At 35.7% G+C, this 72,089-nt stretch overlaps 2 protein-coding genes across 2 annotated transcripts; one reads left to right on the top strand and one right to left on the bottom strand.

The window, feature by feature from the left end:
- Nucleotides 1–47,878: 47,878 nt before the first annotated feature.
- Nucleotides 47,879–52,757, bottom strand: LOC137397965 (uncharacterized). The gene is made up of 3 exons (XM_068084062.1): nt 52,460–52,757; nt 48,135–49,321; nt 47,879–47,938 (listed from the first exon to the last, which is right to left on the bottom strand). The coding sequence occupies exons 1-3, from the start codon at nt 52,755–52,757 to the stop codon at nt 47,879–47,881; spliced, it is 1,545 nt and encodes a 514-aa protein (XP_067940163.1).
- Nucleotides 52,758–58,527: 5,770 nt separating this feature from the next.
- LOC137397964 (uncharacterized) lies at nt 58,528–68,874 on the top strand. The gene is made up of 8 exons (XM_068084060.1): nt 58,528–59,778; nt 60,970–61,474; nt 61,550–61,722; nt 62,158–62,567; nt 62,869–62,975; nt 63,814–63,959; nt 67,359–67,490; nt 68,695–68,874. Exons 1-8 carry the CDS (start codon nt 58,528–58,530, stop codon nt 68,872–68,874), a joined length of 2,904 nt encoding a protein of 967 aa, XP_067940161.1.
- The last annotated feature ends 3,215 nt before the right edge of the window (nt 68,875–72,089 follow it).

The raw sequence follows: 72,089 nt of genomic DNA, 5'->3' as shown, positions 1-72,089 counted from the left end.
CGAATGACTTTCCACCGAGAACGAGTGGAACCTCCAAGTTTTTTATTCTTGTCGGGGTGATGGTATCGTGTCTTAACTCTGTTAGATTTATTTTAAAGTTTTTAGGTCCAACCTGAAATACAATAACCCTTTTCCCATCTCCGTTACAGACATCTCGTCTTCGCTGTGTTTCAGGTTTTAACTTGCTTTCATTTAAATACGTATAACAATACACTGTCAGTCTCGTCGTTAAAGCAAAAGAGTGCACAGTCTACTAATATTAAAGTCTCTAGCAATGAGCTGGTTTATAAAATAATAAAAATATTAAATAGAATAATAGCTAGTAATAGAAATATAATTTTGTAGAAGAATAGCTCGATACCGCTTTTTAACTATTCAATGAAATTTAATCATCTCTCTTCCTTGATCTAATGATTAAAGACTAACACTTTTCATCATTTTGCTGTTCTGACACTGATTCTCTCAAGAATATTAAGGATTATTGTCTACTTTAGTCATGATTTGCAAAATAATATAGTATAACATGGCATTGTATGATATAGTATAATTTAATCTATTTACTAAATATACATCAAATAGCAGCAAGCCTGTGTGTGTTTCCATAAAGTCTCAATGTCATATAAGCTACTGACCCATGAAGGTTTTACCAATAAACTTTAGCAGCTGTTTGATAACCCGAAAAACGAACAATTGTATTTCACCACATTTTGCGTGTCACTCGCAATTGACATCAGTCATTTGGTCAATTTATTGAATATGTGACATTTTATAACTGTCCTCGTTTAATTTTGTGTTTCAGTTGTTATCACTTTAAAATTAACTTCCTTTTAAGCAGAATAATTGAAATTTGTGTTAATCTAAGATTTTGAAAAAAATTCTGTAAAATCAGTCACCTAAGTTATATTTCATTTGTTTATTTATGTGTCGTTACATGTATGCCTCACTACTCAGAAGGCAAAGACAATCACAATCTTTACTATAATGAAACCTGTGTCTGTCTGTATGTCTGTCTATCTGTCTATCTGTCTGTATGTCTGCCTGTCTGCATGTCTGTCTATCTGTTTGTCCACCGGTCTGTCTGTCTGTCTATATGTCTGTCTATCTGTCTGTCTATCTGTCTGTCTATCTGTCTGTCTATCTGTCTGTCTGTCTGTCTATTTGTCTGTCTATCTATCTATCTGTCTGTCTGTCTATCTGTCTGTTTGTCTGTATGTCTGTCTGTCTATCTGTCTGTCTATCTATCTGTCTGTCTGTCTATCTGTCTGTCTATCTGTCTGTCTATCTGTCGGTCTATCTGTTTATCTGTCTGTCTATCTGTCTGTCTATCTGTTGGTCTGTCTGTCTGTCTGAAACTAGAGTTAGAGTTTGGGATAAAAGATTGCTTTTAACGGTACTCGAACTTTCAGCATTCAGTCGGTAGACCAACACTAACAGCTGTAACAATCTATTACCATGTATGTTTTAAAAATAATTGTGCAGCTACTTATTCTCTGTGCTTTATTTGCATACCTGATAACCTCTCTCGACAGACTAGACTACCACAATAGGCCTACTAGCATTGTATAAAGTTTTATTCGCTAGTTTTTTTAAAGAAACTTTTTTAGGTTAACGGAGCTGTGTCTTCATCCAATTGAAATCCCAGAATTGCGTGACTTGTACTATAGCTCGCAGTTGACCAATAGAATGACATTCACTAAAATAAATATAATGAATTTCCGTAAGTATCAAAGACTATATTCATCACTCTTTTATTTTTTCCGTTGTTCTTCAAAGCTTATTTTCTATGCGCCCAAAGAGGCATGACCAAAAAGTATCTCTCATGAGACAAGATAAACAATCCTTTAGTCCTATGTCTATCCAAAGACTTGGAGATACTTTCTACCTACAGCTTTTAGCAATACAGTCATCCCACGACCAAATGAGCGGAGCGAAGTTTGAGAGTTTTTATGATAAATGCATGTGCACACAACTTACAAAAAATTATTCATTAACAACGTCGCAAACCCTTGGATCAAAATATCATCAACAAATTTAATCATCGCTCTGTAGAGTCGTTAAAATATAATAACGATACAAAACACATATAAGCCTATTTAAATATGTTACCAAGTCTTTGTAAATTGTCGACAGTCTCTTAAAACTTACCCATCTGACCGGATTATACACAAATAGACAGATTAATTTGGCTGAAAATCGTCACAAAACGCTTGAAAACCTTGGTTTAATAAAAGTTAAGACCGGCAAACGAAACGCCGAGCGACAGAGAATAGAACCATTAAGGCATGCGCATTTCACGAAAAAATAACATGCACATTTCACCAGTCTATAGCATTGTCGAATTGCCGAAAGTTTCTGTAATTAACGTAGAAGTACAGAAATCATTTCTTTTTGCCGATTTCAAAGTAACTGACATTTTGGAGACTTTTAAATACTTTGGTATTCTAACTGATGTCCAAAGCAGTGAAAGTAAAGAAAATGACGATGATATTTTTTCTAACGATTCTTATGAGATTATTACAATATTTAATTAAAAGTTTGGATGACTATTGAAGTGTAATAGTCACACTAACAACATCGATGATGGGTAATATGTTACTGTTATTATTTTTTCTAAATAGTTTTGGTAAATAGATTTTCTAAAAATCTATATAAATATCACAACTTCTTGATATTGTTAGCTATGACGTTTTGAAATGTAAACAAAATTGTGCGATGGTTTTCTATTATTACTATATTAATAATATTGGTTATTCTACTAATATCAGTGCATTTTACTTCTAATATTGGCTAATATTGCATTTCTCCTATTGCATGGGTAAAAATATAAACATATAATCTTTTCCTTTCATTATTGTTGTTTGTTGTGCACATAACACCCACACCCAGTACATTACAGCTACCATTGCAGTTATCCTATTTGACTGCTAATATTGCATTTCTCAACTATCAGTACCCTTTCTTTTTTCCAGTATCACCTTGGTCGTGGGCTGTATGACAGGGGAATTTCTAGTATATATAGCTTATATATAGCCTATATAGCCTAGTATAGCCTAGTATAGCCTATTTATCTATATAGCTATACAGCTATATAGCCTCGGCATACGAGCTTAATGCATGCTAGGACTCAAATTATATGTCAATTTCTTGTACCTCAAGGCACTATTTCTTATATAGAATATCTAAATACATAATAATCTATTACTATACTATGAAAAAAACTACATAAAATAGGATATTATGGTAGAAAAACTTGTTTTAGCTGTTGTAATTCAGCTCTTACTCTAACAACTTAACAATTATCTATTTAGTTGTTTAAATCCGCAATGAAAAATATTATTATGTGTACTACTGAAAGTTTTTACGCTTGAGACGCACATAATGACTAACGACGTCTGAGAGAGACTTGAGAGCAAAGCATGAGGTACACTCAAATTTTGTGACTTACATACTAAAAAGTTTGAATCTAGTTCAAATAAATTTAGCTTATTAAACCCAGACTTAAAGCTAAGTTTAAATCTTTTGCTAAATTTACTTTCATTTTTTTGTTTTAACTTTTTATTATTTGTTTCTGGTTTAGCGCTTTTTGCCTCGCTTTCACTATACCTCTTAGCCGGTGTTTCAAAGTTTTAATATCAATAGAAAATAACAATAGATAATAATAGAGTGATGCTGTTCTCGAAAGCAGCTTCTCCCATACTTGGCCATATAGTGGCCATCAAAAACTGGCTCATATTTCAAAGATTACTCGCACCTCAAGGAAAAGACTTGCTCGAAATTCTGCTCGTATCTCAATGTTCTCGTATGTTAGTCACTCATATATCGAGTCATGAGTGCATTTTTGACATGGTAATTACTCTGACAAAGGTCCATGAGCAAATCAATTATTTTTACGTTTGAATGCATTTGTCATAAATTTCCACAGTTTAATAAAATACTACATAATATAAAAATATGTAATTCCAAACTATTCGTTACAACACAATATTTCATGAATTTTTACAACAGATTATTTACTATAATTAGAGCTATGTATGCCTTCTCACAGCCATCCAAGCGATGCTAGGAGGGTTAAAAAAAATATTAACCCAACAAAGAATTGTACCAGGATATTCAGATTCAAAACCAAGCATGCTAACACTGTACTACTTAATCACCTTTTTTTAGGAATACTTGTGCACCAACTTATTACACATGAATACCGTTGTTTTGATAGGATTTAAAAGCATCCTGTAATACATTTAATATGATATTAGATAGTGCAATATAGTACATTACACTGTAATGTATGACAATATATAAAACATATAAAACATATACCCTAGGACATTTATATTTCGCTAGCATTTAGTTTCGTGAGTAGCATACAGAGTAAAATTTCGATGCTACTTAATTTCGCATCTCTGATGAGTGCGAAAATATAGTGATGTAAAAATAAATGCATTGGAACAAACATAATTAGATTCCTCAGGTCCAGTTCACTGGTAAGAAAAAAATTTTCAATTTGAAACTAGTTTGTAATTGTAAACCGCAGGTAGAATTGTGTGGCCGAGATCGATAACGCAATTTGATCGCTTGCTGCCATTTGTTTCTTGAACTATCAATGAACAAAGTTATTTAATTCCGCATTTTTGCTCGCTCGTTCTGATAGTTTAGTTTCGCTCATGAAATTTTCGCGAGAGGATGACTCCGCGAAAACGCGAAAGTTAGATGAGGCGAATACATAAGTGTCTAACATAAACTTTGCGCTTGATTGATAATAATTATTATAAACATATTGCTTTGTACATGTATATTTTTTACCATCTATTGAATAGTTCTTACTTTTTAATGTAATAAAATTTGTAATGAAACCGATAGCCGTTGATCTACAAAGAAGTACTACAACTACACCTATACTCCATATATAAGAACAAAAGTATTCTATCAGTCCTTTTGGCCCCGTACACTAAGAGTTAAGATCCTGATAAGATGAATCCTTAGGACAGAATAAAATAAATGTATGTAAAAAAATATATATATGTATATATAAATAAATAAATAGAAATACACAATATAATTTTAAAAAATCTTATTGTGAAACCATTTATTAGTGTAAACACACCATGTTCCCACGCTCATTACGCACCTGCGGTGTGGTCTAAGTGGGAAAATATAATAATAATAATAATAATAATAATAATAATAAACTAAAAGAACACACGATAACACTTTCATTCTTATTGTTTCATTTATGTTAAGTTTTGTTTGTGTATTAACTGTAGTATGTGAATTATATTTAAATTGTACTCATTAAATTATATGAATTACTGTACCGTATATACATGTAGTTTTATATTGAACTAACGAAAATGTCATTGCTACCCGAGCACGGACTATGGTCGACACGGCCTTTAGTTCGCTTCTCCGTGACCAGGCAAGTATTACCTGCAATTGGTAGTTTATGAAAAAGGCCCGAATGTTATAAAGGACAGTGGTGTTTGGAGACGATACGATAAATATAGACATTTCTACACCTTTATGTTATACATAAGGGTAGATATAGAAGATATAGAACATAATTATAGCAAGATATAAAGCAATTTACTTGGTATAATTTTATACAAAGTAAAATGTAATAATATACTATAGTAGCATATATATTAACATAAACTAGTATAATACATCCCGATATATTTGACTTAATCATGAAGATCTTTAGCCATGGTCTTTGCTAGGGAATAATCATGAAGTATCTGTTTTCAATGAGTCCTACCCTGCGCTATTATCTTTGATGTTCAATTGTACGCTTGAATTAAAGAAAAATCCACCATAGTGTTTCTAAAACTGTGAGAACTAAGCCAATAGAATTGAAGCGCTTCGCAAGTGCCCAATCGAGTATATGCAAAATTGATTTTAGTTTGCAATAGATTTTAATTTGATAGTAAAAATATTATCCAGTAGTTTGGCTGCCTGTTGACTAGTATAAAGGTACGGCCACACGTAATGATTTTTTCCTTGATTCTGGCTGAAATTACAAAATGAGCGACAAACACCAAATTAATTGGCCAAAATTCACAAAAATGTCAGAGCTGTGCATGCACACCCAAAACCGTCGACAAAACGCTTTTACATGTAATTGGCTAAACAAATTATTAGCGAGCATGATTCTAGCAGCTTTGGCAATTTATATAGTCCGAAGCACATAACGTGACATGCAAAAAAATACAACTCGATTTGCCATAGTAAATACGATGCAACTGACTTTATTGCGCTAAAGATGGTAACTCTTTCTACAACAGAACTTTTGCAGCTACAAAGAAATTGTTATTAAAAAAGAAACAATCTGTAACCATTGTGCCCAAACGATAAAGAGTCAACAATAGCGCACTGTAGGCAGTTGCATCGTATGTACTAAGTCGAATTGCTCTGGTACTTTCATTGTGTGTCATAATACGTGTCTTGGACTATATAAATTGTAAAAGCTGCTAAAATCGGGATCACTAATAATTTGTTTAGCCAATTAAAAGCATTTTGTCCACTACTTTGGTACGCATGCACAGCTTTGACAATTCTGTGAATTTCAGCCGAATAGTTCTGTGTTTTCTGTTCATTTTGTGATTTCGGTCAAAATCAACAAAAAATCGTTATGTGGGGTCATACCCTTAGCCTTGTTAACACTATATTGCAGTAAGTATAGGCGTTAATTCAACAGTAGATCTATGATCACCTGTAATAATGATGTTTACGCTAGCACAAACCCATTTTCGTTCAACCTTTTGTACCCTGGCCGTGCATGTCAATGTGTGTCAGTAACCCTGGGCAATTTGTCCAACAATCCAAAATGCTTAAAGGTTGACTTGCAACAAAATTCACATTACAGTTATTTGATATCAAAAGATTCACCATGTCTTACTCTGTTGTGTTGTTGGTGCCAAATATGTGGGAATGTGATTACAAGCTCTTAAAAGCTAAAAAACGAACAGTTAATCGCAGCCACACGAGACCATCGTAGTTTGGATTCTCTTTCCAAAACGGCTCAAATGCGACGTAGCTGTGTTAGATGGTTTCTGTTTACACTTTCATGCAGCCTTATTCGTCAAAATATTTTCACAAATATACTTCACGCATTCAATAAAACAATGTCTATTGTTCTTACGCGTCTGTTTCATCGTCATTGTAAATGCTGTCACTTTTAGCAGTGCCATAAAAATTCATTTAATTTTTTAGCCTTACCTCGAAGGAGTACATATCATTGGCTGACAATCATGACGAGCCTGTTGGTCACCTGTGATAATCGAAAAGTGCTGCAAAAATTATTTGCGATGTATTGGGTCACATGATCAGATTACGACTTGCCGATTAGACCAGGCCGAAACAAAACTGTAATGTAGCGAGCATCTATAATTATTTGATACGGGGTCTTCGGTAAAACCCGAAGTGTTTCTCATAAACTAGTGCTACGATAAGTTTTAGATCGAGCTTTTTATTGGCCCTTCAATTCACGTAAGAACATCCGCGACAAAACAATAAATAAATTTCATGACTAGGTCAGAGAAATAAAGAGATTCCAATCTACGGCGACTTTTCGTTTATTAGCTTTTAAGAGCTTTTAATCATATTTCCACATATTTTGCACCTACAACACAACAGAGTAAGACATGGTGAATCTTTTGATACCAAATAACTGTAATGTGAATTTTGTTGCAAGTCAACCTTTAACTTTTTATTAATTATATCGAAATGTGCTCATAATACAATGATAATTGGTGAAACACTAGTAAAAATGTTGGACAACCCACAGCAAATGTCATCAAACAGAAAAAAACAGTACTTCACCATTATTCGGGCTAAAACTATTTATCGAGCAGACATTCATCATCATTTCATGACTAAAAAAAAACTGGAAAATTATAGTTAGTATTATAAAAACCTTCATTTGCATCACAATTATCCATGACCTACCAACGAACGAGTCGTATCGATTTTTTCGCAATATCATTCTAATAAAATTGTTATTATAGCGGAGAAACTAGATAAAGATATTTAAAGACTGTTACGAATAGAAATGAAATTTCTTGTCTAACATCTTGTACAAGAATTAATTTGATTGGTTTAAGCTGTTTTTAGAAACAGCTTTTGTAAACAGAGCCAAGTGAATGCCGGTATTTCGGCCGTTAGGGTTTCAGACACACCTTATGCAATGCTGTTAGGGTTCAAAGGATTAAATCGGTGAATAGTTGATGACATTATGTGCTTATTATGCAATGATATCGCTAAAACAAAGAAACGCCAATCCAGCAGCAAATGGCATAAAGAAAAATACATATCAAGAATTATTCGAGCGCCAATAACTATTATAGTCGAATTGATGCATATTGCATAGAATCTCATGTATGCATGGCAAAATATTGGAAAAGTCTGATATCTGTAATGTTTTCTGACATATTCGCATTGCCTCTTTAATACCATCAATTTAGTAGTCGAGGGATAATCACCGAGAGGGCAAGCCTGACACATAGGGATACCGTATGAGCCGGCTTTCAGGCTTACCTTCATACAAGTGCACACATAGTGCACTTGTATGAAGGTAATATTTTAACAATATTGTAATCACAATTATATACAAGTAAAATTATGGTATTTTTACGATTGTATGTGGTAGCCAAGTTGCTGAGCTTTTCTTAAAATTTTGTAAGGCTGACTCTTTAGATCTGTCATAAAAATCATGGCTGAATATTTTGAACATAGCTAGTGTTTGTAGGCTGGAATAATCTCACAGTCGCAAAAGTTAAAGCGGTTTAAATTAATTTTTCTGCTGGTCATTCTTCATTTGATAATTGAATTATCTTGCCAATTGTGCACGATTGAAAAAAGAGAGATAACTTTGTTGAAGAATATGTTCAATCGGTTTTCTATTACAAACTCGATTTAATAGTAAAAACTTTTTTATGTCATCCTAAAAAATATAAGTAGAGAATCACAAAGCAACTTCTGGAATTGCTACAAATTTTTAAGCATCTCATCACTTATTTATTTCATTTTTGTTTGATTAACTTTATCAGCTTTTCACGGGCTTCAGTAGCCTCTGAGCATGCTAGATTACTGGTAGAAATATAAATTGACAAAAATGAACAAATCACTTGATTTAAAAATCAGCAATTTCTGCAACCAAACATTAGTCTAGAATGGAAGTAACTAGCAATAACGCAAACTTCCTGCTGGAAATTTAGGCGTTACGACTTTTGATCATCGATGAGATGCTCAAAAACCTACTAATCAAGGTACTGACATACGTGTATGTACTATTATAAGCCTGTACAGGTATTTATACAACCCCTTACATGTATATCAGTCTTATCGTATTGATGATGCATATTGGAGTATTGAAACAACAACCGATATGACTACTGATACGACTACCAATACGACTATCATGACAGGTACTCATTTGATCGCCTAAAGCTGATATGATAAATGATTACCGAATGATAGCAGACATGCATAATCACAGTTAGAAAGGACCTACGGGTTATACAAGTAACCATTCAGATAACTCAGTGACTTGCATGTAACTAAAAAAAACTATTTTTACTTACGCTGTCATAACTAAGCTAGTCTTCCAGCTTGCTAGAAGCAAAATAACATAACAAAGTCAACAATTATGAGTTGCTTCCCCTCTTAATAAGAGTTGATAACTATTATTATAGAGACCCACAGAAACTGTAAAATATATTTTCATTGGTAAATCAGTCTACAAAGCATGCATTGTTCATTTTTCAACATTAATTTATTATGTCGTAAAAATATTTCTACAACGCCAATTTTTTTTATTTAAACTGCACTACTGGAACAGCACAATTTTTTCGAAATAAACTGGATTTGAAACAAATCTGTCAGAATATGTAACATCAGATGCGTTGAAAGTTTAAAAGTTAAAGGTATTTTATTAGAAACCAAAAAAATTGAGAAAATATAAATCTTATAACAAAAATTGAATAATAAAATAATATTGATTTGCATGAAATTAATAGCAGTTGTTACAGTATAGATCATATTAACATTAGGGCTAATAATACGTAATAAAACATGCAATAGTGTGTAACAGTGTCATACAAAATATGTTATATATATATAATATATATTTCACTATATAAATTATTAAAACTATATATTACTATATATATATGTATATATATGTATATATATAGTAACTAAAAGCAGGTGCAAAAGCATATAACAAAAAACTCTACACTAAAAACCTAAAAAATAATTAGCGGAGTATAAAATATTTGAAAAAATATTAAGAAGAAAGTAAACTTTTAGTAATTGCGCGTAAAATTAATAATTTATATATATATATTATAAATAATATTACTGTTGAGTTTTTCAATTATCAAGTGGAAATTATTAGCAGCATTATATAACGAATCAATTTGTTGTTTTAGGGCAGGCGATATTTGGTGCAAACGCTATAAACGTAGTTGGTTATAACAACGATGTCGTTACTGATGTTCTACATCAATATGATGAGCTGACTGATCTTAATCAAAGGTGGAGTTATATCAATGGACTGATGGGGGACATACTAAAATTATTTTCGCTTAGCTGGACCCATATTATCTACGTATGTACATAACATTCAGGGTTATAGCATCTGCATACTCAATGGCAATATCAGTGTATACCAGTATGTTTACCAGTATGTATACCAGTGTATACCAGCTATGTGGTGAACTGCCGGTGATTTGGGCATTTGCCGGTTATTTGGTTATTTGCCAGCTATGTGGTCATCCGCCAGCTAGGTGGTCATCTCCCGATTATATGGTCATTTGCCGGTTATGTGGCCATCAACTGGTGATTTAGTTATCTGTCAACTGTGTGGGTATTTACTGGTTATGTGTTCCTGAACCTGCAATGTAGGTTTTCAATGGTGATGTGCTCATCCACGGGTGATGTGTTCATCTGCTGGTGATTTGGCCGTTCTCTGTTATGTGGTAAACAAGGTTGCAGGGCATTCATGGAGGAGGTGGGCAACCTCTGGTGATGTTGGTAGCTACCGTTATGAAGAAATCTACTAGTGACGCAAGTATCCACTGGTGTATACACTGATGATGCAATACCCTCTCAGATGTGAGGTGCAACTATTGGTTCTGAACTCTTGTTTAAAAATTAATTTCAATAAATGGGTACTGGGTTTTTGTTTGTCTTAATTGGTCAATTATATTAATGATACACCTAATTTTTGATTTTTAAAAGCACAGGATCAAACAAAAATGACATTATGATGGTTATTTTTGTCCTCAATAAAATATAAAATGATTGTTGATAATTATTTTGGGCACGTAGCTACATCAGTCATTATTTCGCTGGCACAAAAATTACTAAAAAAATATGGTACAGGTAATCTGGCACACAAAATTAATCCAATGCCACATTTTGTATTATTGTTTTAAATTCAAATCTCAGGTGGCCAGTTTGTAGTCGTATAAAATTTAAATAGATTTTATCAAAAGGTATCAGCATGTTTCTATCATTTACCTTTTGATATTTGAGGCATTCCGATTGCCAGGCTGCTTCAAGTTTAAAATCAACAAAAGTTTATTGCGATTAAAATTCTTAGAAGACAAATGCGTGTGCAAAATGACATCGCTAATTATTGTTGCTATAGTTGATATCAGTTATTGCTCTCAATTTGAAGTGAAACATAACATAACTCTATTCTGTCGGTCTTTGCAACTACAGAAATCATAATTGAATTTTAACTTGATCTGAGCCTTATAATCAATATCAAATTTTAGCAGTTTTATTTTAAAACATTCTGGCTGTCAGATCAACTTAAGCGCCAAAAAAAATTGCAAACGATAAAATAATACCTTTTACTACTGATATTTTTTGGAAAAATCTACAAAAAATTAATTCGCAAGTTCATCTTTGACCCACTCTGTAAAAAAATTGTAAATGTTATTTTGTAAGAATTAACAATTGCAGTAGCAGGTACGTGATGTGTGGTATGGCTTCTCTATACTATAAACTATACTAAATGTAGCTGCTGAGATGTACAAGTTTTAGCAGAAAAATTGGCCTAAGGTCTTTATTACTTGGTCTCAAGGAAAGTCAAAAAAGGATCAAGAAGAAAGATTCAAAGCTACAGAACTGTATTTCTATTTTATCAGTAAAACAAGGATGAAGTAGTCTGTACTAAAAATTGTTCCAGATTGGTCATGAAAAAAAGGAAGTAGATTGAACATTAGGGAATTGGCATGCTGAATTATCAGTAGATACAAGCTTTTAGAGATGGAGTTTATATGTACATTACTAGTTGAATGCCCTGCACTGCACAGGTAATAAGAAACAGCTTATAAACATTACATTCTTAACCTGCTCTTTGTCTTCGCGCAACCTGAAACTGTTTCTAAGCTGTTTTTATTATTAGTGCAATGCTGGACATTTGCCTGGTAAGGCTGTGAACCATGACGCCGGCTGGTTACCAGCTGGCCAGTTCATTAAGTTTGCCGAAACGTCATTATGCATATTTTAACGCGTATAATGAATATTTTATTATTATTGATCTTCACATTGAGTTGAACTGATAGTCTAATGGATAACCTCCACGCCTCCAGAACTGATGGTTCTGAGATCAAATCTTATGGAAAGAGAGTTTTTTCATGACTAAGACCATGTCGCTATACTGAACACATGGACAGACCAACAAACATGGACATTTATAAATGTGCTTGCGTGTGGTATTTCTGGCAGCTGATAAGAAGAAAATGATCAAATTAAATAGAGAGTTTAAAAAGAGTTTATTGGATGGTCAAAAATGTGTCGGAGTCACAACGGAATAGCAGCAAGGCAATAGACATATGAATCGATGCAGCGGTGTGTTGCACTGTTGGAATACTTGACTAAACAGTTAACGTGTAGAAAGACAAGACAATTGATGATGCTAAATTGCATGCATTACAAAAGGGCAAGTTTAGATGGACTCAGTAATGGTTTACTCCCACTTATAATTTAATCCAGTACAAATTCAGTGTAATTTGCATGTTTAACTAATCCTTTATTTTTATACACCGCTAACAATCACATTTTTTTGCTCTTTTCTGTTCTCTTTTTGTGTTAGACAATATCTATTATATTGAACTATTGCGTGTTATACTTCAGGCAATTAGCCATTATATTATTTGTTGTAAACTCATTTAAAAGGGCCAAGTTGGCTGTAATAAAGTAGACAATCACTGGTATCTCAACTAGTAACATCTCACTTTACATACATGTACGAGTGCTCGGTATTGGAAAAGATACCAGCCAGTATATATAACCAATGTTGGAAGACAGATTCAGGGCATCATCATGCAATCAGGCTATTGAAGGACTAGACTTTGGCATTGGAACCTCAGAAATAATCAAGCATAATAAAGTACGCTAAACAGGATCTCTGTTGGCTTTCTTACTTGTATCTATTGATTACTACTAGCCGTAGCAGGTTTACATCACTGTGAGCTAAATCCTTCCTGAAAAACTGTATATTACTAAAATGATAATGATTTTTATTGCGGATTTTTATCAACAATTTATCATACCAATTGTTACATGGGTTTCGATATTTTTTATGGATGTGCTGCGGTTTAAAATGCAAAAGGTGACAAAAACACCATGCGATGGAGGGAGAAGTCCGTGCATAATCAACGCTCAAAAAGTGTCTAGGGGGCATACCAAATGTCCTAAATTTGGCTTAATGTAGCCAGGATTAATTTTGGCTGTCAAAGACCAAGAATTTTCAATCAGGAACTAAAGAATATCTATAATGAAAAAACGAAGCAGTAAAAAATTTTAAAATTGTAGCGTAAAAACTGAAACAGCATTTCACGTAATAAGCGATTTGGAGAAATTAGCATAAGGAGAATATCAGAAGAGAAACACCAAATGTCTTTAATCATACATTTAAAATTAAGAAGCCATTAAATTCCAATAGAATAGAATCGATTATTAATAATATTACTTGTACAATAGACTCATGCCCTTCTTTAGTAACCTTATGTTTGACCTGAGAGCTGAAGCTTATATGCAAGATTTCAGAATTGTTTCACACAGCATATGCCAATCGTCCTCAATAGACAGTTGGTCGTTGTACACTCAGTCTAGATAGAATAATGGTTCATCTATGAGAATCAAACAAATGCGCTCATTATAGAGTTATAGAATTGTTGGAGTTATGCTCTCATTGTGGACTCCAGAGGCACACAAACTGATTTGAAAGGGAAGCTGAATTAGTGATAAAGAATAATGAAGTGAAGATTGTAGAGGACCTAAATTTTATGCAGATTTGAGACTTTCAGATGCAGACTTGAGATTTTTGCAGAATACTTGATAATGAAATTGTCAATAAATTGAAATTAAACGCAACAAGAAGACAAACTAATGTCAAATCACAGACACAACAATATGAGATGAGACAAAGATAGTAAAGGAAGAAATCAACAAGACAGAGGAGCACATTACATGTAGCTAAGATTTTGGAAGAATTATGAAATGTGAGAGGAAGAATTATAGCCATAACTGTAGAAGCAATTAGAACCATATCTAACAGGTAATGGCAGATCGCCGAGATCAGGGTTGCCCAGTTGACCTTATGACCAACGCCACGATCATACCTAGTCTCATCATTACAGCAGGATGCTCGGTAGTAGATGAGCCAGATTGGTACACTGAGCTGGCTAATAAAGAACTGGTCAGCTGAGACAACGGAAGAAGGCAGAGCTTACCACGCCAGCTGGCTTTATAAGGAGCCTGACAGGAGAGTAAGGCAGAAATAGCGACAGTCTCTGCATGTTGCTATTTGTATGCGCACGAATTAACTCCGTATATAGCGCAAATATATATTCTCATTGTTGATACACTCGGTGTATGTATTTTTGTGGAGAGTGAATAGAACCAGCAGTCATGTTTATAAGCAGGCAATTATCTTACCTGGTGGAAGCTAGCACTAGCATGTCTTTGGAGACAGTGCAAAAATCAAATTTCTCAGGAACAAAAAAGATACTCAGAAAGGCTCTTTAGTAACAATAAACAATGGAATGGTAGCCTTCTGCTTTTAGCTGAAACCCGAGAGCACTAATTTTTCTAGAGATAACACTGAGAGGCTATATTACACAAGGTTTTCTATAATAAGAGTTGTGTCTATTGTCATGCTAAGAACATTTTAAAAAATAGATGACATGACAAAGAAACCATACCAGGTTTAACCAGAAATACAAACAAGCCTGCTGCCGCTACACCTCTTAAACACTTTACCACTTCAAGGGATTGCCATGAGTAATATACTGATTACTCATGATGATCTCTCCCATTGCACTGAACTGCAAGGCGTACTAGTAATAATACTAATAATAATAATAACAATAATCAACATCATGGATGTTGATTATCTGATTATCATGATGTCGGAGTACTTGATCATGGATCAAGTACTCCGACATCATGGATGACAACAGTAAGAATGGTGCTAATACCTAAGGATGCAAGCAAAGGCAACATACCATCAAACTATAGACTGATTACCTGCCTGCTAATAATGTACAAAGTACTGACTGCAATGATCTCGGACAGCATTTATGAACACCTGGAGAGAAATGAACTACTACCATGGGAACAGAAGGGCTGTGGTAGAAAAAGTCGAGGAACTAAAGATCAATAGATAATAGACAAGTGTGTTATGAAAGACAGTAAGGCAAGAAAAACCAACTTGGTGATGGGATGGATTGACTACAGAAAAGCGTATGATATGGTTCCCCACTCATGGATAATCAAAGTAATGGATATGTTAGGGATCTCTGAAAACATCAAGAGGTTCATGACAGCAGGTATGAAACAATGAAAAACAGAGCTGGAAAGTGGAGAGAAAGAACTAGGAAAAGTATTGATCAGCCGAGGTATCTTTCAGGGGTACAGTCTTTCTCCTTTGATGTTTGTGATGTCAATGATACCCCTGACAACTGTACTGCGCAAAGTTAAACCAGCGTACCATCTCAAAAACAAATGTGCAGTTAATCATCTACTGTATATGGACGACCTGAAACTGTATGGGAAGAACAAGAATGAGATTGAGACACTGATACACACAGTGAGAATCTTCAGTGATGACATCGGTATGAAGCTTGGATTAGATAAGTGCGCCACCATCACCATGATAAGAGGGAAATTAACTGGCAGAGGAAATATCATGCTACCAAATGAAACAGAAATCCATGAACTAGAAGATAATGAAAGCTACAAATATTTAGGAGTTATGGAGGCAGATGATAAAAAACAATCTGAAATGAAAGCTAAGATCAAGAAGGAATACATTCACAGGCTTATGAAAGTGCTGAAATCAAAGCTGACTGCTGGAAATCTCATTACCGCTATCAATACATGGGCTGTGTCCTTGTACAGATACGGAGCAGGGATTATTCAGTGGACGAAGGCTGAGTTACAGCAACTGGACAGAAGGACGCAGAAACTGATAACAATGCATAAAGGTCTTTATCCTAGATCTGATGTAGATAGAGTATATGTTGAAAGAGACCAAGGAGGAAGAGGATTAATGAGTGTTGAGGAAACTGTGAATTACGAATGTCACAGTCTGAAAAAGTACACAGAAGGCAGCCCAATCGAATTTATAAGAACAGCCGGTAAGATCATAAATACCAACAGTGAAGATGGACGACAAGAGTATAGAAACCATCAGAAAACTGAACGAAAGCAAAACTGGCATGATAAGCCAATGAGCGGACAACATCTAAGACAGACAGAGGATCAAACAGCAAGGAAGACATGGCAATGGATGAAGAGGGGATGTCTCAAACGAGAGACTGAAAGCCTGATCATTGCTGCCCAGGATCAAGCATTAAGAACCAACTATAGGAAGGCCAAGATAGAAAAGTCAACAAACGATCCGAAATGCAGATTGTGCAAACAGAAAGATGAAACAGTGTCCCACATAGTCAGCGAATGCAGTAAGATTGCACAGACAGAATATAAAAGGCGGCATGACAAAGTGGCAAGTGCAGCGCACTGGAGCATATGCAAGAAACATGAGTTGCCCCACACAGAAAAATGGTACGACCACCGTGCAGAAGCTGCATTGGAGAACGAGAAAGTCAAGCTGCTATGGGACTTCAATGTGCAGACAGACAAGATTATTGAAGCTAGAAGACCAGACCTGATACTAATAAATAAAGAAACCAAACAGTGTCAGGTCATAGACATAGCAATACCTAAAGACACAAGGGTAGTACAGAAGGAAGATGAGAAGATTGGTAAATACAAAGAGCTTGGGTTCGAGATAAACAGACTGTGGAAGGTGAAGACCGGCGTGATACCAATAGTAATTGGTGCACTCGGAACAATATCAATGAGGCATATAGCATACTTGGCGGAGGTGGGAGTGAATATGTCGTTTGAGGCTATACAGAAGACGGCCATTTTAGGAACAGCTCACATTTTGAGGAAGGTCCTCTCTTAGTGGAGTTGAGGAAGATGTTGGATCCTTTGGCCTTTTGTTAAGACCCGGACTCAACATGGACAACAACCAGTCACCTACCACCACACGACTGTGAAGAAAAACTTTTACAACAATAACAATAATAATGTTGAAAGGGACCAAGGAGGAAGAGGATTAATGAGTGTTGAGGAAACTGTGAATTACGAAGGTCACAGTCTGAAAAAGTACACAGAAGGCAGCCCAGTCAAATTTATAAGAACAGCGGGTAAGATCATAAATACCAACCGTGAAGATGGACGACAAGAGTATAGAAACCATCAGAAAACTGAACGAAAGCAAAACTGGCATGATAAGCCAATAAACAGACAACATATAAGACAGTCAGAGGATCAAGCAGCAAAGGAGACATGGCAATGGATGAAGAGAAGATGTCTCAAACGAGAGACTGAAAACCTGATCATTGCTGCCCAGGATCAAGCATTAAAAACCAACTATAGGAAGGCCAAGATAGAAAAGTCAACAAGCGATCCAAAATGCAGATTGTGCAATCAAAAAGATGAAACAGTGTCCCACATAGTCAGCGAAGGCAGTAAGATCGCACAGACAGAATATGAAGAGCGGCATGACAAAGTGGCAGGTGCAGTGCATTGGAGCATATGCAAGAAACATGAGTTGCCCCACACAAAAAATGATACGACCAGTAGTCGTACCATGCAGTACCAGTCGCACCACGGTGGTCGTCGACCACTGTGCAGAAGCTGTATTGGAGAATGAGAAAGTGAAGCTGCTATGGGACTTCAATGTGCAGACAGACAAGGTTATTGGAGCTAGAAGATCAGACCTGATACTAATAAACAAAGAAACCAAACAATGTCAGGTAATAGACATAGCAATACCTGGAGACACAAGGGTAGTGCAGAAGAAAGATGAGAAGATTGGTAAATACCAAGAGCTTGGGTTCGAGATAAACAGACTGTGGAAGGTGAAGACCAATGTGATACCAATAATAATTGGTACACTCGAAACAATATCAATGAGGCATATAGCATACCTGGCCGAGGTAGGAGTAAACATGCCTTTTGAGACTATACAGAGGACAGCCATCTTAGGAACAGCTCACATTTTGAGGAAGGTTCTCTCTTAGTGGAATTGAGGAAGATGTTGGATCCTTTGGCCTTTTGTTAAGGACTCAACACGGACTAAAACCAGTCGCCTACCACCACACGACTGTGAAGATAAACTCTTACAATAATAATAATAATCACAACAATATTGACAGCTATATGAGTAATTATTATTAGCTCGGTAATCAACACCTGTCACACCATGTCACATTCTTACATCTTATCTGGGTGTGTGGCATTTGCGACAGAATAGCAATATCTCTAGCCGAAAGATATTTTGAATGCATCTATTGCTTAGAATTAAAAGTTGCATCTTATATAATTGACCTTTAGAAGTCAACTGTTGAAATGTTGTGTCTATGGATAGCTAAATAATGTCTGTGATAAACTCTAGCTATAGTTATCATAAAGTTAATTTTATTTCAGGCCATTCTCTTGGCCGCAGAATTGATGGTGGAGCCTTTTGCAAGAAACGATCTTGCGGTGGCAAAAGATCTGTTTGATCAAATGGAGTACTTTCTAAACCAGTACTACATTAGGGGTTTCCTAGTCTCTTGGGTATGTAAGAAGACATTTAAATTTTTTACAACACGAATGTATGTTTCAGCATTGAAAATAAAATAATTACCAGCATTGCCTGTTTGAGATTTTTCAAAGCTTGTACATGTAATTTAATTTTTAAAAGCAGAACAGTATATTTGATTTAAAAAAATTATGATATGCAACAGTAATATAAATTAAACAATATATAAAAAGTTAATGAAGTGCATCATCTGTTCAAATTTGGAAAAAAAAAGCTAGGTTATGTTTACATATTAATGTTTATGGAATCAAGCACACATGTTGAATGACTAAACTTTGGTACAGAGTTATGTGAGGCAAAGTCTTGAAAAATCTATGTTGGTATTGATTTCTGATTTTCCATATTCTTATCTAACTGAAACTTTTTCATAGGAACATTTTTTGTTTTTTAATTTTATGTAGTCAATTGAAGTATTATTTGACAATTATTAAAATCTGAAACAAATTAATCAAAATACCATGTATTCATATAAAAAGAGTCGCTTAAACATATATTTAATTTCAATATATGAAGACCGAGGTAAAGCAGATCAAATACATGCATCAAGGTTAGAGTGGGTTAAGTTAGAGTGCACACTTAATCAATTTCCTTAATTAGTCAGAAGGCAGACTAAAAGTTCTGGCTAGTGTACTTGAGTTGAATTCCGAGTTACTATGAAGCGTTATACTTTAAATAAAGAGTTTCTGGTACACCCATGAAAGATTTTAGTACACTAAGGTGTTAGTACTGGAGTCAGAATTATTTTAAAGCAGTGAGAAAAATACCGTGATTAAGTAAAGACAATATAAAACGAGTAAACTATTTTTTGCAATCAATTGCTATAGGTTCAATTTTAGATATCAAAAAAGATAGTACAAATGGATAGTCAATACTATGAAATGTCATGTTGTTTGTTTAAAAAATTGTACAAATTAATCAGGAGCGCGTTTAATTACCTTCAACTCACAAATTTATACTGTCACTTATCAGGACAATATGCCATCAGCGCAACAAGGAACACCAGGAATCAGTGTAACCAAAGACCTCATTGAATCGGATATAAGAAGGTTTATTAGAGATCATTGAAAATGGTACAAAAGGTAATCAAAGCTTACATCATATTAAAGCTTTTATCGGGCTATTTACTCTTCTGGTAAGTATTGCAACTAGCAAACAGTATTATGTTTGCTAGTTCGTTGGTTTGTCATGCATCCTGGCTGTTGTATTTCTTTGCTAATCACAGAAAAGCCTACTTTACCAAATCTGTCACAATGCAAGAGACGCTCTTGTTACATAAATAATGCTGACTTTATATGGATTACTGGAATATATTAAAGATTATTGGGATATACGACTACATCGTCTAAACTGTACCAAGATCTTTACCGTCACAACCTTTCGCCCTAAAAAGTCAAAAATTTAAACCTAACTTATTAATTTCAAGGACGTGCAGTAACTGTTATATATATATATATATATGTTATATTATTTCAATATCAATAATTCTTTCTTTTTGTCTTATCGTTTAAACTTATTCACGGGTCCATAATTCAGATAAGTCGATGTTAAATTAAGTGCAAATTTCCAAGGACAATTTACATGAATCTTTTTGTCACAGGTTTATCCTATAAAATAACAAGACAAAAATACCGTATACATCTAAAATAGAGGGGAAAAAATATATATTTACTATAATAACAGGGATGGCCGTCTCTCTGCCCATCAGCTGCAAAGAATAAAGCTTAGAATAAAACGTTGCTTTCAGAGGGAGCCGTGACCTTCAGCTCTGTAGACCGACCTCTAATACCTGCACCAATCATCCACAGCACTGCATTATGAATATCTGTGCAGCAATTTTTTGTATTTCAGTGGTATATATGGCAGTTTGCCACGGCTCGCTGGCTACCGGGTCACTATTATTTATACTGTAGCTAGTGGTGCTACCCGGCATTGCCAGAGTAATACAAAAGCCTTTTTGACAGAAAATTGATTTGTATTTAACATATAACAACATTTGCCATTCTAACTTTCAAACTGCAGATCATCAGAAAATTGTTTTGTCTTATAAACAATGAGAAGTAGTGAGATTTGATTGCTATTAGCGTGGCACATTGCCAATGGAAAAATCTGAGTACGCTTAATAATGAGAGCCAACAGCTTCTCGTGACGTTACGCTATGACCCACGTCGTAAGCAAAGCCGGTGGATATTTGCACTCATATAATGACTTCTACCAGCATGCTAGCAACTCAATCTTGCTGGCCTAATGGGTATGGTGTCGGATTGGTGCATGGTACATCTGAGATCAAATATTCTTCGGTGCGATTCTATGTTCCAAAATGTTAAGATCTATAGCCGGATTGCATACAGACATATCCACAGATGGACATACTTTGAAAAATATATACAGTCAAATGTGGATAACTCGCCCACGGATAGCTCGAACACATGGTTAATTCGAACGGTTTCTTTGGTCCATTCCCACGTAATGATAAATTGCTATAGATAACTCGAACTCAACACTGTTAACTCGAACTGTTTTTTGCCCAACGGCTACCGAAACGGTTGTTGTCGCTTTAGAAAATCACTTTATTCCAAGCCATTGAGGTAAACCTCAACTTTTCGTAATTCATAAGCGTCGTTATTACCACCATCAGCAAAATATTTTTGTCAACGACTTTTCTAAAGGTTTGGTGAAATTTGATTTAAACCAAACATCCGCTTAGCGATCGCCCTTCGGAAGCAAGGTAAAGTGAGGTAATCTTTGCATAAACTTCAAGAAAAATCGGCAAAATTGATCGTGGGTAAAACGCTCAAAAGAAAAAGATGTCTATTCTTTTGAGCATTTCAACAACGATCAAGTTTTGCCAATGTCAATCTAAAAAACGTCCTGGCGATAGCATCACCTCAAACAACAAACCAATCTCAAGTGAGAGAAAAATCTCTATACTTTTTGATAAAAACGTTTTAAACTTTACATTAGAAGCATTTAATTTGAAACAAGCCATTTGTGCTTTTGATTTATATTATAGTTTGTATATGTACATGTATCTACTAATAAATAAGTAAATACATGGACTTGTGACAATGCTCTGATAACTTGAACGCTCTGATAATTCGAACACTTTCGCTCGGCCCGTGAAGTTCGAGTTATCCATGTTTGACTGTATATAGATTGCGATATTCTTATACGTTGTTTCCTTCTGTAACAAAAAAAAAACGATATTTTTAAGGCTAGCAGTTGGATGCTCGATATTCAAATCAAATTTGAACTCTTTTTCCTACTTGACGCTTTACCTTGCATAGAACTTTCTATACAATACAATGCTAAAACAACCCGTACATTCTTTGCTTTTGATGAAATTCTCGTAATTCTTGGTTTACCTTATTGGGGTGTCTCTGGTACCTTACAATTTATTGCATTTTTTGACTTACATATGCTCTATGTTTACTGAAATATAGAAAGAGAAAGCTCACTTTTCAAGGCAGTGCACTGAAAATGTTTTGAGGCTTATCTTGCTCCCATTACTAAAGCTGTGATAAAACACTATTTCATGTGGTCAGTTAAAGTTGTTCACACTAGTATGTTATCGAGGAGATAATTCTCATTGGGTTTACTTTACATCCCAAATGGGCTCCTTCCATTTGATGTAGGCTGCTATTTTATTACTGCTCAAAATTATCATTATTCGCTTAAAACTGTTATTATCTTTTTTTAACACAGAGTACATGCATATGTCGATAACGCAAAATTAATTCATTTTGACATTTCCTTTGTTTTAGCATTATTGCTTGTTAAATAGTGATTCTAAACCATCTTCATCACATTTTGTTCAATTCATAATAAACAGCATCAAAGTAGTTCTGTTATATAAAACTCCAATAAAAACAAAATTCAGAAGATTAAATTTTATATAGAAATCAAATTCAAAAATAATAAAAACAGTAAACTGTCTAAACAATAAAATGGTTCTATTTGTTCATTCACCATAGATGAATGTAATTTGTAATATTGTCTCGACTTGTTTGTGCAAAAGTAGAAATATAGGAATATGTAACTTAATGTGTTATGTAATATTAAATTATAATGTCATATATTGGATTATATTATGTTATATCATATGTGTTATATTATATTTTCATTATGAGTTTTAGATTGTTAGTATTTATTATACTATCACATATTGTAATATAATAAACAGATTATGATATAGTATATTATAATATATATTGTAATATGTTATAATATTATTATACTATAACATATTATATTATAATTAACATAACAAATATGCTATAATATAATACCGGCCTATTGTAATATATTATAATATTGATTATTTCTATTTATTTAACTTTAATATATTATATTATAATACATTTTAATATACTATAATATAAATGTATTATATTGTATTTTTATAACATGCTTTAGTATATAATTTCATGTTTAAATACTCTATATTGTGTTAATTTATCATTATGTCACATCTCTGTTATATCGAGTAGTTTTATTGCTTTGACAATTGACCTCTTTGATGTGTAGCTATAGGCCAGAAGCATATCTGTCACTTTGACAATAGACCTCTTTGTTGTGTAGCTATAGGCCAGAAGCATATCTGTCACTTTGACAATAGACCTCTTTGTTCTGTAGCTATAGGTCAGAAGCATATCTGTTACTTTGACAATAGACCTCTTTGTTGTGTAGCTATAGGCCAGAAGCATATCTGTCACTTTGACAATAGACCTCTTTGTTGTGTAGCTATAGGTCAGAAGCATATCTGTCACTTTGACAATAGACCTCTTTGTTGTGTAGCTATAGGCCAGAAGCATATCTGTCACTTTGACATTAGACCACTTTGTTGTGTAGCTATAGGCCAGAAGCATATCTGTCACTTTGACAATAGACCTCTTTGTTGTGTAGCTATAGGCCAGAAGCATATCTGTCACTTTGACAATAGACCTCTTTGTTGTGTAGCTATAGGCCAGAAGCATATCTGTCACTTTGACAATAGACCTCTTTGTTGTGTAGCTATAGGCCAGAAGCATATCTGTCACTTTGACAATAGACCTCTTTGTTGTGTAGCTATAGGCCAGAAGCATATCTGTCACTTTGACAATAGACCTCTTTGTTGTGTAGCTATAGGCCAGAAGCATATCTGTCACTTTGACAATAGACCTCTTTGTTGTGTAGCTATAGGCCAGAAGCATATCTGTCACTTTGCCAATAGACCTCTTTGTTGTGTAGCTATAGGTCAGAAGCATATCTGTCACTTTGACAATAGACCTCTTTGTTGTGTAGCTATAGGCCAGAAGCATATCTGTCACTTTGACAATAGACCTCTTTGTTGTGTAGCTATAGGCCAGAAGCATATCTGTCACTTTGACAATAGACCTCTTTGTTGTGTAGCTATAGGCCAGAAGCATATCTGTCACTTTGACATTAGACCTCTTTGTTGTGTAGCTATAGGCCAGAAGCATATCTGTCACTTTGCCAATAGACCTCTTTGTTGTGTAGCTATAGGCCAGAAGCATATCTGTCACTTTGACAATAGACCTCTTTGTTGTGTAGCTATAGGCCAGAAGCATATCTGTCACTTTGCCAATAGACCTCTTTGTTGTGTAGCTATAGGCCAGAAGCATATCTGTCACTTTGCCAATAGACCTCTTTGTTGTGTAGCTATAGGCCAGAAGCATATCTGTCACTTTGACAATAGACCTCTTTGTTGTGTAGCTATAGGCCAGAAGCATATCTGTCACTTTGACAATAGACCTCTTTGTTGTGTAGCTATAGGTCAGAAGCATATCTGTCACTTTGACAATAGACCTCTTTGTTGTGTAGCTATAGGCCAGAAGCATATCTGTTACTTTGACAATAGACCTCTTTGTTGTGTAGCTATAGGCCAGAAGCATATCTGTCTCTTTGACAATAGACCTCTTTGTTGTGTAGCTATAGGCCAGAAGCATATCTGTCACTTTGACAATAGACCTCTTTGTTGTGTAGCTATAGGTCAAAAGCATATCTGTCTCTTTGACAATAGACCTCTTTGTTGTGTAGCTATAGGCCAGAAGCATATCTGTCACTTTGACAATAGACCTCTTTGTTGTGTAGCTATAGGCCAGAAGCATATCTGTCACTTTGACAATAGACCTCTTTGTTGTGTAGCTATAGGTCAGAAGCATATCTGTCACTTTGACAATAGACCTCTTTGTTGTGTAGCTATAGGTCAGAAGCATATCTGTCACTTTGACAATAGACCTCTTTGTTGTGTAGCTATAGGTCAGAAGCATATCTGTCACTTTGACAATAGACCTCTTTGTTGTGTAGCTATAGGTCAGAAGCATATCTGTCACTTTGACAATAGACCTCTTTGTTGTGTAGCTATAGGTCAGAAGCATATCTGTCTCTTTGACAATAGACCTCTTTGTTGTGTAGCTATAGGCCAGAAGCATATCTGTCACTTTGACAATAGACCTCTTTGTTGTGTAGCTATAGGTCAGAAGCATATCTGTCACTTTGCCAATTGACCTCTTTGTTGTGTAGCTATAGGCCAGAAGCATATCTGTCACTTTGAAAATAGACCTCTTTGTTGTGTAGCTATAGGTCAGAAGCATATCTGTCACTTTGACAATAGACCTCTTTGTTGTGTAGCTATAGGCCAGAAGCATATCTGTCACTTTGACAATAGACCTCTTTGTTGTGTAGCTATAGGCCAGAAGCATATCTGTCACTTTGACAATAGACCTCTTTGTTGTGTAGCTATAGGCCAGAAGCATATCTGTCACTTTGACAATAGACCTCTTTGTTGTGTAGCTATAGGTCAGAAGCATATCTGTCACTTTGACATTAGACCTCTTTGTTGTGTAGCTATAGGCCAGAAGAATATCTGTCTCTTTGACAATAGACCTCTTTGTTGTGTAGCTATAGGCCAGAAGCATATCTGTCACTTTGCCAATAGACCTCTTTGTTGTGTAGCTATAGGCCAGAAGCATATCTGTCACTTTGCCAATAGACCTCTTTGTTGTGTAGCTATAGGCCAGAAGCATATCTGTCACTTTGACAATTGACCTCTTTGTTGTGTAGCTATAGGCCAGAAGCATATCTGTCACTTTGACAATAGACCTCTTTGTTGTGTAGCTATAGGCCAGAAGCATATCTGTCACTTTGACAATAGACCTCTTTGTTGTGTAGCTATAGGCCAGAAGCATATCTGTCACTTTGACAATAGACCTCTTTGTTGTGTAGCTATAGGCCAGAAGCATATCTGTCACTTTGACAATAGACCTCTTTGTTGTGTAGCTATAGGTCAGAAGCATATCTGTCACTTTGAAAATAGACCTCTTTGTTGTGTAGCTATAGGTCAGAAGCATATCTGTCACTTTGAAAATAGACCTCTTTGTTGTGTAGCTATAGGTCAGAAGCATATCTGTCACTTTGACAATAGACCTCTTTGTTGTGTAGCTATAGGTCAGAAGCATATCTGTCACTTTGACAATAGACCTCTTTGTTGTGTAGCTATAGGTCAGAAGCATATCTGTCACTTTGAAAATAGACCTCTTTGTTGTGTAGCTATAGGTCAGAAGCATATCTGTCACTTTGACAATAGACCTCTTTGTTGTGTAGCTATAGGTCAGAAGCATATCTGTCACTTTGACAATAGACCTCTTTGTTTTGTAGCTATAGGTCAGAAGCATATCTGTCACTTTGACAATAGACCTCTTTGTTGTGTAGCTATAGGCCAGAAGAATATCTGTCACTTTGACAATAGACCTCTTTGTTGTGTAGCTATAGGTCAGAAGCATATCTGTCACTTTGCCAATTGACCTCTTTGTTGTGTAGCTATAGGCCAGAAGCATATCTGTCACTTTGACAATAGACCTCTTTGTTGTGTAGCTATAGGTCAGAAGAATATCTGTCACTTTGACAATAGACCTCTTTGTTGTGTAGCTATAGGTCAGAAGAATATCTGTCACTTTGACAATAGACCTCTTTGTTGTGTAGCTATAGGCCAGAAGCATATCTGTCACTTTGCCAATAGACCTCTTTGTTGTGTAGCTATAGGCCAGAAGCATATCTGTCACTTTGCCAATTGACCTCTTTGTTGTGTAGCTATAGGTCAGAAGCATATCTGTCACTTTGACAATAGACCTCTTTGTTGTGTAGCTATAGGTCAGAAGCATATCTGTCACTTTGACAATAGACCTCTTTGTTGTGTAGCTATAGGCCAGAAGCATATCTGTCACTTTGACAATAGACCTCTTTGTTGTGTAGCTATAGGTCAGAAGCATATCTGTCACTTTGACAATAGACCTCTTTGTTGTGTAGCTATAGGCCAGAAGCATATCTGTCACTTTGCCAATAGACCTCTTTGTTGTTTAGCTATAGGTCAGAAGCATATCTGTCACTTTGACAATTGACCTCTTTGTTGTGTAGCTATAGGCCAGAAGCATATCTGTCACTTTGACAATAGACCTCTTTGTTGTGTAGCTATAGGCCAGAAGCATATCTGTCACTTTGACAATAGACCTCTTTGTTGTGTAGCTATAGGCCAGAAGCATATCTGTCACTTTGACAATAGACCTCTTTGTTGTGTAGCTATAGGCCAGAAGCATATCTGTCACTTTGCCAATAGACCTCTTTGTTGTTTAGCTATAGGTCAGAAGCATATCTGTCACTTTGACAATTGACCTCTTTGTTGTGTAGCTATAGGCCAGAAGCATATCTGTCACTTTGACAATAGACCTCTTTGTTGTGTAGCTATAGGCCAGAAGCATATCTGTCACTTTGCCAATTGACCTCTTTGTTGTGTAGCTATAGGCCAGAAGCATATCTGTCACTTTGACAATAGACCTCTTTGTTGTGTAGCTATAGGTCAGAAGCATATCTGTTACTTTGACAATAGACCTCTTTGTTGTGTAGCTATAGGCCAGAAGCATATCTGTCACTTTGACAATAGACCTCTTTGTTGTGTAGCTATAGGCCAGAAGCATATCTGTCACTTTGACAATAGACCTCTTTGTTGTGTAGCTATAGGCCAGAAGCATATCTGTCACTTTGACAATAGACCTCTTTGTTGTGTAGCTATAGGCCAGAAGCATATCTGTCACTTTGACAATAGACCTCTTTGTTGTGTAGCTATAGGCCAGAAGCATATCTGTCACTTTGACAATAGACCTCTTTGTTGTGTAGCTATAGGCCAGAAGCATATCTGTCACTTTGACAATAGACCTCTTTGTTGTGTAGCTATAGGCCAGAAGCATATCTGTCACTTTGACAATAGACCTCTTTGTTGTGTAGCTATAGGCCAGAAGCATATCTGTCACTTTGACAATAGACCTCTTTGTTGTGTAGCTATAGGCCAGAAGCATTTCTGTCACTTTGACAATAGACCTCATTGTTGTGTAGCTATAGGCCAGAAGCATATCTGTCACTTTGACAATAGACCTCTTTGTTGTGTAGCTATAGGCCAGAAGCATATCTGTCACTTTGACAATAGACCTCTTTGTTGTGTAGCTATAGGTCAGAAGTATATCTGTCACTTTGACAATAGACCTCTTTGTTGTGTAGCTATAGGCCAGAAGCATATCTGTCACTTTGACAATAGACCTCTTTGTTGTGTAGCTATAGGCCAGAAGCATATCTGTCACTTTGACAATAGACCTCTTTGTTGTGTAGCTATAGGCCAGAAGCATATCTGTCACTTTGACAATAGACCTCTTTGTTGTGTAGCTATAGGCCAGAAGCATATCTGTCACTTTGACAATAGACCTCTTTGTTGTGTAGCTATAGGCCAGAAGCATATCTGTCACTTTGCCAATAGACCTCTTTGTTGTGTAGCTATAGGCCAGAAGCATATCTGTCACTTTGACAATAGACCTCTTTGTTGTGTAGCTATAGGCCAGAAGCATATCTGTCACTTTGACAATAGACCTCTTTGTTGTGTAGCTATAGGCCAGAAGCATATCTGTCACTTTGCCAATAGACCTCTTTGTTGTGTAGCTATAGGCCAGAAGCATATCTGTCACTTTGACAATAGACCTCTTTGTTGTGTAGCTATAGGCCAGAAGCATATCTGTCACTTTGACAATAGACCTCTTTGTTGTGTAGCTATAGGCCAGAAGCATATCTGTCACTTTGACAATAGACCTCTTTGTTGTGTAGCTATAGGTCAGAAGCATATCTGTCACTTTGCCAATAGACCTCTTTGTTGTGTAGCTATAGGCCAGAAGCATATCTGTCACTTTGACAATAGACCTCTTTGTTGTGTAGCTATAGGCCAGAAGCATATCTGTCACTTTGACAATAGACCTCTTTGTTGTGTAGCTATAGGCCAGAAGCATATCTGTCTCTTTGACAATAGACCTCTTTGTTGTGTAGCTATAGGCCAGAAGCATATCTGTCACTTTGCCAATAGACCTCTTTGTTGTGTAGCTATAGGCCAGAAGCATATCTGTCACTTTGCCAATAGACCTCTTTGTTGTGAAGCTATAGGCCAGAAGCATATCTGTCACTTTGACAATAGACCTCTTTGTTGTGTAGCTATAGGCCAGAAGCATATCTGTCACTTTGACAATAGACCTCTTTGTTGTGTAGCTATAGGCCAGAAGCATATCTGTCACTTTGACAATAGACCTCTTTGTTGTGTAGCTATAGGCCAGAAGCATATCTGTCACTTTGACAATAGACCTCTTTGTTGTGTAGCTATAGGCCAGAAGCATATCTGTCACTTTGACAATAGACCTCTTTGTTGTGTAGCTATAGGCCAGAAGCATATCTGTCACTTTGCCAATTGACCTCTTTGTTGTGTAGCTATAGGTCAGAAGCATATCTGTCACTTTGACAATTGACCTCTTTGTTGTGTAGCTATAGGTCAGAAGCATATCTGTCACTTTGACAATAGACCTCTTTGTTGTGTAGCTATAGGCCAGAAGCATATCTGTCACTTTGACATTAGACCTCTTTGTTGTGTAGCTATAGGCCAGAAGCATATCTGTCACTTTGACAATAGACCTCTTTGTTGTGTAGCTATAGGCCAGAAGCATATCTGTCACTTTGACAATAGACCTCTTTGTTGTGTAGCTATAGGCCAGAAGCATATCTGTCACTTTGACATTAGACCTCTTTGTTGTGTAGCTATAGGCCAGAAGCATATCTGTCACTTTGACAATAGACCTCTTTGTTGTGTAGCTATAGGCCAGAAGCATATCTGTCACTTTGACAATAGACCTCTTTGTTGTGTAGCTATAGGCCAGAAGCATATCTGTCACTTTGCCAATTGACCTCTTTGTTGTGTAGCTATAGGTCAGAAGCATATCTGTCACTTTGACAATTGACCTCTTTGTTGTGTAGCTATAGGTCAGAAGCATATCTGTCACTTTGACAATAGACCTCTTTGTTGTGTAGCTATAGGCCAGAAGCATATCTGTCACTTTGACAATTGACCTCTTTGTTGTGTAGCTATAGGTCAGAAGAATATCTGTCACTTTGACAATAGACCTCTTTGTTGTGTAGCTATAGGCCAGAAGCATATCTGTCACTTTGACAATTGACCTCTTTGTTGTGTAGCTATAGGCCAGAAGCATATCTGTCTCTTTGCCAATAGACCTCTTTGTTGTGTAGCTATAGGCCAGAAGCATATCTGTCACTTTGACAATAGACCTCTTTGTTGTGTAGCTATAGGCCAGAAGCATATCTGTCACTTTGACAATAGACCTCTTTGTTGTGTAGCTATAGGCCAGAAGCATATCTGTCACTTTGCCAATAGACCTCTTTGTTGTGTGGCTATAGGCCAGAAGCATATCTGTCACTTTGACAATAGACCTCTTTGTTGTGTAGCTATAGGCCAGAAGCATATCTGTCACTTTGACAATAGACCTCTTTGTTGTGTAGCTATAGGCCAGAAGCATATCTGTCACTTTGACAATAGACCTCTTTGTTGTGTAGCTATAGGCCAGAAGCATATCTGTCACTTTGACAATAGACCTCTTTGTTGTGTAGCTATAGGCCAGAAGCATATCTGTCACTTTGCCAATAGACCTCTTTGTTGTGTAGCTATAGGTCAGAAGCATATCTGTCACTTTGACAATAGACCTCTTTGTTGTGTAGCTATAGGCCAGAAGCATATCTGTCACTTTGCCAATAGACCTCTTTGTTGTGTAGCTATAGGCCAGAAGCATATCTGTCACTTTGACAATAGACCTCTTTGTTGTGTAGCTATAGGCCAGAAGCATATCTGTCACTTTGACAATAGACCTCTTTGTTGTGTAGCTATAGGTCAGAAGCATATCTGTCACTTTGACAATAGACCTCTTTGTTGTGTAGCTATAGGCCAGAAGCATATCTGTCACTTTGACAATAGACCTCTTTGTTGTGTGGCTATAGGCCAGAAGCATATCTGTCACTTTGACAATAGACCTCTTTGTTGTGTAGCTATAGGCCAGAAGAATATCTGTCACTTTGACAATAGACCTCTTTGTTGTGTAGCTATAGGCCAGAAGCATATCTGTCACTTTGACAATAGACCTCTTTGTTGTGTAGCTATAGGCCAGAAGCATATCTGTCACTTTGACAATAGACCTCTTTGTTGTGTAGCTATAGGCCAGAAGAATATCTGTCACTTTGACAATAGACCTCTTTGTTGTGTAGCTATAGGCCAGAAGCATATCTGTCACTTTGACAATAGACCTCTTTGTTGTGTAGCTATAGGCCAGAAGCATATCTGTCACTTTGCCAATTGACCTCTTTGTTGTGTAGCTATAGGCCAGAAGCATATCTGTCACTTTGACAATAGACCTCTTTGTTGTGTAGCTATAGGTCAGAAGCATATCTGTCACTTTGACATTAGACCTCTTTGTTGTGTAGCTATAGGTCAGAAGCATATCTGTCACTTTGACAATAGACCTCTTTGTTGTGTAGCTATAGGTCAGAAGCATATCTGTCACTTTGACAATAGACCTCTTTGTTGTGTAGCTATAGGTCAGAAGCATATCTGTCACTTTGCCAATAGACCTCTTTGTTGTGTAGCTATAGGCCAGAAGCATATCTGTCACTTTGCCAATAGACCTCTTTGTTGTGTAGCTATAGGTCAGAAGCATATCTGTCACTTTGCCAATAGACCTCTTTGTTGTGTAGCTATAGGCCAGAAGCATATCTGTCACTTTGCCAATAGACCTCTTTGTTGTGTAGCTATAGGCCAGAAGCATATCTGTCACTTTGACAATAGACCTCTTTGTTGTGTAGCTATAGGCCAGAAGCATATCTGTCACTTTGACAATAGACCTCTTTGTTGTGTAGCTATAGGCCAGAAGCATATCTGTCACTTTGCCAATTGACCTCTTTGTTGTGTAGCTATAGGTCAGAAGCATATCTGTCACTTTGACAATTGACCTCTTTGTTGTGTAGCTATAGGCCAGAAGCATATCTGTCACTTTGACAATTGACCTCTTTGTTGTGTAGCTATAGGTCAGAAGCATATCTGTCACTTTGACAATAGACCTCTTTGTTGTGTAGCTATAGGCCAGAAGCATATCTGTCACTTTGACAATAGACCTCTTTGTTGTGTAGCTATAGGTCAGAAGCATATCTGTCACTTTGACATTAGACCTCTTTGTTGTGTAGCTATAGGTCAGAAGCATATCTGTCACTTTGACAATAGACCTCTTTGTTGTGTAGCTATAGGTCAGAAGCATATCTGTCACTTTGACAATAGACCTCTTTGTTGTGTAGCTATAGGTCAGAAGCATATCTGTCACTTTGCCAATAGACCTCTTTGTTGTGTAGCTATAGGCCAGAAGCATATCTGTCACTTTGCCAATAGACCTCTTTGTTGTGTAGCTATAGGCCAGAAGCATATCTGTCACTTTGACAATAGACCTCTTTGTTGTGTAGCTATAGGCCAGAAGCATATCTGTCACTTTGACAATAGACCTCTTTGTTGTGTAGCTATAGGCCAGAAGCATATCTGTCACTTTGACAATAGACCTCTTTGTTGTGTAGCTATAGGCCAGAAGCATATCTGTCACTTTGACAATAGACCTCTTTGTTGTGTAGCTATAGGTCAGAAGCATATCTGTCACTTTGACAATAGACCTCTTTGTTGTGTAGCTATAGGCCAGAAGCATATCTGTCACTTTGCCAATAGACCTCTTTGTTGTGTAGCTATAGGCCAGAAGCATATCTGTCACTTTGACAATAGACCTCTTTGTTGTGTAGCTATAGGCCAGAAGCATATCTGTCACTTTGACAATAGACCTCTTTGTTGTGTAGCTATAGGCCAGAAGCATATCTGTCACTTTGACAATAGACCTCTTTGTTGTGTAGCTATAGGCCAGAAGCATATCTGTCACTTTGCCAATAGACCTCTTTGTTGTGTAGCTATAGGTCAGAAGCATATCTGTCACTTTGACAATAGACCTCTTTGTTGTGTAGCTATAGGCCAGAAGAATATCTGTCACTTTGACAATAGACCTCTTTGTTGTGTAGCTATAGGCCAGAAGCATATCTGTCACTTTGACAATAGACCTCTTTGTTGTGTAGCTATAGGCCAGAAGCATATCTGTCACTTTGACAATAGACCTCTTTGTTGTGTAGCTATAGGCCAGAAGCATATCTGTCACTTTGACAATAGACCTCTTTGTTGTGTAGCTATAGGCCAGAAGCATATCTGTCACTTTGACAATAGACCTCTTTGTTGTGTAGCTATAGGCCAGAAGCATATCTGTCACTTTGACAATTGACCTCTTTGTTGTGTAGCTATAGGCCAGAAGCATATCTGTCACTTTGAAAATAGACCTCTTTGTTGTGTAGCTATAGGTCAGAAGCATATCTGTCACTTTGACAATAGACCTCTTTGTTGTGTAGCTATAGGTCAGAAGCATATCTGTCACTTTGACAATAGACCTCTTTGTTGTGTAGCTATAGGCCAGAAGCATATCTGTCACTTTGACAATAGACCTCTTTGTTGTGTGGCTATAGGCCAGAAGCATATCTGTCACTTTGACAATAGACCTCTTTGTTGTGTAGCTATAGGCTAGAAGCATATCTGTCACTTTGCCAATTGACCTCTTTGTTGTGTAGCTATAGGCCAGAAGCATATCTGTCACTTTGACAATAGACCTCTTTGTTGTGTAGCTATAGGCCAGAAGCATATCTGTCACTTTGACAATAGACCTCTTTGTTGTGTAGCTATAGGTCAGAGGCATATCTGTCACTTTGACAATAGACCTCTTTGTTGTGTAGCTATAGGCTAGAAGCATATCTGTCACTTTGCCAATTGACCTCTTTGTTGTGTAGCTATAGGCCAGAAGCATATCTGTCACTTTGACAATAGACCTCTTTGTTGTGTGGCTATAGGCCAGAAGCATATCTGTCACTTTGACAATAGACCTCTTTGTTGTGTAGCTATAGGCTAGAAGCATATCTGTCACTTTGCCAATTGACCTCTTTGTTGTGTAGCTATAGGCCAGAAGCATATCTGTCACTTTGACAATAGACCTCTTTGTTGTGTAGCTATAGGCCAGAAGCATATCTGTCACTTTGACAATAGACCTCTTTGTTGTGTAGCTATAGGCCAGAAGCATATCTGTCACTTTGACAATAGACCTCTTTGTTGTGTAGCTATAGGCTAGAAGCATATCTGTCACTTTGCCAATTGACCTCTTTGTTGTGTAGCTATAGGCCAGAAGCATATCTGTCACTTTGACAATAGACCTCTTTGTTGTGTAGCTATAGGCCAGAAGCATATCTGTCACTTTGACAATAGACCTCTTTGTTGTGTAGCTATAGGCCAGAAGCATATCTGTCACTTTGCCAATTGACCTCTTTGTTGTGTAGCTATAGGCCAGAAGCATATCTGTCACTTTGACAATAGACCTCTTTGTTGTGTAGCTATAGGCCAGAAGCATATCTGTCACTTTGACAATAGACCTCTTTGTTGTGTAGCTATAGGCCAGAAGCATATCTGTCACTTTGACAATAGACCTCTTTGTTGTGTAGCTATAGGTCAGAAGCATATCTGTCACTTTGACAATAGACCTCTTTGTTGTGTAGCTATAGGCCAGAAGCATATCTGTCTCTTTGACAATAGACCTCTTTGTTGTGTAGCTATAGGTCAGAAGCATATCTGTCTCTTTGACAATAGACCTCTTTGTTGTGTAGCTATAGGCCAGAAGCATATCTGTCACTTTGACAATAGACCTCTTTGTTGTGTAGCTATAGGCCAGAAGCATATCTGTCACTTTGACAATAGACCTCTTTGTTGTGTAGCTATAGGCCAGAAGCATATCTGTCACTTTGACAATAGACCTCTTTGTTGTGTAGCTATAGGCCAGAAGCATATCTGTCACTTTGACAATAGACCTCTTTGTTGTGTAGCTATAGGCCAGAAGCATATCTGTCACTTTGACAATAGACCTCTTTGTTGTGTAGCTATAGGCCAGAAGCATATCTGTCACTTTGACAATAGACCTCTTTGTTGTGTAGCTATAGGTCAGAAGCATATCTGTCACTTTGACAATAGACCTCTTTGTTGTGTAGCTATAGGCCAGAAGCATATCTGTCACTTTGACAATAGACCTCTTTGTTGTGTAGCTATAGGCCAGAAGCATATCTGTCACTTTGCCAATAGACCTCTTTGTTGTGTAGCTATAGGTCAGAAGCATATCTGTCACTTTGACAATAGACCTCTTTGTTGTGTAGCTATAGGCCAGAAGCATATCTGTCACTTTGACAATAGACCTCTTTGTTGTGTAGCTATAGGCCAGAAGCATATCTGTCACTTTGACAATAGACCTCTTTGTTGTGTAGCTATAGGCCAGAAGCATATCTGTCACTTTGACAATAGACCTCTTTGTTGTGTAGCTATAGGCCAGAAGCATATCTGTCTCTTTGACAATAGACCTCTTTGTTGTGTAGCTATAGGCCAGAAGCATATCTGTCACTTTGACAATAGACCTCTTTGTTGTGTAGCTATAGGCCAGAAGCATATCTGTCACTTTGCCAATAGACCTCTTTGTTGTGTAGCTATAGGTCAGAAGCATATCTGTCACTTTGACAATAGACCTCTTTGTTGTGTAGCTATAGGCCAGAAGCATATCTGTCACTTTGACAATAGACCTCTTTGTTGTGTAGCTATAGGCCAGAAGCATATCTGTCACTTTGCCAATAGACCTCTTTGTTGTGTAGCTATAGGTCAGAAGCATATCTGTCACTTTGACAATAGACCTCTTTGTTGTGTAGCTATAGGCCAGAAGCATATCTGTCACTTTGACAATAGACCTCTTTGTTGTGTAGCTATAGGCCAGAAGCATATCTGTCACTTTGACAATAGACCTCTTTGTTGTGTAGCTATAGGCCAGAAGCATATCTGTCACTTTGACAATAGACCTCTTTGTTGTGTAGCTATAGGCCAGAAGCATATCTGTCACTTTGCCAATAGACCTCTTTGTTGTGTAGCTATAGGTCAGAAGCATATCTGTCACTTTGACAATAGACCTCTTTGTTGTGTAGCTATAGGCCAGAAGCATATCTGTCACTTTGACAATAGACCTCTTTGTTGTGTAGCTATAGGCCAGAAGCATATCTGTCACTTTGACAATAGACCTCTTTGTTGTGTAGCTATAGGCCAGAAGCATATCTGTCACTTTGACAATAGACCTCTTTGTTGTGTAGCTATAGGCCAGAAGCATATCTGTCACTTTGACAATAGACCTCTTTGTTGTGTAGCTATAGGCCAGAAGCATATCTGTCACTTTGACAATAGACCTCTTTGTTGTGTAGCTATAGGCCAGAAGCATATCTGTCACTTTGACAATAGACCTCTTTGTTGTGTAGCTATAGGCCAGAAGCATATCTGTCACTTTGACAATAGACCTCTTTGTTGTGAAGCTATAGGCCAGAAGCATATCTGTCACTTTGACAATAGACCTCTTTGTTGTGTAGCTATAGGTCAGAAGCATATCTGTCACTTTGACAATAGACCTCTTTGTTGTGTAGCTATAGGTCAGAAGCATATCTGTCACTTTGACAATAGACCTCTTTGTTGTGTAGCTATAGGCCAGAAGCATATCTGTCACTTTGCCAATAGACCTCTTTGTTGTGTAGCTATAGGCCAGAAGCATATCTGTCACTTTGACAATAGACCTCTTTGTTGTGTAGCTATAGGCCAGAAGCATATCTGTCACTTTGACAATAGACCTCTTTGTTGTGTAGCTATAGGTCAGAAGCATATCTGTCACTTTGACAATAGACCTCTTTGTTGTGTAGCTATAGGCCAGAAGCATATCTGTCACTTTGACAATAGACCTCTTTGTTGTGTAGCTATAGGCCAGAAGAATATCTGTCACTTTGACAATAGACCTCTTTGTTGTGTAGCTATAGGCCAGAAGCATATCTGTCACTTTGACAATAGACCTCTTTGTTGTGTAGCTATAGGTCAGAAGCATATCTGTCACTTTGACAATTGACCTCTTTGTTGTGTAGCTATAGGCCAGAAGCATATCTGTCACTTTGACAATAGACCTCTTTGTTGTGTAGCTATAGGTCAGAAGCATATCTGTCACTTTGACAATAGACCTCTTTGTTGTGTAGCTATAGGCCAGAAGCATATCTGTCACTTTGACAATAGACCTCTTTGTTGTGTAGCTATAGGCCAGAAGCATATCTGTCACTTTGACAATAGACCTCTTTGTTGTGTAGCTATAGGCCAGAAGCATATCTGTCACTTTGACAATAGACCTCTTTGTTGTGTAGCTATAGGCCAGAAGCATATCTGTCACTTTGACAATAGACCTCTTTGTTGTGTAGCTATAGGCCAGAAGCATATCTGTCACTTTGCCAATAGACCTCTTTGTTGTGTAGCTATAGGTCAGAAGCATATCTGTCACTTTGACAATAGACCTCTTTGTTCTGTAGCTAATAGGCCAGAAGCAAATCTGTCACTTTGACAATAGACCTCTTTGTTGTGTAGCTATAGGCCAGAAGCATATCTGTCACTTTGACAATTGACCTCTTTGTTGTGTAGCTATAGGCCAGAAGCATATCTGTCACTTTGACAATAGACCTCTTTGTTGTGTAGCTATAGGCCAGAAGCATATCTGTCACTTTGACAATAGACCTCTTTGTTGTGTAGCTATAGGTCAGAAGCATATCTGTCACTTTGACAATAGACCTCTTTGTTGTGTAGCTATAGGCCAGAAGCATATCTGTCTCTTTGACAATAGACCTCTTTGTTGTGTAGCTATAGGCCAGAAGCATATCTGTCACTTTGACAATAGACCTCTTTGTTGTGTAGCTATAGGTCAGAAGCATATCTATTAGACAAAAGACATTAAACTATTTTTATTGTTACATATTTTGTTCACATGTCATATTTACATGTATATTCTTTAATGCTGGTCATTTTATAATTACAGGATTGTGTCAGCTGGTCTCTTATTGCTGCTCAGGATATTCACTCTCTCATTCATCTGCTGGACAGCAACTAGAAACCTTTACAATAAAAACTCATGCCGGCATTTCATAAAATACCTTTTTTGGACGCAAGTTTGCCTTTGGTTTCAATTTAATAAATACGTAAATCTAAAAAAGAACACAGGTTATTTTAATAATTATTGCCAAAATGTCTTACAATATTTTAGTTCGTGAGGGTGGCCTTTTGCCCCATTTGTAATAATCACTGGGTTTTTATGCATGAAATTGGTTCGACATTGCTTTTACTTGAAATCAAGGAAATAATAAATCCAACTGCATTTGATGCTATTTTGTTTTAGTAGACTATTGCAAAAGCATTTGCTGTGAGACTTTTATTTGACATCATAGAAAGGCTCACTGCTGATCAATTCGAGTCAATAATCAATAATACTCTGTTTAGCTCTTTTTATTAGAAATAAAAATAGTTCAGGTCACTTCCACCCGCGGACCTCAATGGCGACCTCAGTGATGACCTCAATGGCGACCTCAGTGATGACCTCAGGGACAACCTCAATGGCGACCTCAATGACGACCTCAGTGACGACCTCAGTGACGACCTCAGTGACGACTTCAGTGGCAACCTCAGTGACGGGCTCAGTGACGACCTCAGTGACAAGCTCAGTGACGAGCTCAGTGACGAGCTCAGTGACGAGCTCAGTGACGACCTCAGTGACAGCCTCAGCGACGGCAGTGACGACCTCAGTGATGACCTCAGTGACAACAGTGACAACCTCAGTGACGACCTCAGTGACGACCTCAGTGACAACCTCAGCGACGACCTCAGTGACGACCTCAGTGACGACCTCAGTGATGACCTCAGTGACGACCTCAGTGACGACCTCAGTGATGACCTCAGTGACGACTTCAGTGGCAACCTCAGTGACGAGCTCAGTGACGACCTCAGTGACAAGCTCAGTGACGAGCTCAGTGACGACCTCAATGACGACCTCAATGACGACCTCAATGGCAAGCTCAGTGACGACCTCAGTGATGACCTCAGTGACGACCTCAGTGACGACCTCAGTGACGACCTCAGCGACGACCTCAGTGACGACCTCAGTGACGACCTCAGTGATGACCTCAGTGACGACCTCAGTGGCGAGCTCAGTGACGGCCTCAGCGACGACAGTGATGACAATGTTCTACTGCTACTCATTGTTGTTTTCGCTGGACAATTCACCTTTACATTAACATTTAGGTGACAAGGATGTACCCACTAACCCACTTGTACAAAGATAATGAAATAACTCTTTTTAGTGCAACTAGCTGACTTCATATGAATTGATAAATGAAAGTGAAAGGGAACCTAAAAAAGCCTGAAAAATTGAAAAAAAAAACAAAACAAGTCTAATTTAACCAATTTTGTTTTGAGGGCTCAAATCATTGAAACAGTTGAATGCAAATTTGCCGGCAGCAGGCAACTCCAAATCTATTTCAGGCGCGGAAATAATGATAATTAGCTGAAACTTCACAACTCAGTGTGTTTTCCTCCTAACAGAGCTTTGTGTGGAAAAAAGTTTCTGGCACCATACAAAACCCACTCAATCAAGAATGAAAAATGATTTCTATTTAGAGTAAAAGCGTCTACAACTATTTTGTAAGTAACTAGTTAATAACAAGGTTGCAATTTCTTCATCTAAAAAATATTAAAGGAAAAGTTTGTAATGATTTGATCTAATTTCTGATTTACTTTGCTGAGACTTTTGTAAGTTACAGAAAACAGAACCTCATGAGATAAGCTCAACATTTAAAGATGAACTTGCCCAAAATATTAGCAGACTATCAAAAAGTGTCGGTATTTTTCTATCATTTGTGATTGTGTTTGATATTCAAAGCGATTTGACAGTCAGCATGTTTCAAGATTAAAATCGACACAACTTGCTCGCAGTTAAAACGCTCAGAAGAAAACTAACTGTTATCGTCACTATCGCTGCGTTTCCATGACCTTCATAATTCGCAAATTAGAGCCAATCCGCAAGTTATCCGCGTCATGGAAACGGCATAAATCCGCAAGCTATCCGCATAAATTCGCAAGCTAAGCGAGTTTTGCGATCCGCAAAACTTTATCGAATCCATCGTGCTTGCGAATCATGGAAACGGTACTTGCGATTAATGCGCATTAGATTATCGTTGGCTATTACATTAAAAACATTTTCAGGCTTCAGTCATTTTTATTTCGATTTCAGCAGTCTCAATGCGCCAACGTTCCGAACGATCGCTGCTAAGCTAAGCGTGACAAGACTGCTTAGCTATTTATAGAGTCAATAATTAGGCTAATACTTGACCTATGGGGTCAAGTACTGGTGTTAAATCCGCATCGCCAGGTGTTCATTGAAACGCTCGATTGCTAAGTAACTCAACTTGCGGATCGTTCGAATTATTTGAGACATGCGGATTATGGGAGTCATGGAAACATAGTGTATGGTTGATAGCGGCCGCCCGTGTTCAAGTTACAGCGTTACGCGTCTCTACTTTGTCGGTCTCTTGGCAACACTATAGACGTCATAATTGCACTTTTGCTTAATCTGAGTGTTTGAAGGACAATCAAGTTTGGCAATTTCAATCTTGAAATATCCTTGCAGTCAGATCATCTCAAACATCAAAAACAATGGCAAATAACAAAAAATTACTGCTACTTTCTGATAAAATCTACGAAGATTTTGTGGAAGTTCATCTTTGAATGCTGCCTAGTAGTTTTCTGCGATGCTACAGCCACTAGTAAATCCAAATTGCTGTTTCTCTCAGAATCAGCAGCATAGCAGGTTGCACTAGAAGACTAAAAGTATTATCTGAAGAAACAATGTTCTTAACCCTAAAGTAGCATTTTTTCAATTTCTTTCTCGATATTCATTTCATCTCTGTTTTAAAGGTCGGAGTCACAACGGCAGTAGAAACTGAGACAGCTTCAGTTGGTTTTGAATCGAAGATAGGCTTTTGAGTTGTTTGTTTGGTTGAAATAGATGATGGCTTGCCAGATGGTAGAGTTGCATGTGCTTTTGTAAAAAAAGTTGGGGCTACTAACTAAAAAAGTAAAATTATAGTAAAAGCAATAAAAAAGGTTGAGGCATTGAAACTTATTTTTGTTATGTGTTGTTTTTATTTCCTTATAACATTTCTACTATTAAAAAGTTCCACGAACAGAAGATATACATATTCTACAAATACATCTTTCTTCTTCATCCTTTTGAAGCCAGGGTTAGACGTTGCAATAAAGGATCGCACAGAAATCAAACTTGTGACATTCTGTGTAGGAATCCAAAATACTAACACCTGCGCTAGTCAACCACCTTGCAGTGGGTCTGAATAACTGTGCTGATACCTATCACGTAGCCTAGACTGTGAGGGTGGTAGTAATATGGCTCCCAACTTTGCATTACTAAGGGCTGAGGCTACGCCATCTGCCATTTCTCATTATCATGTGACATGGCCATAAGCTGTAGGTTCTGCTCGGTTTTTATGAGCAACCCTAAATAGTACTGCCTTGCCCAAAAAAAGAACCCATATTGATACTTTTTGTGACATGCCACAAACATAACATTTTACTTATTTTTCTTTGTTGAATGCAAGACTATTTCAATAAATGCACATCAGAAGCCTACGCCATACGAGCTGTTGGTTTGAAAACTATTTCCACAAACAATACTGTCGGTAGCAATTGTGTAAAACTTAGTCTTACATCTTCAGTATTTTTTATAAATATATAAAGACAATCGAAGATGCAGTATACATATATATATATTTGCATATACACACGTATATATACATATATAAATATATATAAATATATATATATAAATAAATATATATATAAATATATATATAAATATATATATCAATATATATATACGTTATCTTTATATATAAAATACATGCATTTAAATTACATACATATATATGCAATTTAAGCATTTTTGAAAACGCATCAACAAAGATATATAACCGGATTTGTCTGATGTGATCAATCCTCTTTTTTCATTATATGATATCATTTGCTCCTCTTTATAGGCTGCCTATTATCAGCGAAGACATCATTTGAATTCATTCTCACATCAAGACATCAATTCATATCAAAGACATGAATTGACTTTTTTTTTAGAACTCAAATAATTAGAACTTTTATCATTATTATTATTACCTCAAAATTAGAACTAAAATTTATGGGCAAAAAAACAGAAAGAGTCGTACTATCAAATTATTGATTATCTCAATCAGTTTGTGCAAAAAAAATTTTAAATCAGAGTTTTAAAATTTTTTGAAGTTTTTAAAAACTTTTTAAAATTTTTAAAAAGTGCTGCAGGTTTGATCTGTTTTTCAGCATTTCAATGCTGCTGGCATAACTAATTTGCATCTGACACTCCACCAATTATATCCTGTTGGTAAGATGATTTGTATTATCAGGGCTTATCTGGTTAGTCAGTTACTGTCAATGTGATGTGAACTTACAGGTGTCTTCTCATTGTCCTAAAAATTAAAGCGCTTGTTACTTGAGGGCGGTGCAATGTACAAGTAAGACAACTTTCGTTTGAAACACTTTGCTTGGCGAACTTTCTTGACTGGGCTCTTTGCATTAGGGCACCTGCTTTTTATGGAAAACAGTGTTATGTTTTTATAGTGTGAATGATGTGCAGTGTTTTCTATTTATTTAAAAAAAATAAATTAACAAATAAATAAATAAATGAATGAACCAATGAATAACTATGTTCATACAGTATTCTCATTTTGATATCATTTTAGAAAATTCTGAGCATGTCTTTTTCTTCTGAGCATTTTAACCAGAATCAGGTTTTGTCAATTTTAACATTAAAGCATTCCAACAGTCAGATCACCTCGAATGTCAAAACAATCGCAAATGATAAACAAAACCAATAATTTCTAATAAAATTTACTAAAATTTTGTGTGAGTCCATCTTTAAGGCCAAAGAGTATGTAAGCTGCTTCAACATATAGATTATAAAAGAGATTTTTAAAAATTCTCAAACAACTTTTTTTCAAATAACATCATGATTCCTTTAAAAATAAATATTTGATTTTGGTAGAGCTTTTCTTTATTATGCTGTGTCTTGTTCAAAGAAAAACTATCTATAGAAAGCTGCAATGTCATTAAAGAGTAAATGGGCAGCATTTTGGCTGTGCTTCAAGTGCAAAAGAATATCTTGTAGCGTCGCTGCTATATAATTTTAGTACAACCTTACCTTCGATGAAAATTTTAGGTACTGCATTTACAAAGCGCTTTGAAATAATATATTTGTGTTCTAGGAAACGCAAATGTTTGTCCTCAATGTTCTAGCATTAGATCAAGAGAGTAAACTGCGAATTTCAGCCAGCAAAACTGTAAAATTGCGCAGAAAAACAGTAACAAAACCTAGTTAATCATTTTTGATAGGTTCTTTGCAGAAATGAAGCACCTCAACACTAACCATTGTTAAGGCTCTAGCCAGTGTTGTATAGTTTCACAGAGTCCCATGACCAAAAGCCGGAAACAAAAACGCTTGATTTCAAACAAACCAGATCGACATACTGATCTCTAATAGAATATTCTTACCTCGCTCTCAACATCTCACTCTTTTGCATTTACTTTACTTTATTACAAAAAATCATTGGTAGTTTCTTGTAGAAAATTTTGTCTTTTTTCAAATGGTGTATAATATAACAATCAATTTCAGAGCGACTGATAATGGTAGTAATTTTTGTTGGTTAGTGTTGCGACCTCTCCATTATAACTTATATAAAAATAGTAGGCGTGACCTGTTTGTTTGGAATCGAGCGAGCTCCCGTATACGCTTCTGTTGGTCGCGGGACTTTGTGAAACTATACGGCTCTGGCTCTAGCGAGTTCAAGGTTTATCATCTTACACACCTTCATACTCTGATGTTCTAATAGTGGTAAGGAAAGTTAAAGTTATATGTGGCAATCTAATTATATTTCATAATTTAGCTTTCAAAAGGTGCTCCGCAAAAAGTACTTTCACATGTAGATATGGGATCTCCAAGATATCTGTAGATAACATCATTATTAGAATCCCATGAACATCTCACTACTTCTACCTCGATCAGTTCACCATTGCAGTTCTCATCATAGCCATCATCATCACCATTAAGAGAGTGAGATGCGTAGACATCCATAATTGTTGGCTGCATTACTGGCTTAGGCAATGGATCCTCTGTCCATAAAGGGTATCTCGAGCCACAGCTGTTTATTTTTGGGCAGTAGTTCAAAATCATTTCTCCTAAAAAGATTTCAATTTCACACAAACTATTATTCAGAAACTTGAGCAGACCCTTATTTAACATTTATTTAACTTTATTTAACATTTATTTAACATTCACAGGCTGGAAACTGAATCTATGCTTTAACTCTTTTGGTACTATATTAATTTCTTACCAGGATATAATTAAACCTTCGGTAAAACCCAATACCTAGTATTGGGTAAAACCCAATACCTAGTATTTATCAAAGAAGGATACAAATCATCAAACTTCTACACTGCATGCTCTACAAAACATATTTTGATATTAAACTATTCAGCATAAAATTTTACATCATTTGATGCCGTAAAAGACTACAAATGTATTGCGTAATAAGCTTGGGTACTTTCAGCCCTATTTGCTACTACTGCGAGCATGTCCGAGGGAGGGGAGGTATCACTATTGTTACAGCATTGTTATTAAAGCTAAAAATAAAATAATAACTTTCAGTAGAACTATTGTTCAATAGATACTACCACAATCTATTGATCTGCAATTAGTGAAATCTCTGCAGCTGTAATGCGTGTGACACGACTAGTTATTGTGATGAAGAAATCGCGATAAAAACAATAAAGGTTTTGGAAAGCGAGACGAAACTCAGGATAGCCTGTAAACATATTTTCTATTGGTTCGTCACAGGCAGATGATTCTTTTTTTATTAAAGCACAAATACTATAGGCTAATCAATTAACTACTTGTGTTGGAAGCCAGCCGGGCACTAGCACCAGTGTTCCGGCTAAGAGGTCAACAATTAGCTGCATGTACTATCAGAACATTGAGCCGATTGAAAAATAGCCAGTTTGGCTGACAGGACAAAGTCGGCTTAGATGTCATGGCTATACTCGGCTCAGCTAAAACTGGCCACATTATAGCTTATACATTGAAGCCAAGTAACGTACACAAAGCTAGCCAAGTTTGAAAGAAGCAGAGCTTCAAGCATATTCATGTATAAGGAGTCTAAAATTGCCAATGAAGACCATAGGTTCCTGGCAGTCTTCTGCACGCTGTTCAATGTATGCGCACACTTTAAATTGCTTGTATTGATATATATGTATATGTTATATATAATATTATATGTATATTATACATTTTAATTATATATAAAATGCATAATATATACATTATATATAACGTATATATTATACATTTATTGTATAATATATAGATTATACAATAAATGTATAATTATTAACATTTACTATAATTATGTACATTTTATATTATATATATAAATGTTTATATATACATTTTATATATATATAAAATGTATTTATAATACATTTTATATGTAATATAAAATGTAATTTATAATACATTTTATATTATAAATACATTTTATATATATAATATAAAATGTGTTATAATACATTTTATATTATATATATAAAATGTATTATAAATACATTTTATATATATAATATAAAATGTATTATAAATACATTTTATATTATATATATAATGTATTTATAATACATTTTATATGTAATATAAAATGTAATTTATAATACATTTTATATTATAAATACATTTTATATATATAATATAAAATGTGTTATAATACATTTTATATTATATATATAAAATGTATTATAAATACATTTTATATATATAATATAAAATGTATTATAAATACATTTTATATTATATATATAAAATGTATTATAAATACATTTTATATATATAATATAAAATGTATTATAAATACATTTTATATTATATATATATAATGTAGTAAAAATGTAAACTTAAAAAACTGTTTACAGTTTCATGGTTGTTACCCTCCATCAGGTAAAGCTGAAATTTTTAACTGACGAATGGTGACAACCATGGTAACAACCATTAAAATAGTATATATATATATACAGTGTATATATATATATGCAGTGTATATATATACACTGTATATATATATATATATACAGTGTATATATACACTGTATATATACAGTGTATATATACACTGTATATATACACTGACATACCCTTGACTTTGATACCCTTGACATATATATATATATATATATATATATATATATATATATATATATATATATATATATATATATATATATATATATATATATATATATATATATATATATGTCAAGGGTATCAAAACCTGTGGGCGCACAGTATCAATTAACATGTAATTTAGCGTGTGTAAATGGGAAAAGGATATACAGTAATACAGTAAAAGAGTGCTATTGCTAATTGAAGGCTAATAACTGCATAGCTTTGTGGTTAGAGTGCGTGTTTCCTGCATTTCAGCTACAATCATTGCAAGTGTAAGTCCAGCATGAAAAAGTTTTTCAATCTTAGGTTTTAGTAGCTATAGCTGGAAAGAATAAAGACAGACTTTGAGGTATATATATTATCAAATATATATATATCCGATTGCTTTGCGCTCAGTGGTTTTGATTGTTGTAGAGCAGTCAAAGGAACACAGCTGTTTCCTTTGCATACTTCCTAATCAGAAAAGTTTTGTACAAAGGCTACTATAACCTCACTATACTGAGTGTGGTATGCAACAAGTTAACCGCATATTCCTGCTTTCTCAATCTATAAAGTTTGATCGTGATTGTGAGCCTCTGTAAGAAAACTATCACCCAGGATATCATTGAATTGACCAGACTCAGTTAAATTTTAAAAAAATAAAAATTTTAATTGACATTCTTCAACTGTCTACCAGAAACTTGCAAAAACTAAATAAAATGAGTTCGGTTGGGGTGCTTTATTTTCTTACCTGCATTTCCGTCAAACTTGAACCAATTTTTGTTCTGTAGATCGCAGTGGGAGATATCGATAGGTTTGGTTGCCTCAAATTCATTATAAAACCTCCAGCTTTCTGAGTAGATGGCGGCACTCTTGCACGACTCCACCAACATTGCTGTCTGATTAAAAATTTTGGCCGTAGTTAAACTTTGGCTAGTCATGGATGCTGGTGATGTCACTGCTACAGACATTCCAGTCGTTACTTTAGGAGGCCATGTGGTGCTGGTTTGATTAGACAAGATTTTCATTGGATCTGCGGTAAAGAGCCTTGTTGGTTTAGTAGAGGAGGTGTTTTCTGAATGCTCTGTAAAAGGTTGGGTTGTCATAGCTAAAGGTGAAGTCTGTTTGCTGGGGTTTTCTGGAGAAGTTGTTGTCACATTAACCATCAATATTAGAGTCGAGTTCGTAGCAATCAAAGTTTTTTGCGGATAACTGGTTATCTTTTTAGTTGTTGTCTCTTCATGCCATGGTGTAGAAGTAAAATTAGTTGAAAGCCTAACGGTTGGTGTTCGATGGGAAGTTGGAGTAAGTTTCTCAAGGTGTGTTATCATTGTTGCAGACTTTGAACTTTCTGTGGTTGTTTGAGTTGTCAGCTTTTTAGATGGACTAGTAGGTGTTGGTTCCACAGACTTGGTAGATTTCTTTTGGTAGGTAGTCTTTTCTGCAGTTGGCGTTATCTCAGGAAGTTGAGTGGTGTTGACAGCAGCAGGATTTCCAGTACTACGTGGTTCTTGAAAAGGTGTGGTTACCTCTTTCACTTGAGAACTGGTAAAGCTTAATGTTTGTTTGGTTGTTGCAGGTGTTGTTAGCTTATCACCTACGGTAAAGGTAAGCTGTGTCGAAGAAAAGGTTGTCAATGGAATGGTTCTCATTTCTATGGTTGAAACTCTCATTTTGGTAGGGCTAGAAGCAATCTCAGAAGTTGACTTTACTTCTGCTTTTGAGGTTGGAGTCACAACAGCTGTAGAACCTGAGACAGCATCAGTTGATTTTGAATCAAAGATAGGCTTTTGAGTTGTGTGTTTGGTTGAAATAGATGGTTTGCCAGATGGTGGAGTTGCATGTGCTTTTGTAATAAAATCTGTCGTTGACTCAACATGAGAAGACACATTTGGACTAACCCTTGTAGAATTTTTCAGGTAGAACTTGGGTGTGGAAGTCATCACAAATGTTGTTTTATGCTCCACTGTTAGGTGTTTTGTTGGTTCGGTTTTTTTGGTTGTTGGCTGAGCTGAAGTGGTTGTCAGAGTGGTTGGTGGAGTGGTTGGTGGAGTGGTTGGTGGAGTGGTTGGTGGAGTGGTTGTTGAAGTGGTTGTTGGAGTGGTTGTTGGAGTGGTTGTCGGGGTGGTTGTTGGAGTGGTTGTCGAAGTGGTTGTCGGAGTGGTTGTTGGAGTGGTTGTCGAAGTGGTTGTTGGAGTGGTTGTCAAAGTGGTTGGTGTAGTGGTTGTCGGAGAGGTTGTTGGAGTGGTTGTCGGAGTGGTTGTCGGGGTGGTTGTTGGAGTGGTTGTTGGAGTGGTTGTTGGAGTGGTTGTCGGAGTGGTTGTCGGAGAGGTTGTCGGAGTGGTTGTTGGAGTGGTTGTTGGAGTGGTTGTCGGAGTGGTTGTCGGAGTGGTTGTCGGAGTGGTTGTCGGAGTGGTGGTCGGAGTGGTTGTCGGAGTGGTTGTTGGAGTTGTAGACTTTTGAGTTGCTACAAAAAAGCACAGCCCTATTGTCACAAAATCAATATTCACACCAAAATTTCTAAAAGGAAGCAATATTTCCGATAGAATCCTTATGATTCTGGAATTTGTGTTTGTCTGAAAAAGCTAAAAATAATAAATTCACTGCTGACCACAAAGTTTAACACTTAGCAAACTAAGCAATACCCTTCAAGTTAGATTTTTTGCTGCTTTGTCTCTGCTTGTTTTCAAACTATAAAGTAATATTTATAAAATAATATAAAATATATAAAATACATAAAATAAATCAACGTATAAGTAATATTTTTTTCATCTACTTTTATCTATGATATATTTACTATTTTTATATTTTTTATACAACTTTTCACTACTTTGCTTGTTCTGAGTAAAGCATTTAAAGGCTGATATGAATTTATTATAAGTTGCTACCAATTTCTTTGCTCAAGGACTTCCGCAGCGTTAACGGCTGCAAGCATTCGCCCTGATTTACAAAGATAGTAATAATTGCAAATATAAAATTTACACACAGGAAACTTCTCTTTTTTCAAGTTTTGTAGCTAAAATGATTCTACACAAGTGGGATATATTTATTGCACAATATTTTTGCAACTTTATTACCAATGTTATTGATGTTACTGATTAGTAATCAATATTATTGATTAATAATTGATAACATCAATACTATTGATGCTATTGATCCAATACACCAATTCTGTCGCTAAAGCAAAATTATTAAAAAAAATTTGCAAGCAAAATAAATGAACTAAATGTGAATAAATATTTTTAAAAGCAAAATATAGTTTTAAGTTTTGCAACGCTGAGTATTTGCTGTAGTAATTAACTATTAAGTTGTACTGGCTAGTCCACCCTGACAGTTTTTTGTCGGCAACCTAGAAACATTTTTCTTTTTTCCAACCCAAAGTAAGAATGGTAGCCAATCATTAATGCATGAATACAATAAACATCAAATGAGGCTAAACAAAATTTGCTCAAACAATATTGTTTCCGAAATAACTTATTAGACTAAAGGATTGACTCTAGCTGTTTATTTAATTAACAATTTGAGAATTCGGTAGCATCTTTCAAATTCATTTTTAAATATTCTCAACAGATTATAATTTTGTTGTCCACTTTTACTATTTCAAACATTTCAGCATTTACTCTTGGTTTCTTCTGTTCTTGTTTGTCTAAAATGTTTAAAAATACATTCATTAAACTGTCTTTCAAGGAGATAAAGCTAATCTAGCAGCAAAGTACTAGGTCACTTAAGCATAAGTTCTGTCAGAGACATTTTGGTCATTTTTAAAAGACTATGAAAATTCCAAAAGGTAAAACACAGCCAAGCTTGTTATACATAAATATAAATTCTTGTGAAACTTTTTTGCATGTGAAAAACCATCATATTGACAAAGCAAATATTGTTTACAAGAATATACAGAATTTATTAAATTTGTGTTTTATTTAAAATGAGTAGTCATATCTATTGGTAGAAAATGAGTTTGCTCCTATGTTGGTTTTGAATATATAAAGTAGCATTTGGTGCAATGCTCCTATAGGAATACTGTAATTTTCTTAATTTTCAGTGTTATAATCGCTTCAATTATTTGCATATAGCAGTATCGCTTAAAACTGAATGGGACAACCAAATTTATGCATAAAAGTTAAAACATCAATTTCCAATAAAAATAGTTCTGTGGGTTCGCTTCATTTTAATAATATGAATGAATTGCTTTTATTCAGCAATAAATAGAGTGATAAAACACACAGTCTGACTTACCTCTAACTTACCTCATAACTTACTCTAACTTACACTAGATTCAATTTAAATCTTTTAAATATTAATTACAAACTCTGTCAAATCTGTTAATTCTACTAACAAAACTGCACTGTTGCGCAAGATTGAACATTCTATCACTATTTTTCTATGTCCATCACGAGGATTTGGAGTTGTGCACACATTGTGTTACCATGTGAATTAAGTGTTTCTATGAACATTCGCATGATGCGGAGTGACTCCCCCGCCTTGTTTAAAAAAAGGTAAGGATTGATTCGCTATAAGTTAATAATTAGCGATGCAGTTAGTGGCACAAACATGTGAAACTCGATCGAAAAAGGACGAAAATAAATATTGAAAATGTTTAAAATTGAATAGCTGGTGTGGTATTTTAATGCGCATCATTCGCAAGTGCCATTTCCATCATTCGCAAGCATGATGGATTCGGTAAGTTTTGCGAATAGCAAAACTCGCTTAGCTTGCAGATTTATATCGTTTCAATGATACGGTTAACTTGCGGATTGGATCACATCTGCATGTCATGGAAACATAGTGTATTTCAGTGTCATGTCTTGAATTGTCGTTCATTGTCGATTATGTAAACCGTAAATCAATGGCATCGACGAAGCAATGTGAATACGTCGGGAAAGTTTTCAGCTGTCAAACTTTCTCGATATTCCGTCGAGCATCGACGACCGCCTGTACAATGTGAACCTGCTCACATTGAATCATAAAACTCACTTAGCTTGTGAATTTATGCCATTTCCATGATGCGGTTAACTTGCGGATTGGCTCGAATTTGCCAATCATACGCGTCATGGAAACAGTGTTTGTCAAAAATTACTCTGTGTTTATTTGCTCGAAGGTAACGTCACATATCAATGGGCTTTTATCTTTGGATGATCATGAATTTGGACAGTACTATAAAATTACGTTTATTTAAATAAATTTCATCAATATTTATGTTTTACATAAATTAATTACATAATTACATAAATTTTTTGTTATATATTTCAATACATCAGAGTCTTGGCTTTCGAATGAGCCTATATTCAATGCACAAAGAATAATAGAACTATGAAAAACAGGGTGTCAAAATTATGTCCTGCAAAAAGAACCAGGTTCTCAAAATGTGATGTCACAATTATTATTTAGCCTTAGGTAGTCGATCCCTTTCGCTGCCATTGAGGCTGCGCTTTTCTGTGAAAATCTGTGCTGTTAAACCCAGAGAGCGCTAATAATAAACTAGGATTCTAGATAATCAACAATGCCAGTTGACCATATCTGATCCAGCACCTAAATTCTATTAACCAAATAAGCTGAAGATTGCTACGAACATCCTAGTTTATTGAGAGATACAATGGTTTCATACTTGTTGTTGTCTTTGCATTTTTCTTCAGCTCCCGGCACTCAGCCAGTTTTGTTAAGAGGTCCTCATAGTGGGTCTTCACCACTATACCCTTGATTTCCTCAGCCTTTTCATCATTGCTGTCTCTCTTCACGATGTTGTCTAAGTAGTTCCTGCACTCCTCTTTCACCAGCGTGTCATGCAGAATTCTGATTTGTGCTTCATATACCAGTCTGTGATCGCTAGAGGGTAACACAAAGGCAGCGTCAACTATGGTAGTAAATGCTGCCAAGAGCAGAGTTAGTCCTAAAGGGGGCAACATAGCTCAATGTGTGAAATCGAGAGGCATTACGAGACTGGCGCGCAAGTGTTTACTAGAAGAAAAACTGTGTAGGGCCTGATTTGGTTGAGCTTGAATACGATTTTCTGTTAGCTTGCCAAATATGAATTGGCTTTAAATTTTTTACTCAAAGATAGTGTTTTTGCTACTGTAGATCATAGCCTGTAGTTTATGCAAAGTTTCCATACACAATTTTAAATTATTTTAACTGATAATATTTATGAGCAATTTCACATATGAGACACAAGTGCCCCATTTCATATTTCAAATGCCAGCTTTTTGTACAATGCTGTTTTTGCTACATTCAATAATTAGGTAATAATAATATATATTCAATAATTATGTATTACTACATATACATGTATACATATTCAAATATATTGACCCCGCCATTTTTTCCGTTTTAATCATGGACTAGCTTCAAAACATTTTTTGTTAGTAGGTATTTAATTGCGTTCTTGGAGAGTTGAATTACAGTAAACTTCTGGTGGTTCCCACATGACGTTGTTTAGACTGAGCTGACCACTCTATGGGTGGCCAGTGTTTATTTGGACCTCAGGCTAAACCAATGAAAAGCCAATCCACACTCAGCTTACCATCATATAGTTGGATTACGACAATCAACCAATGGCTGCCTAGTTTAGTCTACATATTATATTATATTATGCATTCACAGTATTAATTGATGTGATTCGTTATGCTTTCAGAAGGCTGAAGTCCATTAGAGAGATCTAGCACAAGTACAATACAGTGTTAGCACAAATGTCGCAGTTATCCAGTTTGGCAGGTCACATCTAGCAAAGGCAGTGGAACGAATAGATTATTGAAGAGATTTCATGGACACAATAGACGGTTGAAAGGTTGTTGGTTTAGTAGAGAAGGCATTTTCTGAATGCTCTGTAAAAGGTTGGGTCGTCATAGCTGAAAGTGAAGTCTGTTTGCTGGGGTTTTCTGGAGAAGTTGTTGTCAGACTAGCCATCGATATTAGAGTCAATTTCGTAGCAATCAAAGTTTTCTGCGGATAACTGGTTATTTTTCTAGTTGTTGTCTCTTCATGCCGTGGTGCAGAGGTAGAATCAGTTGGAAGCATAACGGTTGGTGTTTGGTGGGAATTTGGAGTAAGTTTCTTAAGGTGTGTTGTCATTGTTGCAGACTTGGAGCTTTCTGTGGTTGTTTGAGTTGTCAGCTTTTTAGACATGGCTTTTAGACATTTAGCTTTTTAGTTGTCATGGTTTTAAAAAGTATTTCCACTAAATAGATGGTTTACAATTGATTTTTGTGCTGTTTTTAGCATCAATCATGTTAAATTGCAGTTTTGCAGGGCATAATAATATAATATAATAATATAATATATTATATATATATATAAATTGCAGTTTTGCAGAGTGTACACAAACGCAAATGTGCTATTGCATTTTATTATCAATTAATTTTTGCCCTATAATTTATGGTATACACATTAATTATAATCTAGCTCCAAGATATGTCACAAATAATTGATTTTTGTTGCAAAAAGTGCATTTTGACTAATTGCACATTTACATCATATTCAAGCATAGTTATTCTAATGAATGATTTCTCCAAATCTTTGCAACTTCTTAATCTGCCCATTCTATACTTTTATTTTACTTCAATTTAGAAGCTTCAAGATCTTTCATGGTTTGTGTCCCCGTTTTTTACATGACAATTACAGGTTCTCAACTCATTTCAACTTACGTGCTATGAACAAGTTCCTTACAGCAACTACCAGTTACTTGGAAAATATCATATCTAACTGCTTTAACAATCTTCGACCTTATATCTATATCCTTAGCAGAGAAAGGTATTTTAAACATTCTATATGTTAAACCATTTATTTGATTTTAGTGGCTAACTGGTGGCCTTTTTGTTATTATTGTTGTATGGCATATATTAAAAAAAATGTTTTTATTTGAAACGAAATTATTGCCAATAAAGTAATATACATATACTGTATATATATATATATGTATATATATTTATATATTTACATAGACATATATATACATATATATAACTATATATATATAACTATATATATATAGTACAATTCAGTACAATTCAGTACATACGATACAACGGCTTAGATAGCGCTATTATTGGTTTTTTATTGTTCGGACACTATGGCTACGAATCGTTTTTTTTAATAATAACATTTTTTATTTAGCAGCGAAAGGACCATTGTAAAAACAGTTGCTATCTTTAGCGCAGTCAAGTCAGTTACATCGTATTTACATGTAATATGGAAAATTGTGCTAGGATTTTTTGTGTGTCGTGTTATGTGCTTCGGACTATATAAATTGCAAAAGCTGCTAGAATCGTGCTCGCTAATAATTTGTTTAGCCAATTAAAAGCATTTCGTCGACAATTCCGGTGCGCATGCACAGCTCAGACAATTCTGTGAATTTTGGCCAAGTCAGTCCGTTTTTCGTTCATTTCGTGATTTCAGTCAGAACCCACAAAACAATCGGCACATGTAGCCGTATTTTTAAAGATTACTCAGTGTACTAATTCAAGACTGTTGTTGGTCAGACAAGTAGGTCTGTGGCAGCAACGATAGAACTTTATAACAGGAATATTGCAACTATTTGGTGAAATAAGCAGCTACAAAGCTGAGTGCAATGTTAAAATGAATGCAACTATAATATTAATGTATATATTGTTGCGTTCACACTGTTATGTTCTTTATTCCAGCACTGAGTTTACAATGAATTGGTAAGAGACATCCCAAGTATATATATGTATAGAGAGCTGTTATAGCAAAAGTATTATCCTGGAATTATACATTAAGCAAGTGAAGGTAATCTGTAATTATTCCATAAATAACCAGCTATGTATAATACTATAATGACATAGCCAATATCATGTGCCATGTAATGCACTGGTTTCCATTGTAATGTCCCAACATATATATTATACAAATTAATATAACCTGCATATATAAACTATCTGCAAGCTATGAAGAGACTTTACCGGCAAATTTTTCTTACATAAAAAAAGATTCTTAATAATAACAATATTCGAGTTAATGTTTTAGAGTTTTATGAGGTCATTAGTTTACGCATAAAAATAATTTAGCCAATTTTAAAATAAAATTTAAAAAAGCAAGCAACAAAAAAAAACAAAATGGATTATGAAATAGTCACAAAAAATATTGTTGTCGCATTCTTTTGGAAAAAGTAAGTGAATCAACACATTTCTTTGTTTATGGAGGCTTCTTTGTTATATCATTTTAGCCATAATCAAGTTCTGTTGATTTTAATCTTAAAACATCCTGGCAGCCAGATCACTTCAAACATCAAAAATCACAAATGGTAAAATATACTAATACTTTTTGATAAAATCTACTAAAATTTTGCGCAAGTCCATCTTTAAGTCTGCATGTAATTAAACCACGAAAAACTTTGATTTTGCTTTACCATGACTTGTATCATAACATCTTTAACATGTAAGTTCACCTTCAACAGAAATGAGAGAAGCAAGTTTTGGTACACATCTAGCATTAACTCAAGAACCGTGAATTTCCATTTTTGCAGTGATATACATTATTGTTATTATTAAGATTATACATTATTCTAATTTATTTATGTAAGACGCACTCTGCTAGTTGCTATGCAAGTCTATGGAGCATTTTCAAAATGGTTGTCAATTTTCTATTAATGAAGGATGTGTGAAAAAGGGATGGAACCAGATAAGATACCAGAAATTCAGTGTCTCAACTATAATTTGATTTGCTCCCCTCCTGTGCGCAGGATCAGAGACAGCCTGTGCAGACTTTGTAAGTTATCAAATATACCTTTAAATACTTCATTTGTGTGTATTGTTTGTGATTTTTATTTTAGCAATAATTTAAAAACAGACACAAAGGCTAATCTCTAACTAAAAAAGGTAGTTCTATATATTATATTAAGACATAATATGTAATACATATTATATATATTACATATTAGATATATGTAATATATATAATTATATAATTATGCATATTACATGTATATTATAATGTATATTACATATTGTATATATTACAAATATGTATAATATTATATATATGCATTATATATACATGTATATTAAAATATAATATATAATTATATATGAATATATATATCATATATATATATGACTGACAATACTAACTCATTTTATACTGCTAAAAAATTGAATAAAGATATAACTGTAATACATATTTAAGATTTTTTTTGTTTTCTCAGTTAGTATTAATTGTATCATTACCAAATCATCTTTTATTGTAACCTACGCACAGATTAAATGCGATAAAAAATTGACAAAGCATTAAATGCAATAAAAAACTGGTGTGACCAAAACAAACTAACATTGAATTTTGACAAGGCTAATTTCATAGTTATTCAAAGTCCCTAAAATAAATTTCGATTGAAAGAAAACATTTCCATGAATGGACAAAGCATACTAATGACTGATACCATAAAACTTTTAGGCGTTACAATAGATCATACACTAAACTGGTGAAGACACATAGAACTATTGAGGAAACAGCTGTGACAAAGCTTGGGACTTATTTACCAAGCCTCGTTGATCTTACCAGAAATGCCTCTTCTGCTTTTATATAATACTCTAATTAGCAGTAAAATAGTGTATTGCTTGGAAGCATGAGGAAATGCTCCAATGAGCTATGTAAACAAAATTTTAGTCATCCAGAAGCGATGGCTGAGAATAATATATCATAAATACTTTTATTTTTCGCAACTCCTTTGTCTAAAAGATCTCGGGTTTTGCCTATACAGCAACTTTACCAACTACGGATATGTCTTTTAACCTTCACACAATTTAAATCTCAAACTAATTTGTCAACACAATTCAACACTCGTCATTCTTTATTTTCCGTACCTCTTCCATCCTCCTCCTCTCCTGGTGGCCATAGACGGGTTGCCTATTGTGTGTCATTAGCATGGAATTCCTTGCGAATTTGGCTGAGGAACATTAGTAGTAATGATGGTTTTAGAGCTGCTTTATATTTAGGACTTTTATTTTGTTTTCTCAGGTGGTATTAATTGTATCACTACCAAATCATCTTTTATTGTAATCTGCGCACGGATTGTTATTATTAATTCAACATATTTAAGATTTTTATTTTGTTTTCTCGAGTGGTATTAATTGTACCAAACCATCTTTTATTGTAATCGTAGCAAAAAAGACTATAGCTATTACTTGCTAACTATTTTACATTTACATTTAAACACTTTTATAGTTGTTTTATTTTGTTAATTGTTTTATTGACCTGCAAAAAACATGTTCCACATAATATGAAATTTTAAAGTTGCAGTTTTTTGACAAAGTTTGAAAACCTTTACATTCGTCTTTTTAATTTATTTAACCTGCACAAAAACCTTTTTCATAATATGAAGCTTGAATGTTAGAATGGTGTTGTATGTTGACATTGATGATGTTATTTTCTCATAGCAATAGCATACTACGGAATGTTTGTATAAACACTGACTTTCCCACATTTATGTTTATATAGCTATTATACTCACATTAGCCTTGACTATGCTTGCGCTTAGACCTACAGCTTTGACCATATTATTCAGTTTTATGCTAGAGAGCAGAGAATACAGTTGAATCTTGATAACACATAAACTGGTACAATATTACTAGGAGAATATTACAATGGCGACGAGGATGTATTGGTGAGGTGATTGTGAGTTTGCAGTGGATTTTTATCATTCGGGTTACTTAATTGCAAAGACTCGTGATGGATTATGGTTCTGCTCATATTAAGCCATTTGGTGTGGCTGTGGACCCTTTGACTGTTGGGTCAAGATGGAGGAAGTGGAAACGGTCCTTTGAGTACTTTGTGGCAGCTAGGGGGATTGCTAATAATGCACAGAAGAAAGCGATGCTGATGGATCTTTCAGGAGAGGAAGTTCAAGACATATTCGACGTCTTGCCTGAAGAGACTGAAGGTGACAATGTTTATGTCAAGGCAATGGCAGCTTTAGACAGGTACTTTGAACCAAAAACGAATGTGCCATATGAAAGGTCAGTTTTTCGTCGCACTGAAGTAAATGAAGGGGAGACGATTACTAGTTATGTGACCAGATTACGCCAATTGGCTGTGACCTGTGAGTTTGAAGAGACTGAAAATGTCATTAGAGACCAAGTCATAGAGAAATGTCGTAGCAATAGGCTTAGAATGAAACTTTTGGAGAAAGGCTCGGCGCTCACATTGGCCAATGTTATAGCAATATCCCAAACTGAAGAGGCTGTTTTGCGGCAGACGAGTGATATAGAGGCTAATGTCAGTCATGGTGCTAAGAGAGAGGGTGAACCAGTTAACAGGGTTAGCGGCACTAGTGGAGTGCGCTATAAGACACAAACAAAAGACAGTCGTGCCTGTTATAGATGCAAGTCGATCAAACATTTGGCATCAGCTCGAGAATGCCCGGCACGAGAGCAGCGATGTAATGAGTGTGGAAGAAAAGGGCACTTCAAAGGCTCGAAGTACTGTGATAAAAGCAACAAGTCTACCACACAAGCAGCTGTTGTGGACAGTTTGGACTTTACAAACAATGCGCAGGAGGCTGATGTGGATGCTCTATTTACAATTAGTAGCGAGATGTTGGCTGATGAGGGAGACAACTACTATGGTGAGGTGTTTAATCTATATCCTAACAAGTCAGCAAGAACAATACTACGACTCAATGGGTCAGATGTACCTGCGTTGATTGATTCTGGGGCTTCCTGCAATTTGATGGACAAATACACTGCTGACTCTATTAACTGTTCAATAACTAAGACAAGTAAAAGACTTTTTGCCTATGGTAACAGATCTGCATGCTTAGATCTGATTGGTGAAACTCATGTTCATGTTTTTATGCCTGATACTAACAAACGTGTAGATACTGTATTTTATGTTTTTAATGGTAGGGCTACTACTTTGTTAAGCAGACATACTTCTGAGTTGTTGGACTTGCTTAGGGTTGGACCGATGGTGGCTAGGGTTGCTGGGAGTGAGGCTCTAGGTGTGGGGGGTCCTGGAGTTCATTCATGGGTTGATCGCTTCCCGGAATGCTTTGATGGTGTTGGGTTGCTGAGAGATTTTCGGGTTTCATTGCACATTGATCCGAGTGTTCCACCAGTGGCTCAGCCTGTAAGACGCCTGCCATTTGGCCTTCGTGAGCTCACAAAAGTCAAACTAGATGAGTTGCTAGAGCAAGAAATTATTGAGCGTGTTGAAGGACCCACTAGATGGGTTAGCCCAATAGTTACTGTTCCGAAAGATGAAGGGAAAGATATTCGTCTATGTGTTGACATGCGCCAGGCTAACAAAGCTATTATTAGAGAGAGGCACCCTATACCTACAGTAAAAGAGTTGTTGTACAATTTGAACGGTGCCCAGTATTTCAGTAAGGTTGATTTGAAACAAGCGTTTCATCAATTCGAACTGGATCTTGACTCTAGAGATATCACAACTTTCATTACCCCCTTTGGTCTTTATCGGTATAAGAGACTAATGTTTGGGATAGCTTCAGCACCGGAACTGGTTCAGTACCAAATCCAGAAAGCTATCACGGGCTTGGCAGGGTGCCAAAACTATGCAGATGACATTGTGATATTTGGTAAGAATCGTGTAGAGCATGATGAACGCTTAGCTGAGTTCATGAAACGAATGAGTGGTCTAGGTCTGACGTTAAACGCATCCAAGTGTGTCTTTGGGGTGACCAAAATAGACTTTGTAGGATTTCAGATTTCTGCTGATGGTGTTTCCCCTTGTCCCAAGAAAGTGAGCTCTATTGTTAGTGCTAGGGAACCTAAAGATGCCTCAGAGTTACGAAGTTTTCTTGGGTTGGTAAACTTTGTTGGTAGATTTCTTCCGAATTTGTCAACTTTGGCTGAGCCGTTGCACCGGCTAACTAAGAAAGGAGTTCGATTTCTGTGGAGTAAAGAACAGAAGTCTGCTTTTGAAGGCATAAAGGCCTTGATGTCAAAGACAGAGACACTAGCATATTTTGACCCTAGTGCTAGAACCACTGTTACAGTTGATGCCAGTCCATTTGGGCTGGGTTGCATTTTAAGTCAGAAGATAGCTGGTGTGGAGCGTGTAATAGCTTATGGGCATCGAAGCTTATCCTCTGTGGAACGGCGCTATTCCCAGACAGAGAGAGAAGCATTAGCTATTGTGTGGGGCTGTGAGCATTTTGCAATGTATCTCATTGGCTTGCAGTTTCGTCTTGTCACTGATCATCGTCCACTGCAGTTTATCTTCAACAAAGTACAATCTCGACCTTCTGCTCGCATTGAGCGATGGGTGTTGAGACTGATGGCATTTGATTATGAAGTGGTATACAAGCCAGGTAAGGAAAACATAGCTGACCCATTGTCAAGGCTTTCTGCTAGTCCAGATTGCATCAGGAATGTGGCTAATGTTGCTGATGAATATGTACATACGGTAGCTAGGTTGTCAGTTCCAAAAGCAATGTCATTTGACGAGGTCAAGAAGGCATCTATTGACTGTTCTGAGATGAAACTAGTGAGAGATGCTTTGTTAGATGGAAGGTGGTCTACTTGTTTACCAGCTTACAGGTCAGTGTACACGGAGTTGAGTGATGTTGAAGGTGTTGTCATGAGAGGCAACAATATAGTCATGCCAGTGGTGCTGCGAGCAAAGGCTGTGGAGTTGGCACATGAAGGTCACCAAGGAATAGAAAAGACTAAACATCTGCTTCGATCCAAGTTATGGTGGCCAGGAATGGACAAAGAGGCAGAAGTTAAATGTCGAGAGTGCCATGAGTGCCAAGTGGTTAGTGCACCTTCAAAACCTCCTCCTATGGTATCTACTAAAATGCCAGATCGTCCATGGGAACATATAGCCTGTGACATTTTGGGACCTCTGCCTAATGGAGAAAGTGTGTTTGTAGTAGTTGACTACTACAGTCGTTACTTTGAAGTGTGTTTTTTGAAGTCTACTCAATCAGATAAAATCACGGCAGCTCTTGATTCCATAATATGTCGATGGGGTGTTCCTTTAAGTGTCAGGACTGATAATGGTCCACAATTTGTCAGCAGCGAGTTCCAAGAGTTTTTGCAAAGTTATGGGATTTATTGGTTATCAACTACCCCTATGTGGCCTGCTGCTAATGGAGAGGTGGAAAGGCAGAACAGGAGCTTGTTAAAAAGTCTCAAAATAGCACATATGTCCGGTAAGGACTACAGAGCTGAGCTTAGAAGGTTTCTGTTAGCATATCGTTCCACACCTCATACAGTGACTGGTGTAGCTCCAGGTGAACTAATGATGGGAAGACCAATGAGGACAAAGTTACCCTGTCTGGAGAGACAGGAATCTCTGGATGGTGAACTGCGGGATCATCAAGCACTGGCTCAGGAGAAAAGTAGGGCTCTTACAGATGAAGGTCGGTCACAGGATGACATAATTGTAGGAGATAAAGTTTTGGTAAGGCAGGCCAAGACTGACAAGCTTAGTTCTACATTTCATCCACTGGAACAAAAGGTTGTAGGGAAGCATGGTTCAGAGGTGGTGGTAGAAAGCTCCGAGGGAAAAAGAATGCGTAGAAATGTTTCTGAAGTTAAACGATTTGTTCAGCGGGGTAGTCTAGGTGTTTCTAACAATGGTTCTTCAGTTGATTCGAGTTTAGCTTCGAGTGGTGTAGGTACTGCTGGCAATGCAGGTAATATTCCAGATAGAAGTAGCAACCCAGCAGCACCAGAAGAAGGTCAGAGTGCTAAGTTTGATACGCCAATCAGGCCACTTAGGGTGCGGAATATGCCTGTGCGGTATGGAAATCCTATTAGTCATTGATTAGCCAGTAGTGTCCTTTTGTGTGAATTTAGTTGAGTAGGACTAAAAAGTAGTGCTAGTCATATTATTCTTGCAGGGATAGTGGTGTAGTGTAGAAATAAAAAGTGAAACAAAAAGAAGAGAAAATCTGGGTATTCGTATTAGTCTGTTGTATTAGCCAGTCGTAGTAATACAAGTTGTTATCATTGAGCAAATATCTACATATAAGCAGTCTCAGTATGAGGTAGTTTTGGAATTCTGGGTGAACTGTGCATAAAGCTGGGTGTTTCTTGGTAGCTTGAGGATTGCGTCATTGAGTTTGGGTTTCGATTTGGCTTGTGGTTGTGCTGTGGGGCTGGCACTGCTTGGTGCCTTCTCCTTGGTGCCTGTGGTAGCCGTTGGCTGTATCCTAGCTTGTGTAACACTCAGAAGTATATGCATATTCAATACTGGTGCACTGAATTCGATTAAAGATGGAAAGGGATGTTGTATGTTGACATTGATGATGTTATTTTCTCATAGCAATAGCATACTACGGAATGTTTGTATAAACACTGACTTTCCCACATTTATGTTTATATAGCTATTATACTCACATTAGCCTTGACTATGCTTGCGCTTAGACCTACAGCTTTGACCATATTATTCAGTTTTATGCTAGAGAGCAGAGAATACAGTTGAATCTTGATAACACATAAACTGGTACAATATTACTAGGAGAATATTACAAATGGCAACTGTTGTTACATGTTAAATAAAAATAAATTTTTTGTGCAAACTTATATTATTTATGCAACGCCAGGCATTCATCTCATATACGCATATGTATAATGATTGTGGGACTTAATTGTTTAATTTGTAGTTTTTAGTATTTTACATTGAAACTTTTTTATTCATCAGCTGAAAATACTGTTTCGGCTGTTGAAAAAAATTAGAGGTTTCAAAATAAATGCATAAATATTTGTTATATCGCTCCAGTCAAAGTAAATTTTTATAGAATGCATAATCTAGATAATGTGGCTGCTTGTGTTTTTTCATTAGAAGTTTAAAAACCGAAATGATTGTAAAAACATTTTTTTAGAAAATCAGTCAAATTCTCTAAGCAAATGTTAAAATTTGAAATAAATTTAAAGTAAAAACGCTTTTCATGCATTTGTTAACTCGTTTTATATGATGATAAGCTTTAAAGAACATATAAGGTTAAGTTCAAATTTTAACCAAAGCTGTTCTGCATTTTTACAGATAATCGCTGGCCGTTTGACTATATAACAGCTATGAACGGATGCTGCGGACCAGCGGTGCCTCATGAAAATGCTCGATTTGCTTTTGGTGAAATTGCTAAAGCTGTCTTATTCGCCAATCCAATAAACTGGCCTTCATTATACCAGGTATAAACAAGATCTTTTGATGATTTGAAAATATGTTCCTACTAGCTGTGCCACCTCACCTCACATATATATATATATATATATATATATATATATATATATATATATATATATATATATATATAAGAGAAATATCTCCCTCTTGGAGAAGAGATTGAAAAATGCTGGGATGTAAGAACAACTGTAATCCCAGTAGTCATTGGGGCACACTGGGTGCAATAACACCAGCGCATAAAATGTGGCTTGCCCAAATACCAACAGCAACAGCAGAAACCAACAGTAGAAACCACTACCACCCATACGGATTAACCGGGGCGAGGAAACAATTTTATATATATATATATATATGTATTTATATATAACTAGCTGTGCCACCTGGCGTTGCCCGTGTAGTAGAAGAGTATTTGGACAGAAAATTGATTCGTATTTAACGTATTACAACATTTGCCATTCTAACTTTCAAACTACATATCATGAGAAAAGTTTTTGTTTTATAAACAATGAGAAGTAGTGAGAGTTTTGCTATTAGGCAGTTTAATGTGAGCGAACAGCTTTTCATGACGTAATGCTATGACCCGCGTCAAACGTAAAGCAGTTAGGTATTGCTCTGATATAATGCCTTATATTGGGTGGCTAACATTTCGACTTCCATAGTCTGGTGGGCTAGGCGTAAGACTTGTGAACAGCTTGGTCCGAGATCGCATCCTCTTCGGTACGGAATATTTAATTCAAGATTTTAAGATCTATAGCCGGATTTCCGACGAACACACGACTTTGAGATATATATATAGACTAGCTGTGCCACCCGGCGTTGCCCGTGTAATAGAAGAGTATTTGGACAGAAAATTGATTTGTATTTAACATATAACAACATTTGCCATTCTAACTTTCAAACTACATATCATGAGAAAAGTTTTTTGTCTTATAAACAATGAGAAGTAGGGAGGAGAGTTTTGCTATTAGGGAGTTTAATAATGTGAGTGAACAGCTTCTCGTGACGTTATGCTATGACCCGCGTCATACGCAAAGCAGTTAGGTTTTGCTCTGATATAATGCCTTATATTGGCAGGCGAGCAATTCAACTTGCGTAGTCTTACGTCCTGCGTAGTCACTGTAGAAACCTCCAACATTACCGAACGAATTGATATCAGTGACAAACCATAACGACAGACATTAACAAGTGACAATAACACTATGAACATTTATTTAACTTCATTTGCAGCTCTCATATTTTAGTAGGATATTGTTACGTATTTTTGTGCAATGATAAGAAAACTAGTGACTAGTTCAGCCTCTTAAAATTTACAACCAATCAGTTGGTTAGAATTTCAACCTTCAGAGAACATAGCCGCGCAGTTTAGTATGTTCAGCGGAATGTGCTCTGTCTTGAATATTAACGATACACAGTATCAACCCTAGCCTTGAGTATCCACTAGTAAAGTTTAATTCACTTTCAAGTCAAGTACCTGTGGGTAATGCCTCCAATAACGGTCTTCACTGCATTTTTAACTGGTGAGTCTTGCTTGCCATAAAAATTGTGAAACATAAACACGAGTACAATAAGTAAAAGTGATAGGCTCTATTCTATTTCACATATACATCTATTAATTTTTATATCGTAACCTTGTTGTAATTATTATTTACACTACTGATTTGCTTTGTGATTCACTTACCTTCTATCCCTTATATACAAATCTAACTGCTCATTTGTTGGTCTGTCATCCATATGTCCGGTTATAGCAATAAAACTATAGGAACTAAAAAGCTGCTTCGCTCTGGAATTTAGCTCAATAACTCTAGTTTTGCAGAGAGGCAAGTTAACCATTGCTGCCAATTTGTCATACTATGGATTAATTAACTAGCATGCTTAAATATCATGATTGTATGAGAGCTCATGGCTCGTAACGGTTAAAGTAAATTTATTTCAAGCCGTAGCAAACTGGCTGCATGGCTTAGTGGCAGTGTTGTTGGCTTCACATCCGTACATTTGCAGAATATGCAAGTTTGCTTCTCATGAGGTAGAAGTTTGTCGTACCATTTAAGTGGTAGAATTGACGCAGCTTTTATAATAATAAACAATTAAACTAGCCTGAGTTTTTAAAATTTATACAATTCAAATGATCATATTCATGAGTTCATACAAATTTATGAGTTACTTGCTTTTTTATTACCCATGCAATGCCATGCATTTAAGTAGTATATAATATATGTACACGCTGCCTGTGCAAATGCTGTCTACTCTGACTTGACCATTTCTATGGAGACCGTAATTAGAGTTTCTGAACCAGCACATTTCCTTCACGTGTATTTTAAGTTATACGCCATTTTTTGTTTTTCACTAATGTTTTGCAGTTAAAGATCAGTATTTTTTGGTTATAAACAAAATAATACTGTTTTACACACATTTTACTAGTTTTTTTGTCTGATTCAGTTGTTCTCAATGTGTATGAACGTTACTCTTGCAGAGTTTATTCAGAGTAAACTAACTAGATCAGAGCTCTATGTCATTTATTAGAATGAGTAGCATTATATATAATATATATATTATATATATATTATATATAATACATGTGTATGTATAATATATATAATATATATTATATATAAAATATATATTATAATCCTATAATAATGTTTATATATATAATATATATGACATATATATTATATATTACATATATATATAATATATATGTCATATATATTATATATATATATTATATATAATACATGTGTATATATAATATATATAATACATATATATTATATATATAATATATACATATTATATATAGAATATATATAACATGATATATAATGATAATCAATATAATAATATATTATATATAATATATTTATAATAGGTATATGTAATATATACATTATATATACATATCATATATATATAGAATAAGTATCATTAATTTCTGAGGATGGGCTTAAAAATATCTTACACAACATTTTAGTAGATTTTATCAGCAATCATTTTTTTTTATATTTGCAATTACAGAAGATAAGCACGAAACAAAATTTGGTAGGTGAAATGTATTTTTTTGTTTGTTAAACAGAAGAAAAATATATGCCAAAATTCTGTCACTAGTTGTTATCATTGTAATAGTTGCTATCGGCTATTGCGTTTAAGTCGCAACGTTACGCGTGTCTATTTTGTGGGTCTCTGTAACTATAGACATCATAGTCACTTTTTCGCCTGCCCTGAGTTTCTTAACCGCAATGAAATTTTGTCGATTTTAATTAGGAAACATCCTGGCAGTCAGATCAATTCAAACACGTAAAAATATTATAAATGATAAAAAAATACAGATAACTTTCTGGTCACGTCTACTAAAATGTTGTGTGAGTTCATCTTAAACTACATGTAACATGTTGTTTTATTTGTAGTATATTATTGCCTGTGTAGAACTAGCTTTAACCGCCGCCAAAAGTGGCCATGCATATCGAGCTGCATTGAAAATCACCTGGCTGATAGCAATTCTGAACACTGACTACGTTAAGGATTGGGTGCAAGATTGGGTGAGTGAAATTACAAAAACTGCAACTAGTATGAAGGTCAAAGGTCAGCTGCCGTATTGCACAACTTTATTTTTCTTTTTAATCGGTTGGAAATTTGCATTAAAACTTTAAGAGATTTACTAATATTCGCATAACGCTATAAAAAACTATTGGGAACGACGAGGTGATTGGGCGGCGCTACAAGAAACCAACCATTCGTCAGCAGTTTTAGGATGATGGTTATGGTTTTGTGAAATAGCCTCTCCCAATTTTATTACTCAGTAACTTTCTGTTTAGTAAAAAAGCAACTGTCAGCTTTATCCCAGAGCATTTGAGAGTTTAATGACAAGTATATCTCAGTTTCATTACAAAGTATTTTACAGCTTGATGGCTAGCAGTTGTCAGTTTTATTCCAAAATATTTGGTAGTTTGATGACTAGCAACTGTCAGTTTTATTCCCAAAGTATTTGGCAGTTTGATGACAAGCGGCTGTCAGCTTCATTACAAAATATTTGGTAGTTTGATGACTAGCAACTGTCAGTTTTATTCCCAAAGTATTTGGCAGTTTGATGACAAGCGGCTGTCAGCTTCATTACAAAGTATTTGACAGCTTGATGGCAATTAACTGTCAGTTTCCTCCCAGAGTATTTGGCAGTTTGATGACAAATGGCTGTCAGTTTCATTCCCAAAGTATTTGGCAGTTTGATGACAAGCAGCTGTCAGTTTCCTCCTAGAGTATTTGGCAGTTTGATGACAAATGGCTGTCAGTTTCATTCCAACGAATTTGACTGTCTGGTCACAAGCAACTGTCAGCTTTATTCCCAAAGTATTTGGCAGTTTGATGACAAGCGGCTGTCAGTTTTATGTTTGTTCAATTGTCAACTGCAGGAATGTAACTGGCAGCATTAAATATTTTGTTATGTAACTTTGTAATTGCCACGTTTATTACTATCTTACAGTGTGACCTAATTTTATTACAAGAAATATAAACACCTCCATCAGTAAATCAATTTTACTTTTAGAATACAGCCCCAAGTTTTGAAAACAGGGGTGCAGGTATTCAAGTTATTGAAGCTCCGGGATTCTTGCAAAGATGTCAACATTTCATCAACGCTTTAAGACATTTGGCACTAGATTTTGGGCGCGTAGTGGACAATTTCCATTAGAATCACAAATATCGCTCTTCAATTGCAAGGTATAACACTTAATACTGTAATTTTCGTAGCCAGATGATGACTTTCTGGATGTGCTCAATTTTCAAAAATTCAGTATCAATTTCCTAGCGCTCTGGAGGTTCCGCAAAACCATTAGCCACAAGATGACTACTTACCCCATGGTTGCTAAATATTTTGGGCAAGCTTTCGAGCAATCATCCCCTGAGACAGGCTACCATGTTATGGCCTAACTACTATTCAAAGATTGCAAAAAGCTCAATGTCAAGAGTCTGTTCTGACATTGAATATCAATGTCAAAATAGGCCAGGTTTGGTGGTGAATGCATACTACAGCCTAGTGCTGCACGATATCTTTGCATGTACATTCGATTATTTGAACTCAAAATATATCGAATATCGACAAATATCGACCATTGGAGGTGTCTTCTTTCGATATATAGTATTAGGCTTTAACATGAACGATATGAGAAGATATTGGTTAACATTGGTTAAAAGACAGGAGTTGTCACCTCGTTACAATACAGAGAATAGACAACTCCAATTTTTGCAAAATAAAATCCGCCGATATTTTGATAAAATATCGGCTTCGATATTCATCTCTACTTGAAAACTGACCAATTAAAGAATCGTCCGCTGAAATATATCGTCATATCGAATTATATCGTGCAGCATTACTACAGCCACATTACCGTAAGTCCTTATGCTCAAGCCGGGCGACTTGTCGTCGAGCGCGGCTTCTGGTTCAAGGTAATAAGTCGCGGTTAAATCCAAGTTTTTAAAACTTACGTGAGGCTTAGGGCGGCTTATCTATAAATGCGGTCTCTGCTCAGTTCTGCGCTATAACCATAGAACCGCAGTCATGATACACTTTTATGTACGGGATTTTGGCGACCTACTCGTTTATTTTCAGGGTCATGTTTATGGAATACTTTAGACTAACGAAGAATTTATCGCTAATGTTTAACTCACCACAGTCGTAGGTCATTAAAACCGGGTCAGATCTAAAAAAGATAACGATTTGTGAGTTTCTAGCCCGCAGTTCCTAACTCGGTTTGAAAACTGTGTAACTGTGTTGGCGATTATATGTAATCAGTAGTACCATGGACGTAATGGATTTATTTAATAGAAATATAACTGTTTTGTAGCTAGACTAATATTTGCTGAAAAGACAGGTTCCAATATGTATTTAATAGAAATATAACTGTTTTGTAGCTAGGCTAATAATTGCTGAAAAATCAGGTTCAAATTTGTATTGTAATTAGAAGAAAAAGTAAAACGGTTTTGTAGGCAAGCCAAAACCTGCTGTAGTCATACAAAATAACCGTTTTGCAATGTAGTACATATGTAATAGTTTGTAAAAATATTATCAATGTACAAGCTCTATTCAAAAGTATACTAAAAACCATTTACAACAACAGCCTACTACAACTACTCAGTGCAACTAGCATTAGCAGTTTTGTAGTTGCGTAGAAACGGCCTTATTAACGCGCGGTTATATTGTAGGCGCCGAAATTAATTTACGTGTACATTCCGCAACCGATTTAGGAATTGCGGCTAGAAACTCACAAATCGTTATCTTTTTTAGATCTGACCTTAAAACCGTGTCATTTCTGACCGCATATTTCCATAAACGTGATATGAAGCCCTCTAACAGCGTAATAAAAATTTAGCTGAGACATGACAAATAGTTGTTGATGCAAGGGTTTAGAAATTTTAATTCGAACTTGGAAGTAAAAAAAAATTCTTTTCACATGTACTGATGTAGCCTGTTTTCTTATTCAAGAGTACTGGGTATAAAAAAAAACTTCTCAACACTCTCGCTCCTGTAGGGGTCAAGAACGACAAAACCTCGGTCATTAGCCGCGATCTGTAGGCATACGCGGCTTGTTGGAGAATTATTTTTACTTTCGAGAATTATCTGGTTTGGAGAACAAGCCGGGCGTCTTGAGCATGAGAACTTACGGTACTCATCACCTTTCCTTCGGTGGCAGCTTCACTGGTCACAAAGCTTTCGCATATACGCTACACTTGATGGATCATCTTGATTCCTGCTTCTCATACATTCAGTTTTCAGCGCATGATTACAATTGTGTATACTTACCCAGAGAGCATTGTATGGGCTATATAAAAACAATTGTTTGCTGTGAAACAAGTGTTAAATAATAATACAACAAAATATACGCAAGACACTCAAGCCTTAAACCACATAACAAAGAAGAGATGAAATGTAAAAAGTTAAAAATATGTAACTCAGTCAAAGTATTGCAAAATTTGTAAAGATAGCAACCGCAATCAACTAGGCTTATTACAGGAGGGACAATTTCAAATATTGGCAGAACAATCATCACAATACAACAGCTACTGACAACGAAGCACCATGTTATCTAAAACCAATAAATTACTCAATCAGAAATTTTTTTGTGCCTCAAATGTTGATCTAGAAGTTTATTTTTTAGTATTCCGATATTCATATAACAAGTTGGTCACAGTTTTCTTTTGTTATTATTATTATGTTGTAGTTTGGTTATTGCGGTTGAAAAATACTGTTGTTGTAGCAATTCCTACATAGCTGTATCTAAGACATCTCTTTTTGTCACATAAATATATTTATAATATATATATAAAATAAAAATTTATATATCTATATGTTACATAAATATATATATACATATATATATATATTACATAAATATATATACATTACATAAATATATATATTACATAAATATATATATATATTACATAAATATATATATTACATAAATATATATATATATTGCATAAATATATTGTATACACAATATATGTATATCCTCCCTATATTTTTAGATACATGTGTATATATATATATAAAAAAATATATATAATATTATACATGTATATTATATTATTTATATATATTCACATATATATATATATATATATTTATATTACAGATATCTACTCAAACTCGAGTTTCCCACCAAAGACCTGGAAGATTGAGCTCTTGCATCAAGATGTTTGACATTGATTTTCTGCAACTGGCAGTTATAAATATTTTAAATTCTTGCTAGCACAACTGTGCAGAAATATAAATTCAAGTGCATTCTCTATCAGCAACTTGGTGAGAGCTAAAACTTACAGCTCCATTTTATTTCCTCAATCACATTCAAGTTTGAACAGCATTCACTTTTGGCAATTGTGTTGTGATTACATCAAAGTCAACTCAGTATTTGATTCTATGATTTGTTTTCTAAGAAAACATGTGCATGTGTGCGCAGTGTAATGCAGATGTTCCTAACGCATCTGTTATTAAGAAATTTGCACTAGCAACACTTCTTCTCAACGCACACTGCGCCATGACTGTGTACTGCGAATTAGAAAATAATTGTAATGCACGCATACTTCGCAGTAGTAAAAGTGTGCAGTGCAATTATACACCACCTTGAATAACCAGGTCATGACCT

Source organism: Watersipora subatra, chromosome 6 (assembly GCF_963576615.1).
Source record: "Watersipora subatra chromosome 6, tzWatSuba1.1, whole genome shotgun sequence".
NCBI lineage: Eukaryota > Metazoa > Bryozoa > Gymnolaemata > Cheilostomatida > Watersiporidae > Watersipora > Watersipora subatra.
Note: the sequence above shows the minus strand (reverse complement) of the source record. Positions and strands in the feature narration are given on the sequence as shown.

What these genes read in the sequence shown, in the direction of transcription:
- LOC137397964 (XM_068084060.1), top strand. Translation starts at nt 58,528, where the DNA reads ATGGATTATGGTTCTGCTCATATTAAGCCATTTGGTGTGGCTGTGGAC. An exon ending in GTGCGGAATATGCCTGTGCG is followed by an intron (nt 62,568 to 62,868) that starts GTATGGAAATCC and finishes GTTTCTTGGTAG; the next exon opens with CTTGAGGATTGCGTCATTGA. An exon ending in AGGATTGGGTGCAAGATTGG is followed by an intron (nt 67,491 to 68,694) that starts GTGAGTGAAATT and finishes TAATTTTCGTAG; the next exon opens with CCAGATGATGACTTTCTGGA.
- LOC137397965 (XM_068084062.1), bottom strand. Translation starts at nt 52,757, where the DNA reads ATGTTGCCCCCTTTAGGACTAACTCTGCTCTTGGCAGCATTTACTACC. An exon ending in AAATGCAAAGACAACAACAA is followed by an intron (nt 49,322 to 52,459) that starts GTATGAAACCAT and finishes GCTTTTTTGTAG; the next exon opens with CAACTCAAAAGTCTACAACT. An exon ending in CTTCCCATCGAACACCAACC is followed by an intron (nt 47,939 to 48,134) that starts GTTAGGCTTTCA and finishes AACCTTTTACAG; the next exon opens with AGCATTCAGAAAACACCTCC.